Below are 70,772 nucleotides of genomic sequence, written 5' to 3' on the forward strand. Positions count from 1 at the left end.
TTTTAAGTAAGCCTGATCCGCAGGTTGGAAAGGATTGGAGGTCAGGTAATTCTCAATTGGGGGTTAGGCAATTGGAGGTGAAGGCAATTCTCAGTTTCTATAGGTCCAAAGGGCTTTTATCATTTTTTTAAATTTGAGTGGCATATTTTTCCCCCATATTTCTGAGGACCTTCTGGTTACCTGACCAGGCCTGGACCCATCAACCATACATTAGCTCATAAAAGCTCAGTTTAATTTTTCCTTTTGCAGCTATTATTATGTCTAACAGGGCCATGGGGAGCAATGAGATCCGTGGGTTGTGGCTTTTCTGGCATAATTTGGCTAAAGTCCTTTTAACGGTTTTTCTGGTATCCTCTACCTGAAGACTGTTGTCTCCAGGTGGCATGCAGGTGCCTAGGCCCTGAGAAGTAAGCTTAGTAATGGAAAATATGAATACTTGTCCATTATTGCTTTGGATTAACTGAAGCAGCCTGAATCTGGGGACAATTTCCTTTCATAGCACCTTCGCTACCTCATGCACAGCCTCAGTGCAGGTGGCAAAGGCTTCTACTCATCCTGAAAAATGTACTTAAAGTTTCCTGAGGCTCTGGGCATAACTGCAAAATCAATTTGTCAATCTGCCCGAGGCATCTACCTTGATACTGAACCCTCTTTGAATGGTCCCCTTTGAGCGCCCCCTGCACAGTGGATATTAGGGTCATTAACACAGCAGGTGAGGCAAGTCTTAACTACTTATTTGATTAACTCCCTGAAGTTGAGGACATTCATGCTTTTGCAAAGCCAGTTCTTAAAGGCCTCCTGACCAAACTGGGTGTTAGAATGGGCCTTTTTAATGACCTGCAGTGCAACTGCTTTTGGGAAAAATGGTTGTCTATTAGTGTTCATTAGTCATTCCGGATGGTCAGGACTTTTGGCGTAACCCCATTTGGAAGCCGTTTTGAGAGTAAGTCGTGGTAAAAAAAAAAAAAAAAAAAAAAAAAAAAAAAGGAGCAAGACCCAGGAGGGGAGGCAAAAGTGGCATTTGAAAAGGTACCTGTTTGACATTGAAGTCCCCAAGCTGCCTGTTTTGACAGTTTATTTCCCTGAATTACCTCGGCATCCCCCTCTGGTGGCTGCGGCCAGGAACTACTGCCATCTAAGCTGCTTTCCTTACAGCCTCTAACAACCGTCAAACGACGCCGCCATTTTTGACCTGCTCGCACATGTTAACATGCCTCTTTCCTTCCAAATAGCCCTATGTTCATGCAAGATGGAATATGCATGCCTGGAATCAGCGTATCCATTGAGGGCCTTCTCTTCCCGCCACTCTAACGCCCAAGTTAGAGCAGCGAGCTCTGACTTCTGTGAAGAGCATGCTGAGTGGAGAGCACCGGCTTCTGCAAGCTCGGGGAGAGAGACCGTAGCATACCCTGCCCTCCTCTGTTCCTCCTGCCTATAGCTACTTCTATGGGTGAACCATTTTTAATAGGTTTCCCTTTTTTATTTATTTTTATTTTTTATTTATTTATAATAAATAAATTATATTTATTATATAATTTCGCCCTTGTTACCCAGGCTGGAGTGCAATGGCGCGATCTCGGCTCACCGCAACCTCCGCCTCCTGGGCTCAGGCAATTCTCCTGCCTCAGGCTCCTGAGTAGCTGGGACTACAGGCACGAGCCACCATGCCCAGCTAATTTTTTGTATTTTTAGTAGAGACGGGGTTTCACCATGTTGACCAGGATGGTCTCGATCTCTTGACCTCGTGGTCCACCCGCCTCGGCCTCCCAAAGTGCTGGGATTACAGGCGTGAGCCACCACACCCGGCTGGCTTACTTTTAAATTCAGGCCTACTGGAGTACACTTTCTCCAGCACCTCTAAGTAGTTGTGAGATAGGTGGCCATCTTTAGATGCAAGAGGCTGGCTGGGTTCAAACTGTTACATACCTTCACAGTTACATGGGGGGTGTTAAAAAGCATTACCTGTAGCTGGAGAGCCCTGCTTAGGGACAGTCACCCTACCCTGCTTTCTTTTATGAGCATCTGAGTATGGTGGGAAGTCCAGAAAATTAGGATTTTAACCATAATTTTGTCCAAAAGTAATCATTAAACGACAAAACAAAAATCAAACATCACTCAGTTTTTGAAGTGTAATGACAGATAACATCATGTAAACTTTATTCTTTGCTTCAAGCTATCAGGGGCTTGATATAGAGGCTTCCCAAAGCCCCTACATAATTCAAATCTGATAAGAGAATAATGGAATTTTTACACATGGATGAAGATGTTTTGATCCTGATATATTTGGAGACAGTACTCCACTCAAAATTTTGTATCAGATTGCACGTTTCCCCTAGGGCAGATGAGGTAGAAAAATTCTCTTCACTCTTCTTTCTCATAGTGCTTTTTGGTCTTTTAATTGACGTAGCTAACACAGGACTCATGTCTTATTTGAAATACTTCTCCAAAAATACATTACATGCTAACACACATGTCACCTACACACATGTAATTTTAACATTATGACATTTATAATCATACTATCTGTAATACTATATAATCTTTTAGAACAAACCGCTTTATTTTTCCCCATTTTTACTGTGATAAAATATAAACAAAATCTACCATTTTAAATATTTTAAGCATACAATTCAGTGGTATTAAATACACTTACAATGTGCTACCGTCATTATCATCTATCTCAAGGATTCTATTCCTCTTGTAAAACTGAAATTCTTTATCCATTAAACAATAACTCCACATTCTCTCCTTCTCCCAGCTCTTGACACTCATAATTCTACTTTCTATGTTATGATTTTGACTACTCCACCTCAAATGAGTGGAATCATACAACATTTGTCTTTTTGTGACTGACATTTCATGTAGCACAATATCCTCCAGGTTCAACCCTGTTGTAACATACGTCAGAATTTCCTTTCTTTGTAGGGCTGAATAATACTTTATTGTATGTATATACCACATTTTGATTATTTATTTATCAGTCAAAAGGCATCTGAGTTGTTTCCATGTTTTATGTATTGTAAATAATGCTGCTTTCTGTTTCTCAGACATAGTTTTTATTGACCTATCTTCACAAATTCTTTCTTCTGCCTTTTGATACCATTAGTAATTTTTAAATTTCATTTATTGTACTTTTAAACTTCAGATTTTTTGTTTCTTTTTAGTTTTCTCTTTATTTCTATTTCATTCATACATCATTTTATTGACTTTTGACTTTCTTTAATTTTCCTTACATTCTTCGAACATCTTTAAGACAGCTGTTGGAAAGACTTGTCTAGTAGATTGCTCATGAGATCTTTCTCAATGACGGTTTCTGTTTATTTATTCCATTTAATAGGCCTTATATTCCTGTTTCTTTGTATACTTTGTATTTTTTGTTGAAAAATGGACATATGAATCTAATAATGTAGTAAATCCTAAAGCCATATTCTTCCTCTTACCAGAGTTTGCTATTTTTTTCTTTTGTTTATTTTTTGTTTTTAGTTTTTTGAATTGTTGTAGGTTTCCTGTATCAAACATCAGTCAGAGGAGTAAACTAAATGTCCTCTCAGTTCTTTTCTAAGCCTACAACTTTTTCTGGCATGCACAATGACTTTCAGATTTCCCCTTTATAAACAGTTGCTTTTGCATGTCCTCGTTTTTGATATCTGGCTCATGAAAGGTGAAAAGAGAAAAATGAAAAAGGGAAAAGATCACTAATTTTTAAATCCCCTGGAAGTTACCTAAGCCAGTAAGGGAGGGGCTTGCAACAGGGTAAGAGGTGCAACAAAAATGGCCAAAGTCTTGTTTGCAAATCTATAGTTAGAGCAGCAATCAGAGCAGAGTGCGGTGTCCTTTTTCCCTCCTCTAGCTTTCTCAAGCTGTGTGCAAGCTGTTCCTGGAACATTAGCACGACTGGCTGCCAGGGGGCTGGATGGTGGAGTGCGTGTAGCTGCTACTGTGCTAAGAGATGAAATTGGCTGCAGCTTACTGTGCAATCCTTCAATAGACTCCGGAATTTCCCATTTTCAGTGGTACTATTATCTCACTTTTTATTTAATTATAAACCATACTGGATATTAATCTTGTGTCTATTACCTATATTTATTTATTTATTTATTTATCTTTTTAAAATTACACTTTAAATTCTTGGAGACATGTGCAGAACATGCAGGTTTGTTCCATAGGTATACACATGCCATGGTGGTTTACTGCACCCACCAACCCGTCATCGCTTTTAAGTGTTTCTCCTGATGCTATCCCTCCCCTAACCCCCAACCTCTGACAGGCCCCAGTGTGTGATGTTCCCCTCCCTGTGTCCATGTGTTCTCATTGTTCAGCTTCCACTTATGAGTGAGAACATGCAGTGTTTGGTTTTCTGTTCCTGTATCACCTACATTTTAAAAATTTACAATGATTGTATTATGAGTATATACATGCAAAGGCCAGTCTCCACTATTCTTAACTGAATCAACCTGCTTTCCACCTTCCAATTCAGGGTTATCCTACTCCAGGAGCAATGCTTCTCTAGGGAGGTGAAATAGAAAATGCTCTAACTCAATATTCTGGGACTCAACACAAAGTTACTGCTGAATAATCTCTGAACTCGAATTATAATTTGTGATACCCAGTTCTGATTCAGTCATTGTGTTTTGTAACAAGTCTAGCTTTCAAAGCATGGTATTTTTCCATAGGCCTAAATATTTCTGTATTTCTATATCCTTTTATTATTTTCATCACAAATCTGTCAAAAATAGTGCATGGATAAGTTTATTAAGAAAAATATTTATCAAGAATTCAGAAAACGTGAAGAAAATGAAATTACATAATAGGGAATAAGAATTCTACCGTTGTTAATATGCCATGAACTTAAACATAATGACATCTAACATACTACAAATCTGTACAAGGGATTGTACAATGACTTTCTTCTTCCCACAGACACGAGTGGAAATTCTTCATTGGGTTAGTAAAGGGACTAGTCTCTTCCCTGTTTGGGCCTGGATTACTCTGCTGTGTTTTGCTACTTCTACTGGTCTTCTTCTATGCGATCTGTTCTGTACTAAGGCTGTTCGTGTATATTGGGCATTAATTTCAGTGTTTGCTTATGGATTAGCTTAATTTTCAGTTTAAGTAGAGTGCTATCAAAGATTTGTAGCCTCAATTAATTGTTAAGTTTAGCATAAATACATGCATAAGGCATATAAAATATGCACATTTACCAATTACATAAAATGAACAGCTTATAACCACCATGCAGGTATACATATAGAACATTACCAGTATCTCAAGCCCCTCAACGTACTCCTACTTGATTTCACTACCAACCATCCTCCCACTCTTTCTCTATACTTGATTGCAGTCACTTCCTGACTTTCTTTATGGATTTGTCACCTAACTAGGGCCTTATCCTTTGCATCCGACCTAAAGAAGGACAAAAAGATCATGAAAAGGGCACATTCTTACCTGGAATGGTGTTCATGAGTCACATACTATAATGCACTGCAGGAAAAACTGGGAAGTGTGTGTTCTGAAAGTAGAATGAACAGCAGCAATTTCTGCCAGACTGGGCTAATCGTAATGGTGCCTAACAATTATCACTGAGATGAGATTAAATAAGATCTTGAACATAGGAACTTGCAGCTGACCCTGGGAGTTTGTAAGCAACTAAAACAATAATCATTACTTAGGCCACCCTTATGTATTTCTATTTATTGTATAGGCTGATATAAAACAAGAATAGAATCATACATTCTAAATTATCCAATAGAGCTGTATAATATAAAATGTAAAACATTTTTCTTATTTGAGTATTTTACTGTTATTTGTATTCCAATGCACTTTTTATTTAATGCAGTTATTGTTCATTTTTCACCAATTTTTAAAAGTAGAGAAATTTCATATAATTGAAAAATAAAACCTGTTAAATTTAGAGTCAAATACTCAAGTGTTAGTCTCAGCTCTACATCTTACAGGTTGTGGTTTGAAACAAGCCGTGAACGTCTCTGAGCACCAGCCCATCATATAAAATGAGATCTAAGATTTCCTCCCTTGTTTACCTTTCAGTTCTTCAATGGAGAGCATAGAGACTGGCAATGGGACAGTATGGAGGACACTGCACAACTCTCCTCCAAAGAGCAGCTGTGATACCTGCACATGTCTCTATACTGATGTTTGCAGTGAGTTAATTGAACTCTATGTCAAAGAGTCTTTAAACAGTGTAAGTGATTCCAACAGCATCCTCCTCACTGAGGAAGACATAGGCTCTGTCTCAGATGTAAAATCTCCTTATACAGATTTTAATGTTTCAAGGTGCATATTTTCTATAACATGGCCTTAAGTATAAACTACTTCATCTAGTACAGAGCTGAATTAACAGTGAAATGTTCTAAATTCTAGAGGGAGGACTGTGGTAGAGTTACGGAAAAATACCACGCAAGTCTGATCATCAACATGATGCCAAAATAATCCATTTTCAGGAATAATTTCTATTATATAAGACTACTTTAGAATCTACCTACATGTAGGATCTAACTCTATGTTGTTTTATGAAAATCTACCTTTATACCTTCCTCCTTAGAGTGCCTTACCTATGTTGGTGACATATAGCACATTGCAACAAGTTTCTAGACATTAGTGAGTACAAAATGCTTACTGTACATTTGTGCTTGTGTGCAGTGTAAGAAGTCTCTGTAAAGGGGAATGCAGGGTGAGTTTCAACTGACACAGCAACTTGAGAAAGTATAGGGATGTAGAACTCAAAACGCCCATTAATTTTTGTCAGTTCTTAACCACCGTAGTGCACCCAGTCACACTCATTCTAAACCTAATCCTGAGCATCAATAGCATCTTTCTACTCTCTGTATCCATGATTCAATTGTTGTGGTTTTCAGATCCCACAAATAAGTGAGAGCACGTGACATTTGTCTTTTTGTGCCTGGCTTATTTCACTTAACATAGTGACCTCCAGTTCCATCCATGTTGTTACAAATGACAGGATTTTAAAAGCAGTCATCTCTTGCCTGTTTTTCTAGAGGGAAACGAATGCAACATCCTATTCTAGAAAAGAAATTGTAACAGTTTAGTTCATTCATCAAACATTTCCTCCAAAATATCATTGCTCTTGTAACTGTAATATAAGGTTTTAGTACCATGTGAAAATAGCGAATGAAAGCACTCACCCACCAAAAAAATGAGTGATTTAGTTGTTTCCAATCCTCCAGCCCTTAGGTTTAACCTTTCTTTAATATCAGATAACTTAAGCCTTCCTGCATCAAACTGAGAAAAATTCTGTGATCACCAAAATATTTTTATGGCCTTCAAATTTAGAGAAAAGCATCATAGGTAGGAGCTTCAGTTTTCCTTTTACATTCTAAATTCCTTCTTCTTGTGTTTCAATCACCACTCACAATTTTCCTGAAGTTTCTATTCTATCTTCTCCTGGCTCCCTACAAATGTAGTCATGTGTTTTCACATTCACTCCCAAAACAGTATTAACATATGCTTATTGTGGATTATACCTTATCAAATTTTATGAAAGTGAAGGATAATTACAGTAGTCTACACAACAGATACAAATTCAGATTGAAATGTGGTTTCTAAATTCTCATTTACAGTCCTCTATAGAGGGACCTCCTATTTCTTGGCTGTGTGTCTCTTTGAATCCTGGCTTAATGACATGTTGTAGGGCTTCTGTCTCTTCCATGCCCCTATTCTCTGAATTATATGCATGTCAAAATATTTCAAGTTGTTTTTGCTTTAAATCTTGTATAAAAAGAAATCAAGTTTCTACATGAACCAATTATCTCTCACCTAACCCACCTCAACAGGCCTCCTCTTTTAAAGTAAAAAGAAAAATAAAGCTGTTTTCCATAACAAACAAAGAAAGCAACAGCCATCCTGAAAGAAATTTATATAAGTCTAGAAACAAAGCATACTCAATTATCTAAAAGAAATGTTTTCTCATTTAATATTCAATGCTTAGTGAATAAATATAATAAAATAAAGTAAGTAGAAAGTATATCAGAAAGAATAGTAGAATTAAAATCAGGAGACTATTAGTTTATTCTAGACTTTTTCATGAAGAGTCTGTATAATTTTAAGAAAATTATTAACCTTTCTGAGCTTCAACGTATTTTCCATTCAAAAAATTTATGTTGATCATGTGCCATGAGCTACCCTGGGTGTACAAAGGTGAGTGTAAAATGTATGCCAAAAGAAGTTTAAGGCATAGTATTTACAACTGCAAACTGGGTTGCGTTTGACAGGCCTTGGAGAACCTGTGTATCCTAGAAAAACTGGCAATTGAAGGATACATGATGCTGCCCAGTAGAGGATGAAGAAACAAGAGTGGGGACAGGTTGTGTGATTCATGTTTTCAATGACACATTACCAGTAGCCACCAGTGGCACATTGTCATCCTAGTTTTACTTCATTTGTTTGTTTGTAAAACTGTTCATCTTTTCCGGGAGAAAACAAGAAAGTCCATACTATTAATGAAAAAAATAAAAATAAAAATTTCCTTAACTTTACTATTAAGCAGGAAAAAATGATGAAAGAGGAGAAAAATGCACACATAATGGGGAGGAAGAAAACCTATTATTAAAAACATTGAAGGTAAATTGAGAGGATACTCAACTAACCATCACCATGATAAGAAGCAAAAGTAAAAAAATCCCTTCTTAAATTATTATAATAAAATACAGAGACTTCCTGCCCTGTAAGTAATACAGAGAGATACTACCTCAGATCAATATTTTCTCCTACTTATGGCTTTTCTGAGGGCAAAGTTAAAATCTTTGTTCCTTAATCTAGAGGGACGTGGGTGGGGCGGGGAGGTAAGGAGAGATAGCATGGGGAGAAATGACAGATAAAGGTGAGGGGGAGGAAGGCAGCAAATCACACTACCATGTGTGTACCTATGCAACAATCTTACATATTCTTCACATGTACCCCAAAACCTAAAATGCAATAAAAAAATTTTAAAAAAAAGATTAAGGGGTTCAGCATGGGAACAACATTGGTATAAAAGACAGAAGAGATTTTTCTCTTATCCATAGACCCAGCAGAAGATGGGTTGAGATACATAAATGCACCTGATCCAAAGAACAGAGAAACAGCAATTATGTGGGAACTACAAGTGCTGAAGTCTTTGGACCTGCCCTCCTTGGAGCTGATATGAAGAATACTGGAGAGGATGAAACCTTAAGAGATAAAGATGGTGACAGTGGGCACAATGATGTTGATGCCGACCACAATGAAAACCACCAGCTCATTGATGTAGGTGCTGGTGCAGGAATGCTGGAGCAGAGGGAGGATGTCACAGAAGTAGTGATTGATGGTGTTTGCCTCACAGAAGGTCAGTCTCAGCATGCATCCAGTGTGGGCCATGGCCCCAGAGAAGGCCGTCAGATAGGAACCAAGCATAAGACTGGAGCACACTGTAGGGGACATTGCAAGGTGATACAGAAGTGGGTTACAGATAGCCACACAGAGATCATAGGCCATTGAGGTCAGCACATAACATTCAGAAATGGCAATGAAACAGAAAAAGAAAAGCTGGATCATGCATCCCTTGTAGGAGATAATATTCTTCTGTGATATGAAGTTCATCAGCATTTTGGGTGTAAACACAGAAGAATAACAGAGGTCTAGGGAAGACAGGTTAAAGAGAAAAAAAGTACATGGGGGTGTGAAGGTGTGAATTCAGCCCAATTAGAGTTACCAAACCCAAATTTCCTATCAGAGTGATCATATACATTATTAGAAACAGTAGAAACAGGGAAATTTGGAGATCTGGCCGGTCTGTTAACCCCACCAAAATGAATTCAGTCACCAAAGAGCCATTTCCAGGATTCATTCTTCTCTAAGAGACTCTGTGGACACAAGCGAAAAGGGTTGCATTAGAGGACAACGCAGTTCCTCTCACAATATTTTCTCCCCCAACATAAGATATTACTGGGATTATTTGAAACTAGCCCAGCCTGGACCCACAGAATCTGACTTTACCACTGTCATGAAATTGAGTGGCACTGACTTCCTCTTGTCAGAGTCTTACTAAGATAAATATAGCAAAGAGCCAACCCTATACAAAGAGGACCAGTTGCTGCCGTATGCAAGCAAGACTGCTGGAAATACCAAGGGGGAAGAGAAAAGGGTGGATCCCAACAGAATTGTCCTTCCCTCATTTCATCATTTCTTAATTCACTTGATTTCTTCCCTCACCAATAAAATTAGAGGCAGGCACCTCAGCAACCTGGTATCAGTGTCTAATATGACTCAGGTCAGAGGGTGAACCAAGAACATTGTTTGTACTCCAAGAGAAAAGCAACAGAACCTAGAAATAGCTAAGGTACTGCCCCTAAGTCACAGAAAAAAGTTATGAATTGAAAAAAGGGAGAATCTGATTTATAGAAACTATCGACCAAACTTGTCATTCTCTGAGTCTCTTATGTCCCTGAACATTCTCAGCTCCCACCTTGAACAGATTCTTCCACCAGTTGCATTTGAGTATCAGGGTGGAAAATAAAGTAGAATGTCTTAGATTCCCTGGAATTCCACCACAAAGCAAGTAAGACATTAATATAAAGGGAATTGAGAAACTCACCCTTCTTGTGCCTGAAAAATTTTGCGTTTTCTTATTGTTTCCTTACCCTTGTGGTTCTGGAAGGGCAATTTCAAGCTCTAAGGTCTTGTTTTCTCTAAGATACAATCCAGACATTATTTCTAATAGGTTCTGAAAATGCTCCTGATATATACATCATAATTTATGATTTTAATTTTGGTTTCTCTCAAGCAGCAGGTAAAAAAATCTTCAATAAAGATGTGTGATAATAATATTATCACAGTTGTCACACCAGAAGATTTATTGTGAGTTTAATGATACAATGCACTTTGTTATAAGCAGGATAGAAGCTTGCTCAGTCTACTCCCCAAGGAACAGATTCTAAGAGTAATAGGGAAATAAGGGGATTGTATTTACACTCTGGACCATAATCTATCTTTAGTTCTTTAGGGACTCAGCATTTTGCTCACATTTTTCCTTTACTCTAGGGATTTTACATCCACCAAGGCAGAGCCAGAAATAAACTCTTATTTCTCAGTCAGCAAGATGGTGTAACAGGAAACTCAATTCTCCTTCCCCCATGAACAAAGTAATTCTGCACAATTCATGGGCAGATTCCATTTGCCAGACTTCTAAACCTAGTTATAATATTCCTACACCCCACTAAAGCATAAAACCAGTCATACTGATTTTGGTGGAACATTTGAATGCAAATGTTCTTTCTGCCATAATCCCCATTCCTGGCAGAGCACCATGCAACCAGGCAAAACCTTTTCCTTGGGAAGGGTATTGAGACACACCGTGCATCCAGTGCCCAGACTTTTCTGCAGGTTATCCAGAGGACTGGCTCTTATTTTGCCTGTGTCACAGCACTGACAGAACACAGGACATGGCCTGCTCTGACAACAGAGTTCAGTGAGAACAGAAGGAAATATAGACTAGCATACAGCATAGCCACCCCCTCAGCTCAGAACAGAAATAAGACTTGAAAAAGAAAACCCTCCCAACTTCTTCCTAGTGAGGAAAAGAGATGGACTGCTTTTCCAAAAGTCCCTCCTTTTCTGGGGCTATCCAGACGACAAGCTACTTTCCAGGAAATCTAAACAGATTTGGTGGTTTTGTCTAATAATCTCCACGGCCCCTCCCCAAGGATCAACACAGACACTAGCAGTTTAAAAACTCCAGCTCTCAGCATTTCCCTGAGAAAGAGGTGAATCTGAAGTCCAATAATCCAGCGTATCTGGGGGCTACCTGATCAACTGGCTTCTCCCTTGCTTCTTTCACAGCACTGGCCAGATCTGTCATACTCTGGACATCTGACAGCTACTGTGAACAAAGATAACTGGTTAATTCTACCAAACATTCAAAGAATTCATGCCAATCCTTCCCAAATTCTTCCAAAAAAAAAAAAAAAAAAAAAAAAGGAAAAGGAAGAAACACTCCCAAATTTAATTTATGAGGGCAGCATTACCCTCATACCAAAGGCAGACAAAAACATCACAAGAAGTCATCTCCCTTTTATTTTTTCTTGGTTAGTCTAACTTAGGGTTTCTCAATATTGTTTACTTTTTCTTTTCCAAAAAACAAATTTATTTTTGTCAATTAGTTATTGTTTTCCTATTATCTGTTTGACTTATTTTTAGTCAAATATTTATTATTTTCTTCCTTCTTCCAATTTCAGGTTTAACAATCTTATTTTGTTCTTTTTTTTCCCTGGTTCCTTGAGGTAAAAGACTAGATTGCTAATTTGATATCTTTTTAATTTTTTAATGTAGGGTTTTTTTTTCTATAAATTTCTCTCTAAATACTGCTTTTGCTGCATCCCATGAATTTTGGTGTTTTCGTTTTTGTGTCTCTAGGTATTTTTTAATTCCCTTTTGATATCCTCTTTGACTCAATGTTTAAGAGTATATAGTTTCATAATACATATTCCCAAATTTTCCCATTTTCTTACTGTAATTCATTCTTAGTTTGATTTCTTTGTGGTCATAAAAGATACGTGGGATGATTTTGATCTTCTTACATTTCTCCAGACTTATCTATGACCTAACATGTGATCTATCCTGCAGAGTAAAGTGATTGAATACCAGTCTTTGGGCTTAATAGAAATCTAGAAAACAGGATAAGGAGACCTAAATGTAAAGGGATTTGTTAAAATGCAGCACACAGCATGGACCTCAGATTTCATTTTTAATTCTTAGAGAAAAAAAGAAGTCAAATTTACATTTTGAAAGAATAAATCTCAATATCAGTCAGGCAAATTTGTGCCATATAATTTTGTTTGATTTTTTAAAGAAGTATTTATTAGATCTCTTTTTCCAAATAAGAACCCCGATTACACAGCTAGGTAGACAGAGAATCTTGACACTCATTATATATGACACTTTCTTCTTCTGGAAAGAATATCATTGTGAAACTTTTAATCACAATCACAATCCACAGACATTATGGACATGGACAAGGTGGTAACAATGTCAATCCTAGTACAACAAAATATAAGTTGATCACTGTATTGTCATTATTGGTAGGACTTGAAAAGGGTGGATAGAGTGGTAAGCCTATCCATCTGTCAACATCTGTAAGAACGGAACCTTGGTCCAATAAGGTATGCAGGTCAATTACGGATGTGAGGCTAGAAATCCAGAATAAGAACCACTCTTAAAATAACCCCAAAAAATTCTGGAGATTTTTACAACTTTACCTTGTCCACAATTTTTATCACCCCTTCTCTCTTTTAATGTAGTTATAAATAATAAAACTAATGAAACAGGAAAGAGCTCTATGTATTTGTTTCAGAAAAGCAAGAATTAAATGAACTTGTCAGACAGTATCCAACTCCCTGGCATACCTTCGATGAGGAAGACACATAAGAAAAAATAGTAGGTAGGGTTATCCTTAGACAGAAAAATACATTAGCTCAGCATCTCCACCTGGTATTGTTACTGACTAATATTGTGAAGTCCCAGGTTCTTGGTGCCATGAACAAAGAATTGGACATGACACACGTGCAAATAGCAAAGCAGCAAAGTGTTCATTAAGCATGACATGATTCACAATGGATCAGGCTGACCCACAAGTGGTATCAGCCCTGGTTCATTACATTTCACGGCCTTTTCTTTCTCACTCCCTTAACCTCACTTTTTCTTCTGTAAGTGAATTGCTCATCCTTGCTTTTCCCTCATTGTGCCTCAACCTCACTTTATTTCTTGTAAGCTAATTGCTCATCCTTGCTTAACCTTACTTTATCTCTTCTGACCAAATCACTCACCTTTACTTTCACTTCTCATGACAAAATTGCTACTGCAAGTCCTTCCAACTTATTTCTCTTATATTGCATGTTCCAACTCACTGCTTACTCCCTTATCTGCTTGCTCCTTACACCCTTATTTCATATGTTCTACTTCTGCTGTCTTGCATGTTTTGCTTCTCCTGCTGCTTAAGCTAACCTATGTCCAGTGGGTCCCCTTAACCCCTGACTTCCTTTGCTAGTCTCCTGCCTCACTATGTGAAATAAAGCTCAGGTTTGGGCCACCTTGGCACTGAGGACAACTCTTCTGTCCAAGAATAGACCCACACAGTTACATTGCATAGTGAGAGAAGAAAGGGAGAAATCTTGCCAACAAGATTTTAGAAAAAAAGATGCAGAGAAGGAAAAGAAGAACAAGATGAAGCAGATGAGGAGGAGCAGGAAGAGAGAGGAAGACTCAATAATTGGAGAAGGGGCTAAGGCAGCACCATTGGCTCTACTCACTTTGTAATTTTCTTTAGGATTTTCTTTAGAGCAAATTTGACATCCTTGTTCCTGAGGCTATAAATGAGGGGGGTTCAACATGGGTACCACATTTGTGTAAAACACTGAGAGAAACTTCCCCTGACCCATAGACCCATCAGATGATGACTTAACATGAGTGAGCTTCCCAAATCCATAGAATAGGCCAACAGTTATTATGTGGGAGCCACAGGTACTGATGGCTTTGGACCAACCCTTAGCTGAGAACATGTGAAGGATGTTGAAAAGAATCAAAGCATAAGAGAGTAAGATAATGATGCTTGATACTGTAACAACTGTGCCCACAGTAATAGACATCACCAGTTCATTGGCATAGGTGCTGCTGCAGGAGAGCTGAAGCAGTGGGAAGATGTCACACATGTAATGGTTGATGACATTGGAGTCACAAAAGATGAGCCTCATCGTACACCCTGTGTGGACCACGGCCCCAGCAAACCCCATTACATATGAACCAAACATCATCAGAGAACAGATTTGAGGGGACATGGTGACCGTGTACAGAAGGGGTTTGCAGATGGCCACATAGCGATCATAGGCCATGGCTGTCAGCACGCAGCACTCGGAGTTGACAAAACAGCCGAAGAAAAAGAGCTGACTCATGCATCCTGGAAAGGAGATGATGCTTCTCTCTGAAATAAAGCTCATCAGCATTTTGGGGGTAAAGACAAATGAATAACAGAGATCGATGAAAGACAGATTGAGACGGAAAAAATACATGGGAGTGTGAAGGTGTGAATTCAGGCAAATTAGATTAATTAAACTCAAGTTGCCCACCATGGTGATCATGTAGTTCACCAAAAACAGGAAAAAGAGGGGCAGCTGGAGCTCAGGTTGCTCTGTTAATCCCATAAAAATAAACTCGGTCACTGAAGAGTCATTTTCCACAGCCATTCACTCGTTGGGTGTGATGTGCAGGAACAGGGGTAAAAAGCATTAATAACGGACCCTCACTCTGTCTCCAGAGGGAGAGCTGAATCTACTGGTTTACAACCCCAGGGATGTCTGAAGACACATAGCAAGGCACCCAAGGCTTAATACTTTCTATGGTGATTCCTTAGAATTTCCTTTTCCTGCCTTTCTCCCCTGTCATGTAGTGTGTCTGACAGTGAGAATTCTGTAGACCTCCCAGGGTGCCTGTACGTAATTCCCTCCATTCTCCTCAAGCTTCTCTAAGCATTAGAGATGGGAAAAGCAATGAATAGATGGTGTTCCCCCAGAACCTTTGATTTACATAGTTTTGAGTTTGAAAGGAAATTACCAGGGCAAAAGTGATTCAATCTTACCTTTCTATCCTTGGAGGACTCACTGCTTCAGACCTTCAGGACCCTTCCTCCTCACAGTCCTGAAAGGGTCAAAGTTTCTGATAATGAAGGAGGCAATTGCCAACAGCACAGACCTCTGGCTTCAACATGCTAGAAGAGATATTCTAGGGATTATGGCATAATTTCTGTTTGAGAATTTCCCAGAAGCTTCTCTTCACTTGCATGCAGGAAAACAACCACTGTATAGAAGCCTCCTAAAGTCAGATGACTGGAATGAAAATCTGTTCCATGTCCCGTCATTCTGGGCAAGTTGGTGAGAAGCACAAAAATTTATTCTCTGCTTTGTGATTTCCTACCAACTTTAATGAGCCCCTTGAGGGTAAATATTACCAACCGTGTGTTTACAACCTGTCACAGATCCAACATTGGCTCCTTTGGGACTCAGTGTTCCACTCAGTTTATAATTTGACATCAGGAAGTCCTAATCCCCAATGCAGAAGGGTGAGTGCCTCACTTTGTCATCATCCCCTGGAGTCTGTGCAAAATTCTGCAGGGGAAATATCCGGGACAGAGTCAGTTGCCATTTCTGCTACCTTCCCAAAAGACCCTGGGATTGCGTTAGTAAATATTAGATCATAGCTTTAACACTATACATGCTTGTGGATTTTGCCTCAATAGAGATGTAGCAAAATGGTTGAGGAAATGGGAGTGGGCCCTCAAGTCAGGCTGAGTTTAAATCCAGACTTGTTAACTTCCTCTGAGACCTCAGACAAGTGATAGAACTTATTTGCCCCTTGTATATGTATTTGTATCTATATAACCTATGCAATCTATAAGCTAAGGTTAATTTAAAAACTATCTCATAACATTATTGTGGGAATTACATAAGTTCATTTACATAAAGTGTTAGAAATGTGCCTCGCACATCAAAAGAACCTGACAGGTGTTGGCACCCCGACCCCTGTTATTCATCCATATGTATATAAATCAGGGTATCTTGATCTTGGTACTTTTTACATTTGAGTAAGTTTTGGTTGTGGGGCTGTCCTGTGTAGCACAGGACAAACAGCATCCCTGATCGTACCCATTAGATGCCAGTGATACTCACCCTTCCATCACACAGACACACTAATCATTAAATCAGAATTTTCTCCATTGTTAGACATCCCCTGGGGAGCAACACTGCCTGTATTTGAGAATCACTGCTCCGTCTGTATAGCCTGGACTTCTGCCGTAACTGTTTTTTGGAAAGTTATACTTTATGTCTATTTATGTGTCTCAAGTTCAAAGTGCCCCAAATTGAATTCAGTGTTTTCTTAGAATTCGCAGGGCTGCTCCTTTGCAGGTCATCATTTTATAAATTATTTTTGTCACTATCTGTGCACACAATCAACAAAACTAAACTCAAGCTCCTTCTTCTCCCTTACTATCTCTTCCAGTCTCCGCATCCTGGAGAATCCATTCCTTTGAATGATCTGGACTTTCTCTCAATTCTACAGCTTTCACAGTCTCTCTCCATCTCCAATTTGGATTACTCTAAGAGTTTTCTAACTTAGACTCATTAAAGGTGAAAATTTGGACCTTTTCAAGTCTACCACACACACCTCCTCTTCCTGCTCCCCAATATCAATTCCTACCAATAGGGTTATAATCATAAATTTGGTTATAACAATGTTCCTGTATTACCTTGTTAAGCCTATTTTTAAAACACTATTCACAAAAAAATTATCAAATATATAATTGTTCTTATTTTTTCTTATAATTCTATATATTTTTTCCTTATTCCTTTATAGCTTCGTATACATGTAAATCTTTTCTCAGTACATGCAGTCATAGAGACGAATCAATTTCATAGTTGTTTCTTTTTGTTTGTTTGTTTTTGAGACAGAGTCTCACTCTGTCACCCAGGCTGGAGTGCTATGATGTGATCTCATCTCACTACAATCTTCACCTCCAAGGTCCAAGTGATCCTTCTGCCTTAGCCTCCCAAGTAGCTGGGATTACAGGTGTGCGCCACCACACCCGGCTAGTTTTTGTATTTTTAGTAGAGACAGGGTTTCACTATGTTGGCCAGGCTGGTCTTGAACTCCTGGCCTGAAGAGATCCACCCATTTTGGCCTCCCAAAGTGCTGGGATTGCAGGTGTGAGCCACCATGCCCAACCCAAAATTCCAGCTTTAATACTGATAAAGTTAACTGGAGGACATAGCTTAAATCAACAACCACACTGGGATAGACCAGCAGGTAAGGGAGTGCTATCCAGTTATTCACTATACTTCAAAGAGGTTGCAGCAAATTAAGCACATTGGCAGGTGTTTATTGATTTGCATGTCTTCCTTTAGGACAGGGGTTTCCAATTTTTTGGCTTCCATGGGTCACAGTGGAAGAAGAATTATCGTAGGCCACACATAAAATACACTAATACTAACACTTTTTAAAAGTCACACAAAAAATCTCATAATATTTAAGAAAGTTTACAAATTTCTGTTGGGTTGTATTCAAAGCCACCTTGAGCTGAATGGGGTCCATGGGCTGTGGATTGGACAAGCTTCTTTAGGTTACATCAGTCAAATCATTTGCCTGTTTATTAAATGTTCTTTTTTGATATATCTTTCAATCAATGAGTTGAGATATCTATCTTTTAATTAATGAGTTGAGCTGTGTATTATATATGTGGACACAATATCTTTATCTAATATTTAGTTAAAAATATTTTTCCAGCCTGTACTTTGCCTATGAATACTTTCCTGATAAATAGACAATCTCATTTTAATTAAGTTTCTTTGTTTTTTTCCTTTGGAGTTTAGTGCTTTATAGAATATCTATAAGAAATCTATGACTGTACCAACACAATTTCATATGTTTTCTCCTAGAAGACCCATAACTTAAGCTTTTTTGTAGACACTTTTGGTTCATTTTTAGAATAAGTTTCGTGTAGTATGAGGCAGAGGTCAAGCTTCAGTGTTTTCCCTATGGATAGGCAGTACGTCCAGCAACAATTGCTTCAAAGCCTTTTCTTTCCCTGTGGGATTACTCTGTTGCTTGGTCTGCAAACAATTGACCATATGAGTGAGGCTCTGTTTCTGAATCCTCTATTCTATCCCATGGACTTGTTCACCAGACTTTATAACAAAATGAATCTATGTTGATTATCACAGCCTTATACTAATTTGTAAAATCAGGTAATGTCAGTCTTCTTTGTCGTTTAGGGTCCCCTAAGAAGGAGATGTCAAGAAATGATTAGACTTCCAACACATTTTTTTATGTGTCTACTAAGGATGAAATTCAAGGAAGCAAGAGTCAGTGATGAAGGCCTCAGACCAGGATGAAAGTCACCTATGAAAGGAGAAAGAAATGGAAAGACCAGGTAGGAAAATCTCAGACTGTAGAGCAGTTCTAAAAAGTCTTGGTCAGGAGGATAGGGAGTCTCTAAGCAAAGATTACCTATCAGAAAAGACCCATGTTAGATGGAAATCGGCCAGCTCTCTTTATGTCCCACCCACCCTGCTGAGTCACAGGTTGAGGGCATCTCAGAGTAAGAATGGACTGTGCCTAAACACCATGCTGGATCCAAAGAAGTGCAGCTATGAATTTTCAATTAGCTGTGCACCCCACTGATGGGTCTCTTGATGGGAAGCTGAGTAGTCCTTCTCTAAGGCTACTACAGTCCACCTCCAAAAATATAAATTAAACTCTAAAGTTGTTCAGGTTTACAACTGTAATTTTTATACATTATTAATTATTACTTAAAATAATACATTTATTATTGTTATTAACAAGCAAGGTACTCCAATTCAGCCAGGCACAGTGGCTCACTCCTGTAATCCCAGCACTTTGGGAGGCCGAGACAGGAAGATTGAGGCCAGGAATTAAATTTTTTCTCCAAATTTAAAAATTAGGCAGGCATGATGGTGTGTGAATGTAGTCCCAGGTATACAGGCAGCTGAGGAAGGCCTCTACCTCCTGCTATACACAAAAGTTAATCTAAACATGGGCCAAAACCATACACACAGGAAAGCTTAAACTATAGGCTGAAGTAGAAGAATCACTTGAGCCCAGGAGTTGGAGGTGGCAGAAAGCTATGATTGAGTCACTAGACTCCTGCCTTGGTGATGGAGCGAGATCCTGACCCTAAATAATAAATAAATAAATAAATAAATAAATAAATAAATAAATAAATAAAAATAGTACAATTCAACAAGTATTTCTTGATTTTACAATATATTTGGCATTCTAAATATATAAATAGGAAAAGCATTAGAAAAAATCAAGAAATTATGAGAAATAACCTTTATATAAAATGTGTTTAATGTCTTATTGGTGAGAGAGAGTTTAAGCAGTCTCACAAAATATTTATAGAAATATCGTTTATTAACTTTAATATACATTTTTCCATGATAAACCATATTGAATAAGTAAATCATTGTGTAAATATTTTTACAAACTTAATGCAGTATTTACCTAAAAGGAGTAAAAAATGACATTTACAGTAGGAACTACATTATTTTTTTTCCAAAATTTTCAATGTTGTTTTACATAGTAATGAATGAAAGTTTTATAATATAAACTATGTTCCCCCTTACTGGAATCCTGAGGTGCACATGTATTATTTCTCTGGTCATCCTCTGTTAACGCTGCCTTTGGCAATATAGGTGGAGTTACACATATTCTCTGCTATTTCAAATGGACTGGAACGATAGAGGTTCTCAGAAACAACAGGCATATGGTACAAATTTTGTCAATCTCAAAGGAGACAAAAAAAGTCAGAATAAGAAAGAGAAAAACGGTGAGAAAATAGAACAAAAGGATAAGATCAAGAAGATCTGATTCTGCTTTAAGCCACCTATCATTTGTAATGCAGACATTTCATCAAATCCTGCTGCCTATATTGGTAACAAAGTTGATAAAATAAGAATGCTTCTGTTATACCTGGCACTTCTGTGTTTAGGTGAGAAAGCCGTGACTTCAACATGTTTACAATTCATGAAATTTACCATATTTGTCCAATTAAGGGTAGCCCAGGAGAGAGGAAGGGGATAAGATGATAATGAAAAATATCAGTGCATATACTCCTTTTATAAATGAGCCATGATCTATTTAGTAAAATTGTGAGAAGTGCCAGAGATACAAAAACAAACAAACAAAAAAGAGACAAGGTGATCTCATAAGGGAAATGAAGTGACAAGTTTACTAAATGACACATAACACCATCTGTAGAAGCAACAAAACTCTTTATGAAAAACTTAAAAATTTGAAGAACTTCAATTGTTCTACATTATTACTGCTTCTAATTAGAATATGTTTCTTTTCTTAATTTTAATTAGAGCTTTCCTTAATGCAACTTTGACATCTTTGTTCCTCAAACTGTAAATGAGGGGATTCAGCATGGGTACCACATTAGTGTAGAAAACAGAAAAAACTTTTCCCTGTTCCATAGATCCAGAATAATATTTAAGATATATGAATGCTGCTGACCCAAAAAAGAGAGAAAGTGCAATGACATGAGAGCTACAAGTACTGAAGGCTTTTGATCTTCCTTGAGAGGATTTGATATGAAGAATGCTAGTGACAATAAAAACATAAGAAATGAGGATGGTAAAACTGGGTACTGTGATATTAATACCCACAACAATGAGAACAACCACCTTGTTGACATAGGTGTTGGTGCAAGAAAGCTGGAGGAGGGTGAGTATGTCACACAAGTAATGGTTGATGATATTAGCACTGCAGAAGGTGAGTCTAAGCATGCACCCAGTGTGGGCCGTGGCTCCAGCCAATTCCATTATGTAAGCAGCAAAAGTTAGCATAGAATAGGCCTGATGGGACATGGTGACCTTATAAAGCAATGGACTACAGATGGCCACATAGCGATCATAGGCCATTGAGGTCAAGATGTCAGAGATGACAAAAAAGAGAAAGAAAAACAACTGAGTCTTGCATGTTCTTCACATGTACCCCCAAACCTAAAATGCAATAAAAAAGAAAAAAGAAAAAAGAAAAACAACTGAGTCATGCACCCAACATAGGAGATAATATTCTTTTTTGAAACAAAGTTCATTAGCATTTTGGGGGTCAAAACAGAGGAGCAACAGAGATCAATAAAGGAGAGATTGAAGAGGAAATAGTACATGGGGGTGTGGAGGTGAGAACTGAGACCAGTTAGAGTGATCAAGCCAAGGTTGCCTACCATGGTGACAATATAGATCATTAGAAACAGGAAAAAGAAGGGTTGTTGGAACTCCGGACGATCTGTTAATCCAACAAGAATAAATCAGTCACTAAGGAGTTGTTTCTAGCCAGCATTTTCTGTCTTCAAAAATCTGGGAGGACAAAAGGAAATACCATTAATAGAGAACACAGCTTTCTTCTTAAAAACCCTCATTCATGAGGAGGGCACTCAGGCTGTAGGAATTAGGTTAAGTTCTTCTTTGTTTCTTGGAGTCTGAATGTACTGCCACACCCTGTCCTCAACATTTCAACGACTGTCTTTCCTCTGAACAGGCTGAATGTGACAAAGAGTTGCTCCTGTCCTTACTAGAAAACAGAGGGGTGGAGTAGCTGAGGCACAGGCCTACCTACTGTTGAGCTTGGTCTGTGGGGATGAGTTTCATCTCCCTCACCTCCATCTGGCCCTGCACTTCCTAGTTTTTATTTATATTTCCATTATTCTACTAGACACTTCAGTTTCCCTGTGATGCCCACCAAGTAAGGGAGGATTTCTTCTTCTTCTTTTTTTTTTAATTGCATTTTAGGTTTTGGGGTACATGTGAAGAACATGCAAGATTGTTGCATAGGTACACACATGGCAGTGTGATTTGCTGCCTTGTAAGGGAGGATTTCTTTACAGCACAGACTATACTGATGTTCTGTTTCCTAGACAGGGGTCTCCTGTAGGGTTTCCAGGTACCTTACTATAAGCCCATGAAGTCACCAGTTGATAGCAGGAGACCTTAGGTAGTCGAAGCTTCATAATTCACCACATACAACTCACATAAGTGTTTCTACACATTCTCCTCTATCCCATCCTAGCCAGACAGAGGATGAAGAAAAAAATGTGAATGTGTTTTCACAGGTCTTTGTAGGAGGGCATGACAGAAACATAATTAATTTGGGTGCTAGTTATATTAGTGGTTAAGTTTGCAAAATTTTACCACACTGGTATTTTTATGACACTTAAACTCTTCTATATGTATAGCACATGTCAATATATTTTTAATAAAGAGACAAATCTCTCCCTTCCTGACATTGCTCTGTTCTGAATGTGTCACTTGGAACTGCTATCTCTATCTCATTAACAGGCTAAGAATAAGCCAAGAGAGAACAATGTGAGAAATACAGGCCACAGAGTCAGAGTGCCATACCACTGAGTTTCTTGCTATTGAATAGAATATTTTCCTCCATTTTTCAGCAACATCCAGGAAAGAAAAATAGAGACTTGAGTAACTCACCTCCCTTCCACTCAGAGAGCTCAGTGCTGACCCTTGATGTCTGTTTCACCTCCACTGCCCTGGAGGAAGAACTGGCAGTGAAAGTGTCTAAGTTGACGAGATATAGTCAAAGAGTCTTCTTCTCCCTTGACTGGCAAAAGCATTGAGTATAGCTCTCAGACTCTGAATGTTCTAGGAGTCATTCTGAGGTGTAGATCAAACTATTATTTCTAAATTTGACAGGAGGGTTTGAAGGAAACCAGACTTCATATCAGAGCCACCGTGTCATAAAGACATGGCATTTGCTCAAAACTTATAATTCTTTTGGATCTAATTAGAAATCCAGCAGTAAGTTTCTCTCAGGACCTCCCCTACCATGACAAACTCTTCAGGAAAGAAATTATATGCCTGTGTTTACAGTCCAACTTGTAGTAGATATAAACTTCTCATTAGGGACTGTACAGTCCACAGGGCATAGGAGAGACAGCCTCTGCTGTCATGTGTAAAGACGTAAATATAATGATTGTCAGAAGTTTTGCTAATTACAATTCTAGGTAGTATATTAGCGTTAACAAGAATGTATAATTTAGTAAAGTTTATTGTGATGCTCATTTTTAATATTGTGGGTCCTTGAAATAATCCATTTTTACCTTTGCATACTTTATACACATAAAAATGATATTTTAATTGAATTCAGATTTGGTAAATAACAATTTTGTTTAACATAGAATTATCTTCTATTTCATAAAATTTATTTACCTTGGGTTGCTCTAACTCGACATGTCTTTGCTTTTAACAGGTTAAAATCAAATCCGTAGAAAAATCAGTATGCAAGAATCACTTCAAGACAGTATGATTTCAGAATTTTCCTATACATAGGAATTTGTGCTCATGAGAAGGTATCCAATTTTTTCCCTTTTCATTTTAAAATTATTAGAATTACAAGAAGTGGCAAAAGTCATACATAGAATCCCTTGAATTCTTCACCCAGTTTCCTCCTATAGAGACATCTTCCACGATTATAGGACAATAGGAAAATCAGGAAATTGACATAGGTTCAGTAATGTTAACTAAACTATAGAACTTATTCAGCAGTTTAACATGCATGCATGTGTGTGTGTGTGTGTGTGTGTGTGTGTGTGTGTGTGTGTGTAAATCTATGCAATTCAATCCCAAGTACAATCCCATGTACATTTTTTTTCTTTCTTTCTTTTTACTCTGTTTTCCAGGCTGGAATGCAGTGGTACAATCACAGCTCACTGCAGCCTCAACTTCCCAGGCTCAATAAATCTTCCCACCTCAACCTACAGGCACATGCTACGACCCCTGGATAATTTTTGTATTTTTTGTAGAGACAGAATTTCATCTTGTTGCCTAGGCTGGTCTTGAATTCCTGGGATCAAGCAATCCACCTGCCTTGGCCTCCCAAACGGCTGGGACTACAGGAGTGAGTCACCACAACCAGCCAAAAATATCCCTCTTAAATGAGATGTATAAATTTTTATTTATTTTTATTCTTTATTGATAATTATTTTATATATTTATGGGATACAATATGGTGTTTTGATGTATTTATACATCATGGAACTATTAAATTAAGATCATTAACATACTGTCAACTCAAATACTGATTTTTTTGTAGTGCAAACACTTGAAATCTACTCCCGCTGCAATTTTGAAATATATATTGCATTATTATTAACTAGCGTCTCTAGACAGTGCAGTAGATTTCAAAAACTTACAGCTCCTTTCTAACTAAAACTTTACACCCTTTGTCCAACATCTCCTCATTCCCCACACCCCAGCCTCTGGTAACAACCATTTTATTTTATTTATTTTTATTATACTTGTTTATTTAAAAATTTTTGATACCAGGTCTCACTCTTTCACCTTGTTAGAGTACAGTGGCACAAGCTTGGCTTACTGAAGCCTTGACCTCCTGGAGCAATCTTCTCACCTCAGCCTCCTGACTAGCTGAGACTACAGGTGCATGCCGCCATACCCAGCTAATCTCTTTAGTTTTTGTAGAGACAGGGTCTCGTTGTTTTACAGGCTGGTCTAGAACTCCTGGGCTCAAACAATACTCCCATCTTGGCCTCCCAAAATGCTGGGATTACAGGTGTGAGCCATCACACCAGGCTATTTTTAAAATTTTTATGAGCTAATATTCCAAAAATATATGTTCATAATTATTAATGAAAATTTGTACCTTATTTTGGAATATAAATTCCTTATATCAGGTTTTGTGTTAGAAATGTCTATTTCCAATGCTTTATTAAGAATTTTTAATGAGTGTATCTCTAATTTCTTTTATAGTCACCATTTTAGTTCACAGTGTCCTATTATAAGAGAATACCTCAAGACTGGGTAACTTAAACAGAATTTTCTTGGCTAATGATTCTGGAGGTTGGGAAGTCCAAGAATGAGGTGCCAGCATCTTGCAAGAGCCTTCTTGCTGTGTTATTACATAGAGGAAAGGGAGAGAGTGAGAGAGAGAGAGAGAGAGAGAGAGAGAGAGAGAGAGAGAGCGAGCTAGAGCTGAACTCATCCTTTTGTAAGGAACCCCCTCTTGCTATATAGACATTAATCCATTAATCCATGAGGAGAGAACCCTCATGACCTAATCGCCTCTTACAGATCTCATTTCTTAATACTGCTACAGTGCCAATCAAATTTCAAGATGCCTTTGGGACGGGACAAACAATCAAAACACAGCAATTATCATCAACAAGAAATTGTATATAAAAAGTGATAAGCGTTTTCAATAATTTGTACCACCATTTAACACTTTGCTATTAAAATCAGATTTTAAAAATATAAGAGGTTTTTTTCTTTCATTGGCATATTTAATGTTGAATCAGTTTGGAATCAATTTCACTTTTTTTATTTCAAATACTAAAAAATAACAAAGAAGCCCTAATTTGCAGAAAGTACACATTGTTAGAGTAACCACATTGCAACAAGCTTAGATGCCATCAAAAGATGCATCAGCTGCTGCGAGAGAATATATGGACATAAGTATCTGATCTAGGATACTTGTACAGACATATCTGATCTAGGGATTCATTGCCTGGAGCAGTGGTCATAAGATTTCTGGCCTGATCTCCTATCACCACAGAAGGCAGCACCTAAGGCTGAGCTCTGTTCTTCTTGGACACCCAAAACATAAGCTCCACCAGCAGCTCCACAGGCCTCTTGTTCACAATGGTCTCTGTCCTTTCATCCATGTGACAGCTGTAACTGGTTTCCACATGGTGAAGTGCCTCTGTGGTTGGGCTGTGAAAGAGAACAGTGAGTACCTGACTTGGCCAACTGTTCTTGCAGCTGGGAAAAGCATACCATCAGATACTCTCCACTCTTGCCTTCCTGGGAGCATCCTTTCAGGCTCTGTAGACTCTGTGCCTTTCACATGTGTTCTTATAGGGCTTCTATATGAATAAAACTTTTTTCCAATTAAAATTGTATTTATAAAGCCAGTACAATGGAAGGATAACAAAGATGTATGACACTACCCATATTTTCAAGACATTCACCAATTTGCAGATACAATACTTCCAAATATCCACAAGTTGGTTTTAAAAATGCTTCATTTCTGAAATAGCTTTTATTTTAAATATCTAATTATATTAGTTTTTAAACCTACATTTGAATGTTTAATCATTTTGGTTTTATGTAAATTAAAGCTTTAATTTTAAAAATTGAACATTTTTGCCAGGATGAACAAAAGAGTAGAGAGAGGGCCTGTACAATAAGTCTATTGATTCACAGCAGAACCAGGCATTTGCTGACTTATCGTCCACCAGGGGGTGCTGGTGGCTCAGATATCATATTCAGATTCGTGTCACACCTTCGACTCATATTTTGCTTTTGTTAAATACCAAGGATGTAGTCATGGATGCTGTACGTCTTTGTCTTGTGTAAAATGTGAAGCTTTTTAAAGATGTGCTCTTGAGCAAAACAGATCAAACAATTTTAAGCAATTTCATCGTGCATCTTAATGGATGTAGGAGAGAAAATGATAGGGGCAGACATGAGGTCTTCAGATTTCTACATGGTAGAGTAAGGGTTTTAAACAATCCATCACAGTGAATTAAGTTTACCTAATAAATTTTTATAGATGATGCTTCATTCTTACAGGAATTTTTTTAGTCAGCTGTAAGTAAAGATCTTAACTGGTATAAATAACGTTCTAAAGTTATTCTCCTTTTTATTATTGTACTTTAGATTCTAGGGTGCATGTGCAGATCATGCAAGATCGTTGCATAGGTACATTCATGGCAAGGTGGTTTGCTGCCTCCATTGCCCATTACCTATACCTGACATTTCTCCCCACATTATCCCTCCACACCCTCCCTCCCACTGTCCCTCCTCTATCCCCACCCAACAGACCCCAGTTCATGATGCTTCCCTCTCTGTGTCCACGTGTGTGTGTCGGAATTTCTATTTCTCGATCCTCGAGGAATCACCACACTGTCTTCCACAATGATTGAACTAATTTACAAAGCTATTCTTACAAAGCAGTGCTTTCAACTTTTTCAAAAGATAGTAGTATCTTCTGACAAAGATAAAAATTGCACAGATAGGTAAGCTCATTCTCTAGAATCAGATATATCCTTCAAGGGGCATTTTTCCTTGAACCAATTGAGAAGGAGAAATGGACAGGGAAAGTTCTCTTATGAATAACTCACAAAAATGAAGATTTTGTAAAGATCCATTTTTTATGAATTTATGTTATAAATATTATTTTTTCTGTTTCTAAATATAAAAAGATATTATAATATGTAACAGACTTTTTAAAGTGCATGTGCAATTCTAGAGATTGTGTCTTGCTTCACTAAGGAGCTTTGTCCCAAATCTCCATAGCCTCACTATCTGTGGAAGTAAATGTTCCCCTGTAGCAGACCCAGTTTATCCCATTATAACATCAAACATTTCTAAGGGTATGTACATTTTTCTAGTTTTACAACAAAGACTAGTCCATCATTTCTCTGCTACAAGCATCTTGGTTGAGAAGATTATTCCTACAATGACCCCACTTTTAAGTTCTTTGAGAAAGATACAAAAGAAATATAGTTGAGTTGGCCATCCCACAAAGGAGATGATATTCCTCTCTGAGATAAAGCCCATCAGAATTTTTGTGGTACAGACAAGTAAATAGCAGACATCAATGAAGGATAGAGTGAAGAGGAAAAAGTGTGTGGAGGTATGAAGGTGAGAATTTAGAGACATAAGATTATGTTCAAATTCTTCCCACAGTGACCACATTAAGAACACAACACTGGGGCAGCTGGAGTTTGTTAATCTCCCAAGGATAAACTCAGTCACTGAAGTGCCATTCACTTCTCGATATCATCTGTAAGAACAGGGCAGACAGCCTCTTCATCCCCAGAGGGAAAGCTGGATCTCTGCTGGTTCGTCAGCTCAGGGTTGTTTAAAGACTTACAACAGTGCATCCGAGGAGCAAGACTTCCTAAGAGGGTCCCCAAGGCTTGAGAGTCTTCCTAAGAGGGTCCCCAAGGCCTGACAGTGAAGACTTACAGCAAGGCATCCGGGGAGCAAGACTTCCTAAGGGGATCACCAAGGCCTGATTGTTCTTCCCTCTTCTCTACCTTTCCTCTGTCAGTTTATAGGTCCCTAATCAGAAAAAAAACTGCTTGTAAATCTTCTACAGTTTCAGCACTTTCTCCCTTCAACCAGGGCTGTTTCTGGAATATTCCCCTAGGATCCTTGATTTATGGGTTTGGAAGGAAATTGGCAAGACAGAGATGATTTAGACAGTTGTCATCGTGTTTTTCCTAGAGACCCAACCAATGCTGGACCTTGAGGTCCCTTCTTTCCCATTGTCTTGAAGGAGGCAAATCTGATGATGCAGCAGGCAATAGCCGTCAGCACAGTCTTCAGTCTCTGACAAGCTAAAAGAGTTATCCGGAGAATTTTCCATGACTTCTATTTGAAAACTTGCCCAGAAGGTCCTCTTCACAAGCAAGCAGTAAAACAACTTTTGAAGCTGAAATGGCTTGAATGGGAATTTGTTTCATGCCCTACAGCTCTGAAGAAAGTAATTCAAAGCCCAGAGAATGATTTTCTCCATTGCAATTTCCTCTAAAGTTGGAGGAACTTCTTAAACGTGTATATTACTGAGCCTGTGTGTACATCCTGTGTCATAGACCTACCCTTGGATCTTTCCATACTCAACGTTCTTACTGTGTAATTTTATGTCAAGGAATCCAATCTCCAATGCAGAAGAGTGAATGCTCTCTTTGTCACTTCCTTCATTTTCCCCTGGAGTCTATGCCCAGCTCTACAAAAGGGAAGTCCAGGAATACAGTCACTTGCCATTTCTACGCCTTTCCTACCTCTGCTGCTGCCATACCTTGCCACCCAATAAAAGGTGCTGTCATTACCGCTGGCTCGTCTTGGAATTCTTTTCTGAGCAAAGACAAGAATTCTCCCAGGTTAAGCCCCAGTGTAGGGGCTGGCCTGCCCTGCATTACTTGGACTTTACAATTAAATTAACTTTTTTGTTTAAACTGATTTGGCTCAGGTTTTCTTAAATCTGAATTACTGAAAGTACTGAAAAGCAATCACTTAGAATGAAAAGGCTCCTAATACATTGCACTACCGTAGCTTGTAAAAATTTCTGTGGCAGCACTTACTTCCATTTTTATATACAGCACTGTAAGAGAAATAAATTTTACATTAAGAAAGATCTGTGTTTGAATCTCGGCTCTGCCATTAGTTTTTGCGACTTTGGCAAAAGCATTTAAGCTCAGCCTTGGTTTACTTCTGTGTAAAACAGAGATACTTCGGTAGAGATTTTAAAAGGTAAGTTAATACAAGAGCTTAGCACTGTGACTAAGGCCAGTTACTGATAAGTTGTGCAATTCTGCTTCTTTGGTGGCTTCTTCAATTAGACCAAAGGGCAGATCTGTATCTTATCTCTTTTTGTGTTCAGAGAATCTTGATACTTAAATCGTCTACAGATGTTTATTAGATGAAATGAATGAGTACAAGTTAAAATAATCAGATAACTTACTCCTGGAGTTTAGATTTCAAGTTTCCTTTATCTAAGCAAAGGCATATCAGCTCAGGAGAGGGGTGTTTTTGTCAAGATCTGTTTTTAATAGGACCACACAAAAATGATAAATAAGATGGAATTCTTGTCCCGTTTTATTAGTTTCATTTCTTATGCCCTGATCTTCTTCAGTATCTTCCACATCTCATGAGCTGAAAGTCTTCAGCTCCTGTGGTTCCCACATAATAATTTTTGCTGTTGTCTGTGATTCTACGTTGTTTACACATCTCAGAACCTTTTCTGATGGTTCTGTGATCCAGGGGAAATTTTTTACTCTAGTTTTTTTAAATCTCTCGCTGTCATGAACATGTTCTCATATCAGTAGATACTTTTCGTGAGGAAAGCACTGTTGAGGATGCCACCCGTTCTCTCTTCCCTCTTTGACTTTTCACTGCTGTTTCTTCCTTGGATGCTGTTTCCCCTGAAGAGCTTTATTCCACATTCTGTTATCACCACCACCTCTGCCTAAATTTAGCTCTCTCTCTATATATATACACACACATATATATATATATATATATTTAATATCATATTCCATAAGAAAAATACAGCTTCTTAGAAATTGTGGGTTTTTTTTTAAATGATTTAGCCCTTAAGACCACAATGCAATGACATGGTTCAAAATTCAGAAGATTCAAAAAGGATAAGCAGTAGAAAGTCTCCTTTATACCCCGTCCCTCAGGCATCTAGTTGTCCTCCCTGGAGGTAACCAGTGCTACCAGTTACTATCAATGCTATCAGTGATGTTTTATTCATATACAGTCCTGGGTTGCTTAGAGACTAGGAATATGTTCTTAGAAATTTGCTGTTAGGTGATTTTCTGGTTATGCAAACATCACAGAGTGAACTTACACAAACCTAAGTGATACAGCCTACCACACACCTAGGCAACATGGTACAGCCTCTTACTCCTAGGCTACAAACCTCTATAGCATGTGACTGTACTTTGCGCTGTGGGCAATTATAACCCAGTGTAAGTATTGCTGTGTCTAAACATAGTTAATCATAGAAAAAGTACAGTAAAAATATGGTATAAAAGATTAAAAGTGGGCCAGGCGCGGTGGTTCACAGCTGTAATCCCAGCACTTTAGGAGCCCGAAGCAGGCGGATCTTGAGGTCAAGAGATGGAGATGATCCTGGCCAACATGGTGAAATCCCGTCTCTAGTAAAAACAGAAAAATTAGCCAGGCATGGTGGTGCGCGCTTTTAATCCCAGCTACTCAGGAGGTTGAGGCAGAAGAACCACTTTAACCCAGGAGGCAGAGCTTGCAGTGAGCTGAGATTGTGCCACTGTACTCCAGCCTGGTGACAGAGCAAGACTCTTTCTCAAAAAAAAAAAAAAAAAAATTAAAAATTGTACACTTGTATAGGGCACTTACCATGAATGGAGCTTGTGGGACTGGAAGTTGCTCCGGGTGAGTCAGTAAATTGAGTGGTGAGTGAACATGGAGGTCTAGTACATTACTGTACACTACTATAGACTTTATAAATACTGTACACTTAGGGTACACTAAATTTATCTTAAAATATTTTTCTTTCTTTAATAATAAATCAACCTTAAATTGCCATAACATTTTTACTTTATAAACGTTTTTGTTAGAAACTAAGACACAAACGCACGTGTTAGCCTAGGCTTACACGGGGTCAACATCATCAATATCACTGTCATTCACCTCCACATCTTGTTTCATTGAAAGGTTTCCAGGGACAATAACCTGTGGAGCTGTCATCTCCTATGGTAACAATGTCCTCTTCTGGAATCCCTCCTGAAGAAACTGCCCAAGGTTGTCTTGTAGTTAATTTTTTTTAATAAGTAGAAAAAATACACTCCAAAATAATGATAAAAGAGTAGATTATAGTATGCTTAATACACAAACCAGTAATAGTCATTTATTAGTAAGTATGATATACTGTACATAATAATATGTGCAATCCTCTTATATGACTGGCAACACAGTGGGCTTGTTTACACCAGGATCACTACAAATATATGATCAATGCATTGTGCTATGTCTTTACCTTTTGATGACTATGACATTGCTAGGGGATAGGAATTTTTCAGCTCTGTTTTAATCTTATGGGACTACCATCCTATGTGTGATCTGTCATCAGCCAAAACATCATTGTGCAGTGCATAATTGTATAATGAAATTCCATGCATTATCCCACAAATTGTACACAAATTGTAGTATACTGTACACAGTTTTTCAACTTGTTTTTTATTTCCTGTCTATGTCTTCTTGAGAAGCAACTGAAGACTTAGGACCCAGGAAGAGTATATTCAGAAGAATAGTAAAGAGGAGTCCCAGATATCTGTGTAGTCACTGTACAGACCAACCAGACTAGACTGGAACAGCAGTATAGGAGAGATTATTCCACTTAACAATACCTTTTGGAAATTATTTTATACATAAAGGTAGTCTTCATCTTTTATACATCTGCATAGCACTTTTTATACAGATATATGAGAATGTATTTGATCTGTCCCTTTTTGATGAATAAGTGAATTAATCTCAGTCCTTTGTTACTATTTTTTAATGTAATGAGTAAACCCATACATAAATTGTTAGGTATATGTATACAGTTTCTTGTCTGTCCAAATCCATACACCTATTCTTTTTCTTTTTTATGGTTTGACTCTGAGAACATACTTTTCTTTATGATGCTGGAGCTGCGTCTCTGGAGATTAGAATTCTACTTTGCCAGCCAGCTTAGTATTCGGTTCCATCAATACTCAATGCTTCTACCAGAAATAAAAAGCACCTTAGAAACATGAAAACAAATGAAATATCAGTTCGGGAGAAATGACCTGGATTCTTGATATGATTTAATCACATGCAATGAAAAATGGCAAGAGCAACACTCTCGAATGTTACAGTTGATATGTAAATAAGCTGTAAGTTATAACCAGAGTTAACAATGTCAGTCAAATGTGTGAGCTTGTGTCTTGGGGGAAATCCTCCTTTCAGTGTCATGTTGGAGGAATTCGACTCCCATTTTCTCACTGCAGAAACCATGTTGAAGAGAAGGTCCCTCCCCATACCACCCGGCAGCCAGAAAACAGGCACCTTGACCTAGGTCAGCCAGTTGCATGCTCCCACCTGAGAAATTAATCTACAGTGATAAAAACAAACGGAACCATTGGGAACCTTTTGCATGGCTTCAGCAGGACCCAAGGATAATGTCATATGTACGGAGCAGCAGTGTGGCATTTTGGCCAGACTGTTCTTCCTGAAATATGTCCTGATCTTGGCCTCTCAGGTTGTCTTGGTTCTTACAATTCTCCAACTATGGTTTTACAACTTAACTCCAAGTTACTTTGCATCCTCGGTATTCTTTCTGTCAACTCTTAGAGTTGCTTTCTGATACTTGTCAGAATAAACATGGATGCTCTGTCAGAATTGGGAAGATACCTTCACTGTTCAGGGCTGTATCTCCAATGCCAAATGCAAGGCCTAGGACAGTGTTGGGGCTCACTTCAACAATGCTTCTTACACGGATAAATGAAAAGAAAAAAAGGAATAAAATTGCCCACCATCCAGGAAGCTGCAGATAAGCATGAGAGGTGGGGAATGAGGGGACAAGAAGGTGGGATTCTGTGTCAGAAGCTCGTAACAGAGCCATGGAGAACATGTCTGTATTCTCATGTACTGTTCTCTAAGCCCGGGAGAGAGAGGGCAGCAGGCTGAGCTGACAGAAGTGCCAGTGAGCACTGAGCTTCTTTCTTCCCTCTCCCACTCCAGAGCGGTCTGCATCCTCTGACTTTGAGGGAAGGAGGAGGCTGCCTGAAGTCAGTGGATGTCTGGAAGACTAGAGCACTGCCGGTGAGGTTCCAGAGCACAATCAGATGTATTTGGAGACTCTCAGAAAGTCTTGAAAGGGGCACCAGAGGAGTTGGATTTCTGTATTAGTTAGCAGGAGCACAGGTAGATGAAAATTATCTATTTTAATGAATCATCTGTGGTTTTAATATCTTGAGATTAGAGTTTAAACACTCCTGCAAACAATAGTGCAAACACTTCTGTTCTTGGTGAAATAAATTTTAAAACATCTCTGTCAGATGATCATTTAGCTTTTGCCTGGATATTCCTAGTCATGATCACTTGAAGGAAGGCTCATTTACAATCTTTAGATTATAAATATCATAGATTGGACAAAGATTCCTTCCCTAGACTTTATTAACTGGGCATCAATCACTTGTAAAACCCACTAAATCCTTCAAAATGTTGCAAATCAGTAAAACAATAATTGCTTTTAATTTACAAAATTATTATATTCCTACAGGAGGTAAGGATAATAATTTAAAAGAGCATGACAATCTTCTCGCCACCAAGAAATTATTGTGATGAGACAAATTTTCTAATCACATTGTTATTAGAAGAGAAGTGCATACAGTATGTTGAAAACACCTATATCTGACTTATGAAAAGTTGTATATTTTCATTATAGTGCTTGTAAAATTGTAATGTGCTTAAAAAAATTTTTTAATGCCTGATTAGTATAAAAATGAAAACAACTGGGGAAAAAAATTGACACTGAACCAGGCAATTCACTTAAGTGGCCACTAGGTTGTGCTGGTGACTCAGTAACATTGCTTAAACAAAAGAAAACAAAAAAAGGATAATTTTGTTTGAGAATTTCATTTTTCACATCTTTGTCAGGCCCCTAACATGTATAGCCATGGGTTTTACATAACTCCTTCCATGAAAATTTAAACTCCTTGTTAAAACAAACTTTTTTAAAAAGCTGTCCTTTGGAGCAAAATTTAAACAGGTTGAATTTATTTAACTTGCAAAATCTGTTAAGCCCTTTCTATATTGCACAAAGGATAAGAATAGCTAAGATATGACAATTACAATATAAGTCATATGCACAAATACAAACAAGTAATTTCAATATGATAGATCACTGTGATGCCAGCTCTACGTATTTTTGTTGTTCTTTTGCTTACTGCTCTATTCCAACACCTAGAACGTATTAGGAGCCCAATAAATATTTGCTGTATGGTGAACAATTAGATGAATTCATGATTACACAATAGTTGTACAGTCTATGGTATAAATGTATTCCTATGAAACAGTGTTTATAACCATCGTAAAGTCATTTGATAAAAATACAAACTTTACAAATATCCAAGACTACATATCCCAAAGAAATAATAGCCTTACTTTCAATTTATTGGAAAAAGTGATGTTAAGAAGATAGTATCTATCTTTTCTGTATTCTTACCAGAACAATTTCTATTACTAGTTGTATTACAAAATTGTTTGTACTTATTTCAATATATAAAATAACATAATAATGTCTTTTATTTTAACTGCACACAATGTCTCTAAAAAGTGACAGATTCCCAGAATTAGATTGGCTTCATTGTCAGAGCTACTGTTGAAAACAAACCGTGATTAAATGTTTTTTTTGTAGCAAACCTTATTCATCCAACCCTGGGGACAAACGTTTTAAGAATACCTGCATGTGTCCACTTTGGCTTATAAATCAATACAGACTATATCTCACATATAGGGATTTTGAACACCATTTTTGTGATCGCTCTTTCATGTTGATTGCCAGTCATTTCTCCAAATTGTCATTCTCTACTTTTCTATTTCTCTGTTTCATACTATTGCTTTCTACTCCTTTCTGGAATGCAATGTGTCTTGGTGCAATAAAAAAAAGCACAGCGGTTGAAGCCAGATAAAGAAATGTTTAAAAATGGAATCTGCCACCTTCTGGGGACCTTCAGCTGATTCCTTAATTCTGAATAGCAATTTACTCCTCTGTAAAAGATGACAGCCAGCAGAATGCGCGTTATTTCTGCCTTCTAAGAAGCACGACAAGTGGGAGCTACAGGGAAAGGTATTTAATCCACTCCATGCAGTTTCAGGATTAAAAGATTATTAGTGCTAAGAAACTGTGTTTACAGTTAAGAAAACAATAGAACTTCATTCTGTAGATAGACCTTTGGTCCTTAGCTAAAGAGAGTATACTGTTTTTTTTTTTACTCTATCAACTATGGAGCCCAGAATATTTATCCAAAAATTGGAAATAGCTAGAAGATAAAAGAAGCTATAAATTTACATGAACAAGGCAGTAATGATGTTATGCTACACCTAATACAGCATGATTATATTAGCAATGTAATATAAAAAATAAAATGCTGTGAATTTTGCAGAGTACTTTGATGAACACCATAGATCCTTTGAAATAAAAAGGAAAAAGAGCCAACAAAGTTTTTAGTTCTAGCTTAGAAAAAGAAAAAAATAAAAGAGATACAAACTTCAAATTAGTTCTATCAAGTCCCATTTTATAAAGCAAATCCAATCAATAATGGGTGATAAATTTGAATAAGCATCTTTTTAGCTTGTATGGAAATGATCACTTGATTTTTATCCTCAGTTGTATTTGAAAATACGTTATATTAGTAGATTTCCTAATGTTGACTCATCCATGAATCTATGGAATAAATCTCACTTGGATATGATGAGTTACTCTTTTTTTCTGCTGCTGAATGTTTGCTAATATTTTATTTAGTACTTTGTATTGATATTCTAAGTAATGTTTGCCTGTAGTTTTCTTTTTGTGTATGAAATCTTTTCAAATTTTGGATCAATGTTGTGCTCACTTTGTAAAAATGACTTGGGAGGGAGTTTTCTCCTGTTTTAAGTTCTGAATTAGCTATTCTGTAATTATCCATTCTGTGGTAGACTTCTCCTGTGAAACCATCTGGGACAAGTAATTTTTGTGGTATAACTCTGACAACTTTTTTCATTTCTCCTATGGAACTGACTCTTTAGATTTTCTATCTGATTCAGAATTCATTTTCCTTAATTGTATTTGTCCAGAAAATAGTCCATTTCACTCAGGCCTTTTATTTCACTTGACTAATGTTCAAAAATGTAGTTGTTTTAATGTCCTCTATTTCTATGGTTTCCTCTCTTTTTAATTTTTTATTTGTTCTTTCTTCTTTTTCTCTGAATTAAGATAGATAGCAGCTGATATATATCGTTGATGTTGAAAGAACAAGCTGATGAATGTATTTATTATCTCTACTGTTATCGTTTTCTAATTCTGATTTTAACTTTCTTAATTCCTACTCTGTTTTCTTTTAATTTTACTATGTCTTTTTCTGATCCATTGAGTTGTTTAATTTATTTATCTCTATTGCTTGTTTAATATAATATTGAAAATATTTTTCTGTTTTAGTTGTATACTATCTCATACATTATAAAAGATTATATTTTCATAGCTTTGTTCTAGACATTCTGTAATTTTATATTTTTTATTTGACCTATGAGTAGTTTAAAAGAGAATGTTAAATATCAAAGCAATATTTTTGTTTTCTAATTATATAACTAAGCTTTAGTTTTATTGCATCATGATCAAAGAACATTGTTGGGACTATTTTTAATATATTAAATTTATTGAGGTTTGCTGTTGTGATCTAATATTTATCCTTTATGCGACTGTTTGTTTGACCTTTTGATTAAAAGGTATGTTTTTAATATCTAGAACACAGAACTACACACACAAAAAGAAATTTAAAAATTGGGTGTTTATATAGAAAAAACTAATTTATGTACATACATAAATTAGATTTTTCTCTCTATTGTCTTCTTGATGTTTTCTATATCTTTTTTTTTCTATAAACCTGTTTTATCAGAGACTAAAAGTGGTAGTTTAAAGTTCCCTTCCAATGTTTATTTCTCTTATAAGTCCTGATATTTTACTATTTGGTGAATATAGAGTCATAACCATTACATATTTATTGTAAATTGTATCCTATAACATTATAAAGTTTTGCATTTAACATTTTTTGGCTGAATTTCCATCCTGACTGAAACTCAGCCTGTTTGTTTGCTTGTTTGTTTATATTTACCTGGTATATCTTTAACCACCATTTTATTTTCAATCTTTCTGAATCACCTGGGTATAGATGGGTTTCTTGTATGCCACCTGGAATTGTATTCTGCTCTTTGATCCAGTCTGACTCTTGTTCTTTTGATAGAGAAGTTAGAACATTTACCTTTTTTAAATTGACAGACAAAATCCTGTGTATTAATCATGTACAGCATGATATTTTGAAGTATATTTACAAGGTTGAATGGTTAAATCTAGCTAGTTAACAAATACATTGCCTCACATGGGTGTCATTTAATATATAGTCCCCCCCCTTTATTCTCAGGGGATATATTCTAAGACTCCGGGGATACCTGAAATCACAGATAGTACCGAATCCTATTTACCATCAATTGCAACACCATTCTTTCTGCTCATGTCTTCCACATGTTTTTCTGTGAAATTGTGAGTCCCCTAGCCTAAATTTTCTTGTCAATTTTTTATGTTAGTTCACCATGAGCCTTCTGTCCATGACTCTTGTATTTTAGTCACAGTTCTTCAGACTGAAAGAATCAACTGGATATAGATAGCTTAGAGATATAAATATAGATTAGATATAGATATAGATAGATAGATGAGAGGGGATTTATTAGGGAAAATGGCTCAAATGATTATGGAGGCTGAGAATTTGTATGAGAGGCTGTCTGCAAGCTGGAGATTCTGAAATGCCAGCAGTGTAGACCAGCCTCAGCCTGAAAACCTCAGAACCAGGAAAGCCAATGGGCTAACTCTCAGTCTAAGCCCAAAGACCTGAGAATCCAGGAACAACTTGTGTTAGTCCTGGAGTCCCAAAGCCAAAGAACCTGGAGTTCTGATGTCCAAGGACTGGAGAACAGTTTCCTAGCTCCGAGAGAGAGAGGAAATTCTTTCCTCTGCGTTTTCTGTTCTATCTGGCCCCCAGCTGATTTGATGATGCCCGCTCACGTTGAGGGCAGGCTTTCCCAACTCGGTCCACTGACTCACATGCTAACCTCCTCTGGAAACACCCTCACACTCACCCACCTAGAAGTTCTCTAGGTGTTCCTTAATTCAGTCATGCTGACACCTAAAGTTACAAGCATAGCCCTGTGTGAGTTGTGCTTTGTGTCCGCTCAGACACTCTGTTCTTCATATGGTTTCCAGTAACCCACTACCAGAGCAAGAGGGGTCATTTCAAATCAGAAGAAAATGAGAACTTTACTTATTAGAAGTCCTTATGCTAAAAGTGCAGAAACAGCTCTAATGTGGGAGATTTGGCAATATTAATCACTCACTCCCCCTTTCCTGTGGGGTCTAATTAGTGAGAACAAGTGGAGCCAAAAGAGGATGAAAATATCACTGCATCTTTATTCATAGCCATGCTGAAGAGACAAATATGTCAGGACTCACACCTCCCTCTCAGAACCCGGACTCTAACTTAACCCAGCAGGAGACAGGAGTAGAGGTCTGGAATGAAATAGCACAGATCTGGCTTATCCTCACCATGAGCTTGCCTTACGTTAGTACAAATAGTTTGGTGATGAAGACACTGGGCACATTTCCATCAATGACCGACTTGTCAGTCTCTTCCAATCTTATCTGTCCAATTAATCACAGAGTGGACCAAATAAGATAGCAAAAATATGGATAGAGAGTATTTACTTCTGAATGGTTCCCTCCTGGCAAGTAGTATTCTATCCTTTGGTGGATACTGCTAGGTATCTACACAACAGCCATGTTAGCACCTTCGTCCTTAGCAACAAATTCTACTTTTTAAGGATGGTAATGTTATCAAGTGATATGCTAAGTTTCTCAGCCTCCTTTGCAGGTAGGGATGGCTAATAACTTGTCAGTAGCAGTCATACATTAAATAAGTAAAGTACCCATTTGCTTATGCTCACCCCTGTGTCTTCCCACTGCTTGAAATGTGGACAAAATCTTAAGTGCTCTAGTGTCCATGTGGAAATCATGATGCATTATTGAGAATGAAGTCACTAGGCAGACAGAAGAGAAAAGAGATAGAAAGAGAGAGAGAGAGAGAGAGAGAGAGAGAGAGAGAGAGAGAGACTGAGTGCTTGATGAGTCAGCACTGTCAAATCAGTCCTGGGCTGTCCACCTCTGGATGCCTTTTATGTTGGAGAACAATAAGCACTTATATGCTTCAGTCACTGCAGTCAGACTTTTGTTACCAGCAGCTGAAGCAGTTTGTAAATGATACATTTCTGTTATGGAAGTGTGAGAGGAGAGAGGATGCTATGTATGCATCTAAGCTGAGTGTTAACACTGAGTCAGCCATGGACATCCTCTCATCTGCCTCATGAGCACAGGAAACCACCTATTTTTCCTTCCAAAGATCCACCGGAAGTTGTCCTTGTGCTCTAAGCCTTCTTACTCCGAGGGTCACTTACCTGTCTTCTCCCACCTGGTTAGAATGTGAGAGACAACAGTTTACTCCTCCTGATACTCCGAAGCTATGTCATTGCTTAATCATTACATAATCCTATTTGAACATCAACGTTAATAATTCCTCCATGTTTCCAATTTACAACTGATTACAGATTCAGATTGTAGCTCAGGGTCCGAGTAATAGATTTGAAAGTCACCATAAAATGCGTGATTGTTGAAGGCACCTGAGTCAGAGAGATGCCTCAGGAAGAACCCAGAAGAGAAGGAGACCAAGAACTGAACCTGGAAAAGTCCCAACCTTAAGGATGCTTCCCAGAGGGAAAAAAAAAAAGTAGCCTTGCTAGAAATCAAAATGTCACGGCGTCATGAGATGATAGAATTGTGGTCTTGTGACAGAAGGACTCACCTTAGGACACATATGACGCTCAGTTTCAAATTACATCTCTGTTACTATAATACAACAGTCCTCAACTCTGCTTCTATTTGTTTAACACTGAGAACAAACAACTCCTTAACATCAACCCAAACAGTATGCCAGATGACCTACTCTTGGTTCGAGACAGAAGTGCAGGCCTTCTGAATTTATTTAATGTTATATTTTCTGTGAGAACAATAAATGCTCTTATTTGGCTGTTATAAGAGCCAAGAAAAGTCTCTCTGAGTTTTTGTCATGTCAGAACCTCAGTAACAACGGAACTTCTTTCCAAAAGATCCAAGCCAGTGTCTCATTAAGTCAAACATACTTTCACGGCTACTCACCCCAGTGCCAATATGCAGTGAATGCAGGGAAAGTTATTCTTGGACTTTAATGCATTTATTATGTAATTGTTCCTTTCCATTCATATCCTGTGCCCTGACTTATTTTCTTGTTCCTATTCATTTATACCAATGGAAACTGGTTTTTTTTCTTTATCCGTATCGAAGTAGATTTACTTTTGTCCTTCCTTATTCTTGATTCTTTTCTAATATCCCAAGACCCCCATGGACCTATACACAGATAGTCCACTGGATGGTGGGTTTCAGCAAGGCCCAGAGGACTGACCAGCAGTGGTTGAGTAAGGATTAAATCAATTCCAATAAATGAATTAATATATTTAAGGTACCTCAAACAGTGCACAAACACAGAGTGCAAGCTCAGTAACTGAGTAACTGTTATGTGTCATTATTATCAAAATCAAGGAATAATCCAGGTATCAGAGTTTTTCTCCTTCTCCAAGGATCTTCTTCCTCTAGCAGATTTGGAGAAGACAGAGTTCGTCTCACTCGCCCATCAGTCAGTCATGTGCTGCAGGTGCTTCTCTGCCTTGCTCATGCAAATCTGTGCAAGTTCTTCTCTGTTTTCTTCTTCCAGCCTGAGTCCCCAGAGCCTAAGAAGTTGGCCCAGTTACACAGGATCACTTACCCCTGATTACCATTCAAGGCCCAGAAGTTTTAAAACTTTGAAATAAAATATTTGGGTTTTGATTTATCCTTACACAGCAAATCATAGAAAGTTCTTGGGTGAGGGCATCTGTTGTATACACACATGTGTACAAAAGGGAGGGTTTATGATCTTCCTGGCCAAGCAACTTCCTGAAGAGCTGGAAGATTATGTTAGCATTGGCACCAAGGTATCTACCTTTGATTTTTGATAAGTCTGCTCACGTAACTAAAGAGAAAACACTCCTCAACCTTTATACCACCACCTCTCCCTTGTTCTAGCTAGAAGTGTTCTTGCTCAGAAAAACAGTTTTAGCCTATCAAGAAATGAATGGAAGGCATGGAGCCTTATCTTACTCATCTCCTGGGCCTAACACAGAGTTCAGTGAACAAAAGCACTTCATAAACACTAAGTTGCATGCAATGAGCCAATTTAAGTGTTGCAAAATGATATAATCCTCAAAGAGAGTAAAGAGATTTCCATTTTTTTTTTTTTTTTGAGACAGAGTCTTGCTCTGCTGCCAGGTGCCAGGCTGGAGTACAGTGGCACAATCTCAGCTCACTGCAACCTCCACCTCCTGGGTTCAAGCAGTCTCCTTCCTCAGCCTCCCATGTAGCTGGGACTACACGTGTGCGCCACCACACCCAGCTAATTTTTGTATTTTAGTAGAGATGAAGTTTCACCATGTTGGCCAGGATGGTCTCGATCTCTTGACCTCGTGATCCACCCGCCTCGGCCTCCCAAAGTGCTGGAATTACAGGCATGAGCCACCGCACGCGGCCAAAATTTCCAATTTTTAAAAGTGGAGAAGAGACCCTCTTGAGGAAAAGGATTAAAATTCCTCCATCTGTACATAGAAAGACACTTGAGTATCATGCTTAGCAAGAGTCAGCTTCCAGTGATACAAAGAGACCCATTAGAAGAGTGCTGTCTTCAAGGTTTTGCCCAGGGCAAGTTTAACATCCTTATTCCTCAAACTGTAGATCAAAGGGTTAAGCATGGGAACCACATTAGTGTAAAAGACTGAGGCAAATCTGCCATGGTTCATAGAGCCAGGAAAAGATGTTGTTAAGTAGGTGAATGCCCCTGACCCAAAAAACAAAGCAACAGCAATTATGTGGGAGCCACATGTGCCAAAGGCTTTGGATCTGCCCTCTGCAGAAGGAATATGGAGGATGTTGGACAGTATCAAAGCGTAAGAGATGATGATGCTTAAGCTGGACAGAATGATGGTTATTCCAACAATGAAAAATACCAGCTCGTTGACATGGGTGCTGGTGCAGGAGAGCTGAAGACAGGGAGAACTTCACACAGATAATGATCAATGACATTGGAACCACAGAAGGTCAGTCTCAGCATGCTTCCAGTGTGGGCCATGGCCCCAGCAAACCCTACCACATACGAACCAAACATCAGCAGAAAGCAGACCCTCGGGGACATGGTGACCACGTACAGCAGGGGATTGCAGATGGCCACATAGCGATCATAGGCCATCGACACCAACACACAGCACTCAGAATTGACAAAGAAACAAGAAAAATAGCTGAGTCATGCATCCCACATAACAGATAATACTTTTTCACACAAAGTCGTTCAGCATTTTGGGGACAAACACACAGGAATAACAGAGATCTATAAAGGACAAATTGAAGAGGAAAAAGTACATTGCGGTGTGAAGGCTAGAATTTATCCCAATTAAGGAGATCAAGCCCAAGTTGCCTACCACGGTGAACCCATAGATCCCTAAGAACAGAAGGAAAAGAGGGAGCTGGAGCTCTGGCTGCTCTGATAATCCCACGAGGATAAACTCAGTCACTGAGGAACTGCTTCTCAGAGTCATTCTCTTTTGGTGAGTTATCTGGGGAAACAGGGCAAAACATAGAGACATGACAAGCACAAGCATGGCTACGGGAAGAAGGCTCTAGCAGACAAGCCAGTGTGCAGATGCCCTCTCTCCTGTCCTCCCTCATCTACACACCTCCCCACCCTGAGGTATTGACCACGTGTCTGTGAGAGGATCTCAGCTCCGCTGAGCCAATCCTGAATTTAAGCAGTGTTTGTTAGCATGGGCAGCAAGAATTCTGTCTCTGCTTGAGAGGTGAGGGAGGAGCGAGACAGCACACCTGAACTGGCTGCTCATGGACTCTCAGAAAGACACCCTGAGAACCAAGAGTACAGCCTGGGACCACTGCCTCAGGTTCAGAGAGACAAGAGCTCTCAAGGTCCCCAGGGTGCCCTCCTATTCTCTGCCTCTGTCTCCCACCTAGATAATGGATTTCCATCTGGAGAGAAAGCCAAGAGTGTTCCCTACTGGCTCTGCACATCCTACTCGCCTCCTCAAAGACCCTCCATTCCATCTCATCTCAGGGTCAGTGTTGAGAGCACAGACAGGATCCATACTTCCCGGAGCCCTTGGTTGTGGGTTTCAAAGAGAAAGACGGGATTCAGACCCTCATCTTCCTTTTCCAGGGCCCCACTCAGTGCTAGACCTCATGCTGTCTCTTTTTCCATTAGCCAGAAGGAGAAAATAGTGATGCTTGTGCAGAAAGCACACAGCCTTGCATATTACCTCTTTGACTCCCTTGGGGTGCTGAGAATAAGCGCTTTTACAGACCCCAGGCTCCAAGGTGCTCAAGGAATATACCACGGGTTCTGTCTGTGGATTTTCTCATATGGTCTCGGCAACTTCAGGAAAGAAAACTAGGAATTCTCATTTTGACCAGAATCCCAGCTGTCATATTGCAGAGGAATTTAAGGTGCTTGATAATCAAGCAGCTTAAACAAGGGACCTGATTAGACAGTTTCCCCAGGGAATTTCTCCAAGATCTGTCTCTATAGGGAAGGAATTGCGCTGTCTTTGTTTACAGCCTGGGTTGTGGTGCTTACCTAGCATCTTGGGAGTGGGTGTTCCACTCAAACTTCCCTTCACTTCAGGGATTTCATGTTATTCAGTGCTGAGTTTTGGGACTCATTTTTTTTCCTTTCTTGTTAGCTCTCAGAACCTAAGCTTGAATTTAAGGGTGAATAGTCCCAACCTTAACCACCATCTCCAAATCTCACAGGGAGCTATGAGAGTGGGACCCCTCAAAAAAGGTCAGATCAGATCTACATAGAGCACCTCAGATAAAAGGCTTCTAGGACCATACGCTGCTCAAAACAGAAACCACACCACCTCCACCACAAACACCACCTACTCGCAACTCTAATAAGGGCCACAGACAGGCCTTTACTATATATGAAGAGTTTAAAATATCACACCACATAGGCAAGAAAGCACACACACACACACACACACACACACACTCACACACACACCCTACACAGGGTTACTCTCTAGGCATTCAGGCTTAAGGTATAATGGGAAATGAATGTGAGGGTTTAATCCTGCCATTATTCAGATGACAAAGCTGCTCTCCATATGATCTGCTAGATGAATATTTTAAGAAAAATTCAAAGACATGTGAGCATCTGCATTTGTAAGTTTCACTAAGGCTGCCTAAAATAATCCCAGTTCGCCTGGGACAGTCCTGACTTACATCATTATCCCTGTATAACTAATTATTAGTAGCATACCCTTTCATTCTCAGAGGTGTCTGGACTTGGACAACAAATTATATGATCGCTGGCTAAAAAGAGCAGAAGTAGCTTTTCAGATCCTTGGCCCCCAACATCTCCTAAATCCACTGACTTTCACCCGCTTTTGGACAGTCTCTGTCTTTCACCTTCCTTGCCCTCAAAGTCTCCCTTAACTGAGCCCACCCTTCTGGACAACCAAGGAGAACTAGTCTCCAAAAGCGAGAAAGGCGTTAACTGTAAGCTGCTTCTGATTTATATCTAGCCCAAAAATCTTAAAGCAAAGAAGCACAAGCCCTAGTTACCTGCCTAAAATCAGTGTACAGGGAAAAAAAATAAAAGTAAAGGAGTAGGAATTACTTAGATATAAGGAGCAAATATTAGTACATTGTTGCACATTACTATATGTAGGTATAATAAATTGATTGGGACTCGACAAACTTGGACATATACCTAAATTTTGACCCAGTGTTCCACCACTGGGAGTATACTGAATAAAAATAAGTATGCATGTTTACCTAGAGACCTGCCAAGAATGTGCATAGCAGCATTGTCCTTAATAGCTGCAAACTGAAAACACTCCATATGTCAGCCAACTGTAGACTGGATAATAAATGATAGGATGTCAATAAAATAAAATTCCATCTAGTCATAAAAGATAATGACATAGGTATATGTCACAAACCATTAGGGAGTGAAAGGAGCCAAGCACAGAAGAAGGCATACTTTATGATTTCATTTATGTACAGTTTAAAAACAGCGAAGCTAATCGATGGTGTTAGAAGTCACACAGCACTTCCTCTTGGCTGGGCAGGCAGGGGCTAGCAACTGGAAAGGGATTTGAAGGGTGGTTAGGGTTGCTGGCAATGTCTGCTTCTGACAGGGTGCTGGTTACACAGATGTATGCACTTAGCAAAAATTCATCGAGTTCTATCCTTATGTTACACTTAAACAAAAAGTTTATTTAAAATGTAAGTGGAGAACAAAAAATAAATCACCCTACCAAATTAGTTTAAGTCAAAAATTACTAAACAGTTTTGAGCTATAATTCCCCCATTTGTAAAATGGATATTTACTGCCCTGACAACTCAATATAGTAGAATGTGCCAGAAAAATAACACCATTTATATTTCTTTTCCATCTTATGTCACTTAAAATTAAAAAAAATTGTAATAGAAAAGGAGAAAATCAAAAGAAAAGAGAATTAATGCATATGGAGCTACTACAGAGTACCTGGCCTTATGCTGGATGTTTTCTCATGTAATATGTTGTTTATAACAACTATACAGCATGCATGTGTGTGACAGATTGTATTTCCCAAGCATGGTTATACCAATGCACGCACAGATACACAGTCACACACATATACCTTGCGTCCCACGTGCTCTTGATCTAACAGGACTGACACGCCTCCAATCAAAACATGAGGCCTATATGCCCTAACTTTGCCTCTAGGCAGGGATTTGGGATTTCTCCAATCAATAAAGTATGATGGAAGTGATGCTATGTGACTTTCAAGGTTAAGTCATAAAAGGGCAGAGCTTCCAACAGGCATGCCATATATACATACATGTATATACAGATAAATAGATAGATAGATACAGATATATGTATATATAGAGAGAGATAGAGAAATTGGAGTTCAATGATTGAGGGCAGGAAGCATAGATATATATACATATAGATATATATACACACACATATATATATGTGTGTATTTATATATACATATATGTGTGTATATATGCATATATTGGCATGTAGGTTGGGAGGCTAAGCCAGTCTCTCTTCTACATTTTATATATATACACACACACATAAAATCTCCTCCCCCACCTCACATTTATCTCTCTTTTGGCATCCCTTAACCTTCAGGAAAGTCTTGTTAAAACCCTCTAGCCTTGTCTCAAAATAAAATTGCATAATTCTATGCCATAGGAACTTAACTCTTATTTATGTCACTTACCCTATAGGAGAATTGGTCTCATTACACAGTACATTATTTCACCTAAAGTTGTGGTTCCCAAGCACCTATCAAAAATGTTGAGTGTGAATTTACTGTGCACTATAAGATAGCAAGTGTGTAGTCATTTGCCCAGCATTGAGGGGCCGGAGCCATTTAGAGCCTACATGCCAATGAGTGGACACTGGGAAAAACACTCAAGGGAAACAGCCGGGAGCTCACAAGGACAGGTCTGGATCACTTGGTCCAATTCTCCCACTTTACCCAGGGAGTCTCCTTTTGGTTCCATATTTGAATGTTGTTTATGAGGTTTGCTTTTATGAAGAAAACAAGCATTGCGTTTTAGTATACATAATTCCTTACCCACTGCATTCTCCCTTCCTGAAAGACTTGTTAGGTATGCAGCAATGGTCTAACAATGGAAGAGAGAATCTTCTGTTCATTAAAGTAGATGTCAATTTATTAATCATCCAACAAATATTTATTAAAGCTGGTTATTTCTAGCCATATTGCAAATGCTCTTGTATTAATCGGGGTTCTCTAGAGGGACAGAACTAATGGGATAGATACGTATATAGAGAGGAGTTTATTACATATTAATTCACATAATCACAAGGTCCCACAGTGTCTGCAGGTTGAGAAGCAAGGAAAGTCAGTCTGAGTTCCAAAACTGAAGAACTTGGAATCCAGTGATCAAGGGCAGGATGCATCCACTACGGGAGAAAGATGTAGGCTGGGAGGCTAAGCCAGTCTGTCTTCTACGTTTTTCTGCCTGTGTATATTCTAGCCTCAAGGACAGTTAATTAAATTGTGCCCACCCAGATTAAGGGTGGGTCTGCCTTTTCCAGCCCACTAACTCAAACGTTAATCTCCTTTGGCAATACCCTTACAGCCACACCAGGATCAATACTTTGTATCCTTCAATCTAATCAGATTGACACACAGCATTAACCATCACAGTTATATTCAGAAAGCGTTCTCCTGATAAAAACAAAACCAACAATTCTGGACAAAATATTAAAAGCATCTATTTGTTCACATTTGAGGTGCCAAAAACTAAGTAGAAATCTGTGAGAGCAAAAAAGAAGAAGTAAGAAAGTAAAATTTCAGAGGGATGCACAAATTCCAGAGCTAGAGTTTGCCTTTGGGGAACTAGAAGATTCCTGGGAGGTGGTGGGCAGAGTTGGGGTTTAATGAGTTAGCTATGCAGGAGATAAAAAAATAAAGCCTGGAACTTTAAGCAGGTTGGAAGTTTAGGACCATTATTGACTCATAATACTGACTCCTGGGGGAAAAAAACATTCTCAGTGGCTAACTTATAGGTAGAAAAAAAGCCTACAGAGGGAGCAGGCCAAGAAATGTGTCTGACTTGGCCTTGGCTCTATCTAGAAGGGCAGAAAAAATAGTCTCTGACAATTTTTAATCACCTCTGTGTTTCAGGTAAAAAATTTATATTGTAAATATAACAATAACAAAAAGTTCTTTCTGGAGAATACAACTTAAAATCCAGATATGAAATAATTTCCACAGATAAATATCCAAGGATCATGAGCTTATCATGAAAATTACTAAACAAACACAAAACAATCCACCATCAATGAGACTCATCAGGAATGATAAAACACAAGTTACATACCTAGCCAAACCTGCAAAATTACTAGCTTGTCAGGGACAGAAAACAAAATAAATGTATTTAATACATTTTTAAAAATTAAAAACACAAACTGAAAGTATGATGAAGCAACCATCAAAACTGAAAGAACCCTCCAAACTTTAAAAAATTAAATAACATTGTTAGAAATGAAAATATGATGATTAAAATTAGGACCTCTGTGAATATGTTAGACAGCTTATTAGACACAAGTCAAGAGAAAATAAGTAAACTGGAGGGTAGATCTGAAGAAATTGTCCAGAAAAGTCAACATCCATGTGGGAGAGACTATGAATTAGAATACAATCTATTATAAAGACACATGCACACGTATGTTCATTGCGGCCCTGTGTACAATAGCAAAGGCTTGGAACCAACCCAAATGCCCGTCAATGATAGACTGGACAAAGAAAATGTGGCACATATACACCATGGAATACTATGTAGCCATAAAAAATGAGTTTGTGTCCTTTGTAGGGACTTGGATGAATCTGGAAACCATCATTCTCAGCAAACTAACGCAAGAACAGAAAACCAGACACTGCATGTTCTCACTCACAGGTGAGTGTTGAACAGTGAGAACACATGGACTCAGGGAGAGGAGCATCACATACTGGGGGCAGGTTGGGGGGATAGGGGAGGAATAGCAGGGGATAGGGAGAGCGGGGAGGGATAACATGGGGAGAAATGCCGGATATAGATGAAGGGGGAATAGAGGCAGCAAATCACCTGGTTATGTATGCACCTGTGCAACAACCCTGCATGTACCCCAGAACCTAAAGTAAAAAAAAAAAAAATACAATTTAAGATATGTAGAAATAAGAAGTTCCAACATGTGTGTCTGTGTGTGTGTGTGTGTGCACACAAGCATTTGAAACAATTTAGGCCCTGTATTTTGCTCCAAAAACAAGGCAACCATCAAAAATCAAAACAGACACAACCTCTGAACTTTCAACGATATAATCTAAATGGAGAAAGCTAGAAGAAACTGATACTGACATATAATTAGAAATACAATAAATGTGCCAGAAAAAGGTTATAGAGTTCTATGAAACCATTTAAAGGGAGTCCTGCCATGTCTTCAAGGTCAGAGAAGGCCTCTCTAAAGAAGTGAAATTCAGTTTTAAAGCTAAATTTAAGTAGAGATTTAAAAATATATAGCTGTTTGTTTGTGACTGTCCAGCATTAAAATTCCTTCCAATGTGAGGACTCTGCCCCTATGTGAGCCTTGGCTGAAGCAAGGACTCAGCCTCTTTCTGTGAAAGTACCCCAGAGAACATCAGACCTGAGCTCAGTGAATCAGATGTTCCTAGGCAGGACTCTGAGTTTTGGACGAGTGACAGAAAAAAACAGGAACAATTTATATTTCATTTCTGAAAAATCAAAAACAAACAAAAATCTACCCATCAATGATAAATGTCAAGTACTAGTGGTGCCAGCAGGAACAATTAGTGCAGCCTAACCAGATAGTTGCATGATTATAATTTGGCTGAGATTCCACCTGTCTGGCTCCAAAAACTAGTTCCTTAGCTGGTTCTAAGATCCTATGAACTACCCCATTTATTGCTAAATAGCTCCCTTTTTGCTAAAGTTAACCATAATGAACTGCTGCTTGCAGCTGAGATCTCTTGCTACTAGAAGAAAGACTCGTGGTTAAGGGGCCTGTGGGTTGGGAATAGAGACAGGGAAAGCATAGAGGCTGCGGGGCAACTTTTTCATCTCTCCATGATCAGGACAGGCACACTCCCCACAATCATCTGCACAGAGGCGTGTAACAGACCCTCCTCAAAGTTTTGGTCTATTTTTAACGCTTTTCTCCTTCCAGGGATATGTTTGGATGTGGTATAGAAAATAAAATAAACAAGCATCCCAGTTTCCAAAGACTGCTATTCTTCATATTCTTACAACAAAGTTCTTAAAACCTTTGATTCTACAATGACTCCTTTTTTTCTAAAAAAAGCTAAATTATGCTTCTCAGTGGAATGAATATAAGCTTCTTTGCTGGCTAAAAGGAAACCCATTTAATGAATTATCCAGCCAGGTTTTTTTAGTGGAATGTGAGCCATATGTAAATAAAATAATACAAAATAAAAAGATTATGCTTAACATCTAAGGAAGATAATGGCTCAATAACTACTTTTATTAATGAGTAACAGCTAGTGTATGTTTACATTAGTCAATGTTATGATAGTGTTCTGCTTTTTCATATGCTCTATATTCACTTTATCGGCTTTGAGATCCCTTATAAAGTCAATAACTTGGAATAACATTTTGCGCATCTTGCAAAATTTGGAAAATACCTTTGCTCTTAAAAATTATAATAGGCTATTATAGAAAGTATATGTTTGATTTTATAACAGGTTATTTTATACTAAATCTTTATTCAGAACATCCTCAGTTATTATATTGTTACTATGGAAATTCACAATCTGCTTTATGACATAGTTTTAGAAATATATTGCTATTAGTCTTGAATAACAAGTAGAAGGTTACCAGCAGAGAAAGTCAAGAAAGCATTCTGAGCAAAATGAACCACAGAAGGAAATGGAAAAGGTTATAAAGGGGAAAAGCACTGCAAATGTTAGGAGTGCCAAGTGATACAGAGAATTCAACAGCTGTATATATGGCAAGGAGGGGTAGGCAATTGTGGAGTGGGTTAATGATGGTAAATGTAAAAAGAAAATAAAATGTCATAATAAAATAAAATAGAATGTTCCAAATTCATTACGCCAAAGGGAAAAGTGAAGCCCTGAAAGCTGACTCATGTTACCATGACTGTTTTTCTTCTCTGTTGCCTGACTGTTGCTTTCTGACCTTTGTGTTGAGATATACGGTAACTAAACTCCCTGTTCTTTATTCAAACTAGCCTAAATGACACTGGAGATAGAGACCCTTGTGACTGTTACCTCTTTACAACAACATGTAAAACAACTCCCTTACAGTAGAATCAGTAGTATTCAATCAAATCTTATATCTCTATGTTAGCCTTTGCATGGAAAGTGTAATCCTGTTCAGCACCTCCGTTTTTTCTGTATAAATGATCCTTATTTTGCACCACACCAGAAGCACAGATCACCATTCTTTGGTATAGCTCTGCTCCCTGAACCATGCCCTCACACTTTCCATTTTAATGAACTCTCCTTAAATTAGATTCTGATTCTTTTGATTATCTTAGGTTGACATAATTAATCATACTCTTTGTCCTCTGAGTCCAGAATCAATTGAAAAAAATAGAAACAGCAGTCACACAGAAAAAAAATATGCCAGCTTTATTGCTGATAAAGTTAATGGGAAAACCAGCTTGGATGTGCAATAGGACCTTGTAATTCTCTCAATGCACACAGCAGATTAAACTTGTGAATTTAGGTCTACACTGAGCTAGACAACAGTTGTCTTCACTACGAAGGAGAAGGGTGGCAAATGTAAGAGATTAGTGGGGGCCCTGAGAACATACCTATCCAACTAGAAAAAAAAAGGAAAGGGTCTGTATGAAGAAGCCTAGGCCACTCTAAACCACAAGTTCATTCTCCCAATTTCTCATCAGTCCTATAAACCACTCTTCTCCCTCAGCAGCGTCCTTATTTACCTGTTGGGACAGAAAGACCCGCATGCTCTAGGGAATGCAAGGGACAAAGCATAAAGGAGACCAGAATCACAGTTTGAGCCCAGATCAGTTGTTACCACAATTTGGACTTGACTGTGGTCAATGGTGAGCAAGATGGGAGAGGGCCAACATCACCAGGCTGGCCTTCTGACTTGCAGAAGTAAGACAGATGGGACTGGAGACAAGAAACCTGAACTAGAATGATGCAAGGGATATGCAGAATTTGACACCTAAGTATAAGAAGGGAAAGCTACTTTTAGAATTTAGAAAAGGAATTTAGGATCATTGGATGAAATGTCACTGTTACAAGGTTCTTTGCAAAGAAGGAAACTATGCTTTCTGTGAGTCAAACAGAAACATTTTGTCTTTCTACTGACCTGATAGCTATAAACACAACAATGTAAAAAGCGTAATTTTGGTATATACATTTAATCATACGTAAAGCTGTTTACAACATTTTACCCAGTGAAAATAAAATTGCAGGTTGGGTGTAGTGGCTAATGCCTGTAATCCCAACACTTTCAGAGATAAGGCAAGAGGATCACTTGAAGCCCAGAGTTTAAGACCAACCTTGGCAACATAAAGAGACCCCCCCATCTCTACACAAAATTTAAAAGTCAATTTAAAAAAAAAAAAAGAAAATTGCAAAAGGTAACTAAACGTGATAACTTCTTTGTGTGTGTGTGTGTGTGTGTGTGTGTGTGTAGATATGTATATCTATACACATATATATAGTTTTTGCAAACTGGTCTCTGCCATCACAACTACATGGACATACACAGAAAAACATCCACAAAATGTTAAAAGTGGTAATATTTAGGTGCCAGGATTGTGGAATTTTTTTAAAAGCTTTTGCTTATTGCTACGTATTCTTCATCTCACATAGTCCTGCAATAGTAAAACATGGCTTTTGCAAATATAAGAAAACTAATTTTTAAAAATTAAAAAATACTGCATAATTTCAGTATTTTAAGGTCCAAGGTTTTCTTCAAAGTGTATTTGTTTGCATCTTCTATATCTAGCAGGCATTATCAGCTGGCTGAAGTTGGAAATATAACCTCAATATACATTTTCTAATACATTATTGCACAATTCATATAACAGTAGATCAGTTAGTGTCACATATGTTTATTACTGATCTCTAATAATAATGACTGAGCTAATGCTCAGTGCATTTAATAAGGAAAAAACCTTTACCATCTTTATCTTAGGGTATTTTTTGGTAAATTGTTTCAACTGAGAGTGAATGTAGGGACTTGTTCAGCTCAAAGGCAGCAAGAATTTGGACTTTGTACAAGGTGAAAATATATATGCATCACACATGCCACTTCTTGCACACCCAGACTGAGCCTTCTGGAAGGCAGCTAGTGTTGAAAGTGTGGGCGACTCTAGAGTCCTGCAGTCTAAATTCAATTCTTTACTCCACCACTGACTAAGAATGCAATCTTAGGCAAGTACGTTAACTTTTTACAGCCTTGGTTTGCCCATTTATAAAACAGGGACAATTATCTCATGCATTTGTACAGGCGATTAAATGAGAACTTGTATCTAAATTTCCCAAGACAAAATAAAGTCTCAAAAATGTTATTATTAGGATTTGAAGAACCATGTCCTTTGAATATTAAATTCTTATCTATATGTCCCCATTCATTCTCAGATCATGGGAGTATGAAAATTTTTTTTAAAGGGAAGAAGCAGGAAAGGAAGATATTGCAAAATACTACAAGAATGAAAGAAGCAAATGGTACAAGTGGTCATGTCTTTAAGGAAGCCAGACGGAATGGCATTTACAACCAAATTGTGTGGGCAAAAGTCTCAGGGCTGTTTTTTCTTCCACCTCAGGCTGATTTCTTCTCACCTAGTCCCATCAGTTACTAACAGGAACTGGAAGAAGCTGTCATGTGAGCAGGTAAAAAGTGGCAAGAAAAGGGTCACAACTGGCACTTAGGGATCATTGGCTTTAGTCACAGAGTATTGTCCCATTCATGGAGAGCAAGTCCGTCATTTGCCCATAGACAGGTGTACTCAGAGGGACAAACGCAAATTTTACAAACGTGAATGTTCTTCCATTAAATATCTCACCGATATTTCATTATATAGAGCTCATCTCACCTACCACTCATCTCTTAATTGTAAACGCCATTAATCTCTAAACAGAACCAATGCTAGGTGGGGAACAGGCAGCATGAACCTGAAAAGTACTGTTTTGCCAGATACTGATAAAGTGCTCAAAACCTGATGGTACTATATTAAAAGGACACAGAAATCAGTGTGAAGAGTCTCCCGTTGGCCAAATCAGAGACAAATTGAGCATCAGCGTTAACAATGACAATAATGAATCATAACCAATTAGATAAAATTAGACTGCCTGAATCCATTATGACATAAATGAATGAATGAACTGATGAGAACAGCTCTTAACAGAATGCCAACTAACAAATAAAGAAGGACTAATGAAATTGGAAAATCTCCATTTTTCAGTCATTAGAGTAATAACTGATTCAGGCAATAACTGGTCATCAGTGGATGCTAAAACTAATGTGTGAATGTTTGAAAAGGAAGAAAATATTTGCATAGTCTCAAAATATCTCCCTATAATGTACTGTCAATTGCAAAAGGAAAGGTGGCAATCTTTGCCATTAAAATTACTGAGGAACCTAGTTACAAAAAAAAACTCTATTATCAAATGTCCCCAGAAGCAATTCTACGAAGACATAAAACATACTCATTTATGAGATTTTTTTTTAAAAAAAAGGAAGATTTGTTCTGAGAAAACAGTACTGTACCCTGCAAAGACGGCAAAGATGAATCAGGCTGTGGTCTTGGTGGTTTTTTCCCAAGTGTATTCATCTTTTCGAGGCGAGTGTTCAGGCAAGTACTCTAGGGAAAATGAGAGCTCCATGCGTGAATGATTCATTTTCTCATCATGCAAATTTTTTTCAGTGTGTTATCTCTGGAATATCAGTTTAAATGGAGTACAAAATGAGTGCTCAATTGTTGGTATTTTATAAAACCCTTCAAAGCCCTATGTTCAATTGAATAAAGATTTACAGTTTAAGTTACCTATTTTATATTATGCCATACATTTTACCACATAAAAGGGTGGAAATTTGAGGTTCACAAAACTAAGGGAGGATCTAGTTTCTACTACAGCCACCAGTGACATGAGCCTAAAGTTGGGGATCCTGAGTGAACAGGAAGAATATAATCAGGGGACCAGGGTGATGGACATATGTTCATCTATGTGGTAGAAGAAAGGAATATGTTGCCAAAAGGAGGAGAACAGGAAAGTCCCTCTAGTAAGGCAGCTTCTAAAACTGCTAGACACTCCATTCTTGCGTCCAAGAAATATTTGCTAAATTCCTACTCTATATGTGCCAGGCACTGTGCTAGATGTGAGGGTTATAGCAAAATAGACACTGGGGACCCTGCCTGTACAACATTCACAGTCTAGTTTGTGGTGGGAGTGGATGTGGAAGAGTAAACAAGTAACAGTCCCACACTGGGTCTAGCACTTACTAGGTTATGTGCCGTGTGGTGTGAAAGCACAGAGAAGTGGCACTGAAACCCAAGAGGAAGAAAGGAGGAAGATATTCCAGAAAGAGATCTCATATTTATACATTACTACAAAGATCAAGGCCCCAGGGCATCTGCCCTTCCTCTGATTAAACGGATCACCAGAAATATGGTAGAGTCAAGCAAAAGCCAGTTAAGAAATAAAGGGAGTTTATACGGAAGGAAAAGTAGAAGGAAAAAAACATTTTCAATGTTGCTCCTTGTTTTCTTTATCAACCCAGATACTACAAGCAGTTGATGAAATAAAGTTGAGCGGGGCAGATATAAAAAGGAGGAGACTAATATAAATACCACCACCACCAAAACTAAAAGTAACAAGTTCCTATGAGCAATGCCCTGACTAGGGCAGAATCTGACCAAGGGTAGATTTTCCAGATATGTGTATTCTGGTAATGAGAGGGCCCACTGAGATAATCTTTCAAGAAGGATTTTTGCAATAAATTCAGGAATCTTGGGCATTTCAGTCTCTGTCTAAGAATGTATCTAAAATATGGGGAAAACTCAAAGAGTTGCTGAATAAGTGTGTTAAACAAGCATTATTTATAATTTGGAAAAACTGAAATAATATACAGTAGTAGAAAATTGTTAATTATATGTAATACATCCATATGATGGAATTTTGTGCAATCATGAAAATTGAGTTGGAGGCAATAGATCAGAACAAATTCTTTCTGTGGGCTGTGTCTTACTTGGGGTGTACAATTTTGCAGCCAGAACTAAAGCTCCCTTGTTTTCACCTCATTACTTTCTCTCCTCCTCTTTATTCCAAACCACTGCACTTCATAAATATTTTTATGCTTTTCTCTTCATTTATTTATCTTAGTAACAAACCCTAATTCCTTCCTCTTCTATTTAATTTTCATAGTAGATATATTTCAAAGCAGGTTTTCATGACTTTGGAAACAAAAAAAAATTGTGTGTATGTATGTGCAGGCACACACAACTTGTACAATCAGTGACTATGTAAAAATATATAGCTAACAGGCAACTCTGATAAACCCTAGAAAAGTAGAGGACTGGAGAACAAGAAAACTGAAGTAAAAGGAGGCTTCCTTTCACCGATTATTCTTTGGTACTAATTTTAAATACTATAAACACTGTCTTAGTCTATTCAGCCCACTATAACAAAACCACAGACCAGGTAGCTTAAAAACAACAGGAATTTATTTCTCAAGGTTCCAGAGGCTGGGAAGTCCAAGATCAAGGCAACAGCAGATTCCATGTCTGGTGAGAGCCCACTTTCTGCCTCTTAGACAGAACCTTATTGTTTTCTTATTTCTTAGTAGAAGAGATAGGGGAGTCTCTCTCAGGCCTCTTTTATAAGGACACTAACCTCATTAATGAGAGCTCCACCCTCATGACCTAATCACTTCCCAAGGCCCCACCTCCTTTCAATATCCATCATTTCAAAATCTGAATTTGAGGGGACACATGTATTCAGCCTATAGCAAATGTATTATCTGGTCAATATACAAATAAACATATCTTGTAAATAGAATGTAGAAATAATCTGATAGAACATGATCGTTTGCATATAAGCAAGCATAGGCCTAGAAAACTGAAGCAGTTTTCCCAAGGTCACTTAATAAATTAGTGCAAGTGCTGATATTAGAAGGAAAAGGATCTGGCAGAGATAGAAAAAAATTTACCAAGAATCTGGCATTTAATTCTCTTAATACTTCTGAGAAAAATGCTTTTGAAGATGAAGAATTTGATGCTCAGAGACATCAGGGCATGCTTAAAGGTCACACAGTTGCAGAGGAGAAGCTCAAGTTCAAATCTAATTCTATCCTTCAACTCTCTGGGCTCTGCTCTTTTTGAGTCTTTCTGATGCTCTGCTCCTCCTAATCCAGAATTCAGTCAGCTAAATTCTGTGTTGTTTATCTAGTCCTTGCTGTCCAAGATACAATCCTCTCATTCTTTTAAATTCCCCCTTATTAATCTGTATCATCCCAAAGGGCAACACTATACATCCATCCAAACTTTACTTTTTCTAAATAGAAGAGAAGAGAATCTTCCTAAAGAGAGATTCATAAGTCAACACATTTTCACAGCATTTCATGTAATGTTATTTCACAGGGAAATCTACTATTTATATATTTTTTTTATTGTGCTTTATGTTCGGGTACATGTGCAGATCATGCAGGATTGTTGCATAGATACATACACGGCAAGGTTGTTTGCTGCCTTCATGCCCCCATCACCTATATCTGGTATTTCTCCCAGCATTATCCCTCCCCACCCTCCCCATCCCCACTGCCCCTCCCCGCCGCCCACCCCCCTGACTGACCGCAGTGTGTGATGCTCCCCTCCCTTTGTCCACATATTCCAGTTGTTCAACACCCACCTATAAGTGACAACATAGTGTTTGGTTTTCTGTTCTTGTGTCACTTTGCTGAGAATGATGGTTTCCAGATTCACCCATGTCCCTATGAAGGACAGGAACTCATAGTTTTTTGTGGTTGCATAGTATTCCATGGTGTATATATGCCACATTTTCTTTATCCAGTCTATCGATGATGGACATTTGGGTTGGTTCCAAGTCTTTGCTATTGTCATCAGTGCTGCAATGAACATACATGTGCATGTGTCTTTATAATAGAATAATAATATTTTTAACCTGAAAAGCAACTCTACCTTCCTTTATACAGTATCATTAGGCTGTGGACTTACAAACCTGAGCCACATCATTTCTTCCACCCTTTATTGGAAGATGCAGCACTCAGTGTTTCTGCAAAAATCATGATCCACACAAATACAGTAATGGAAAACACAATTGAGAAACTACTTGCATTGGTTTAAGCAAAAGTGGTTGGGAGAAACCACAAAAGGATGGACAAGCTCTCTTGTTTAGCAACAGCAGGGAGACATTTTCACTCCTTGGCATGAAGAGGTGAGGGAAGGAGTAGTTATTATAATCCAGTAAGAAATGGGGCATTCAGTTACTGCCACTGTAGCCCAGCTGGGAGGAAGTCAGGGAAATAAATATCGTAATATCACACTCTTCCTACCCTCTGATTTCCTCAGCTGTGTTCCTGTTAGCCTAACCCAGCTGAAACCAGAGGGCAAGGGGACGATTAGGAAATACCTCCCAGAATTCATAGTGAGGCTCCAAGGGGCAGAAAGTTGATCTGCAAAAGCATGAAAAGATACCCCACATGGTTTCTGTCTCATGCAGCATTATACCATTTGGTGGTCATTCCCTCCACTGACTGACGGTTGTGTGGGTCTAACCTGACTACTGACTTGTAACACATGGTTCTCTGTGGTTCTGAAATATTCTCCAGATCCTAACTGACCACCCCAGGCTGTGGACTTCTCCATCTTGATTTTATTTATTTATTTTTTTTTAGATGGAGTCTCACTCTGTTGCCCAGGCTGGAGTGCAGTGGCATAATGTCAGCTCACTGCAACCTCCACCTCCTGGGTTCAAGCGATTCTTCTCCCTCAGTTTCCTGAGTAGATGGGATTACAGGCATGAGCCACTCTACCTGGTCCCCACCTTGACTTTTGAAAACAGGGCAATGATTGCATGTGATTGTATGTGAAATAATTCCCAAATTCTGTTCTTCTTAACTCTGACCTTTTCTGTAAGTTCTTCCACCCAGCATCAGCAAAACCCTTCAAGCTCAAGTCCCTGAAGCTCCATCCCACTGTCGTAAGAGGTACTATGCATGCTGCTCCCTGGGTCCTAACACACTTCTCCTTCACTTTCTGCAAAATGCTTCAAGAATTTCCCTGGCCATTTGGCAAGGCCATCTCAACAAAAAATTCTATATACTTCCTACCTACTTGCAAAAATGCGACATTTAAAATTCGCCTTTGAAAAGTTGCATGTAATTTCTGAGGACAGAATCTGATTTTAACATCCTAGTCCAGCTCACATTTGAAGTGAAATCTTCCAGAGCCTGAGGGAGGAAAAAAGTGAGCTATAATGAAAGGCAGCCAGTACTGGAAACAAAGAGCTTGAATTTTAGTCACAGTTACACTGCTGAGGAGCTGAGTGACCTCAGGGAAGGTATATAAACCTGAGGCTATCCTCAGAAATACGGAGGAACTGAGTGAAATGAGCTTCAAGACTTATTATGTGAGCATTCGAAGCTCTTAAGAATATTTGTAAATTAAAGAACCCTCAGGGCTGGGCGCGGTGGCTCACGTCTATAATCCCAGCACCTTGGGAGGTCGAGGCGGGTGGCTAACGAGGTCAAGAGATCAAGACCATCCTGGTCAACATGGTGAAACCCTGTCTCTACTAAAAATACAAAAATTAGCTGGGCATGGTGACACATGCCTGCAGTCCCAGCTACTCGGGAGGCTGAGGCAGGAGAATTGCTTGAACCCAGGAGGCAGAGGTTGTGGTGAGCTGAGATTGTACCATTGCACTCCAGCCTGGGTAACAAGAGTGAAACTCCCGTCTCAAAAAAAAAAAAAAAAAAAAAAAAAAAAAAAAAAAAAAAAAAAAAAAACCTTCAAAATGGGGATGATGAATTTGTTTGAGGAAAAATTATAATTCTTCCAGGTAACCAATGGAGTCCAAATCACTACGAGAGAAACAATGTTTCTTTTCTGGGCATTGCCTTTTTCTCAGGAGAATGAATATTTGTTCAAGATTTTCTTTAGAGCAACTTTGACATCCTTATTCCTCAGGCTATAAATTAATGGGTTGAGCATGGGCACCACAGTGGTATAGAACAGGGAGGACACTTTGCCCTGGTTCATAGGTAAAATAGAAGAGGGCTTGAGATACGTGAATGCCCCCGACCCAAAGAACAGAGAAACTGCAATTATGTGGGAGCTGCAAGTGCTGAAGGCTTTGGACCTGCCCTTTGTGGAATGAATATGGAGGATGCTGGAGAGAATGAGAGCATAGGAAATGAAGATGGTGACTGTGGGCATGCCAATGTCAATGCCTACAACAACAAACACTACCAGCTGGTTCACACAGGTGCTGCTGCAAGCATGCTCGAGAAGGGGAAGGATGTCACACATGTAGTGGTTGACAACATTATTGGCACAGAAGGTCACACCCATCATGCATGCTGTGTGGGCCATGGCCCCAGCAAACCCCATCCCATAGACACCCAACAAAAGGAGCAAACACACCTGGGGAGACATGGTGACCCTGTACAGCAGTGGGTTACAGATGGCCACGTAGCGGTCATACGCCATTGCTGACAGGATGAAGGACTCAGAGACAACAAAGAAAAGAAAGAAGAAGAGCTGAGTCATACACCCAGCGTAGGAGATGCTGTTCTTCTTTGAGACAAAACTCATCAGTATTTTGGGAGTGATAACATTGGAATAGCAGAAATCTATGAAGGACAAGTTATAGAGGAAGAAGTACATAGAGGTGTGCAGGTGAGAGTTGAGCCCTATCAGGGTTATCAAGCCCAGATTCCCCACCACAGTGACCATGTAGAAACCTAGAAACAGGAAGAAGAGGGGGATCTGGAGTCCCGGCTGGTTGGTTAAGCCTGCGAGGATAAACTCTGTCATGGAGGAGGAGGAGTTCTCAGCAGCCATTCTCATCTAAGGCATTCTGTGGGGAGAAGGGGAAAAGTTATTTAGAAAGAGAGAGGAGAGACCACTGCTGCCCTCCCAGTCACCCTCCCTTCCTTCTTGAGAATAGGAGGCACACAGAGAGGTTTTGAACTTCAGCAGAGAGGGCTTTGCTGCAGCTCCCTCTGGAACATGCCCTACCTCCATGCCCAGGGCTGCTGGGAAGGACTCTGTCTTTACTTTGATCCCTTTGTTAGATCCTTCCAACTCCAATTTCTACTCAAGTTTACAGAAACTGAAGCCCGTCTCTAGGTAGCGTCGTCACAGAGGCTGGACCCAGCCCACCTGTGCCTGGAGAATCCACTTCATGGTCATCCTAGACAGAGCAGAAGGGTGGGGTGGTCTTTCCCAGAGCTTTAGTATCTGAGACTGGAGACTCAGGAAAAGTTCAGACTGCCCATCCAGATTCAGCCACTCATCCTCTTCAGCCCAGAGCTTCAGTGATGTACCTTTTGGTCCAGTTCTTATCTTCACTTGTTCAGACAGATTGGCTGCGGAGCTATCACAGATGAAAGACTAAGCATCATCCCGTTACTCCCTATCCCGGTGGCAGCACTGGAGCTTCGGCTGCCTCAGAACTCTTTCTGAGCTACAGAACACGGCATCTAGTGGAGGCTGCGCCCTCAGGCCTTTCTCTGTCTTGCAGAAGGGAGACAGCATCCTTACCATTACCAGTGACAGCTGATGACAGGAGACTGAGCAGTTTTACTCTGAGTTTGGAGATCTGGGGACCTGATTAGAAGTAGAACATTAGAAGTTCCCCTGGGATCACAGCTCTAGATATTAACTTTAAAAAATAACAAAGTTGTGCTTATAACCTTGACAATATTTGAATGGACTTTTAGAAACACGAAAATATTTGTTCAATTAACATCTACTTGGAAATATACAAAGCATTGTGCAAAAACAATAATTTACCATTTATTGAGCACTTAATGTATATATAGCCAACGCTTTTTTTGTCTTCACATTATACACTGACCTCAGCATGCCAAGATCCAATACCATTATTCATGTAATGCTTCATTTTAATTCTACCCCTAATTCTATGAGCTGGGTTTTATCACCCTCATTTTAGAGATGAAGTAACTCCCCAAATGTTAAACTACAAAGGCCATGTTAGAACTAGGTCCATCTTACTCCAGATTTAGTGTTCTTAACAACTGAGTTGAATACCTCCCTGTGGAAGATAATGATGTAGGCAAAGCACAGTTCTTGCCTTCAAGGCTCTGACTATGTCTTGAAAAAGATGCTGGAACACACATAACTAAGCAAAAGAATGTCATAAGATCCAGAAAAGGCCAGAACAAAATGCTATGCCAGTTTGGTGGAGAGCATTCAACCTATCACTTATATCTCAGTTCATTGCTGAGCTGCCCAATAGCCAGTCCAGAAGAGAGACCAATCTGTTTTTTCCTGGAATTCCAGGTTGACAGTAAAAATCAATCTCCATTGGTTAAGAAGTTTCTTTCCAAAACTGCTAACTTGTTGCGATTCCCCTGGATGGCCCCTGCCCTCCATCCTTGCCCTTTCCAGTCTTATTTTCCACTTTCTTCAAGTTCCCATCCCCTCATCGTGAGCCTGAAGGCCTCGTAGTTTGATTCTCCTTCTTCCCATGGGATATTTGCTTCCTGGTTTTGTTTGCTTTACTCTTTCCGTAACTCCCCTCTCTCATGACAAAAGTCATCCCTCCTGTGTCCCAGCCTCTCAGAGCCTTGCTTGAGCTCAGTGACAGCTAATTATCATTCTTGGAGCCCCATAAAGTTGAATCAATATTTAAAAATCATCTAACCCTGTGATTCACAAACCTACCTGTACAATTGAATAACTATATGCTTGTTAAAAGTACAAATTCTGCTGCCCCAAGCCTGACAGCATAAATTCGAATCTCCAGGGGTGGAGTTTTATAATTTGCATTTCTCACCCTATTGATCTGGATACTTACACAGATTTGGAATTCACTGACCTAATCCTCTACCCTGTGTTTTCTAGACAGAAAAATTGAAGTCCACCAGTCAGAGTTGGCTGGTGGTAGAGTCCCGAAAAAAACTCGGGTCTCCAATCTCTCCAATCACATTGTCTGGAAGAAGTTCACCCAGTCTTTAGTTTGGCTAGAATGCAGAGTACAGGAAGGGACATAGTTGGGTATCAGCCCTGGAATAGCCACCCAGGTTCCTACTGTAGAGAAACTTGAATGTCATGACGGGAATTATGTATGCAATGTGATTCCATGGAATATATTGAATAGGGAAGCAACATGGTCAGAGTTGTGCAGAAGGAGACCAATTAGTCTATTGGGCTATTGGGTGTTGATGGCTTGACGCCAGGATTCCACCAAGTGCCACATTTAAGTTGTAATTAAGACACAATGCCTTAGCTCAAAGCACCAACAATAAGATAAAGGATGAATTTTCAGAACAAGTAACATGTAAATGAAGCAAAAGTTCTTTCTAAGATTTTTAGCACATTACAAATCACATAAGGCTGGCCCTGCCTTTTAGCTGTGTTGTTCTTTGCCTACTATCCTGAATATTTTCACCAGGCTAGAGTTCAGGTCCCATCACCAAGCTCTCTGTGTTGTACATGTTTTATGCCTCATTTTCTATTACTCAGCCTACCCTTTGGGATTCTGCTGTTGCTATGGCAGTGCATTGCATCCAGCTATAGCACAATAACAATATTTCCTGACTACACTATGTATCCATCCCTCCTCTTCTGTCCTAGGACATTTCTGTCCTAGGATTCTCAGACAAAGTGGAATGTCTGAGAATCCATTCAGCCATTCTGGTGCATGTGCAGATCTGTAAGTGTGAAGGAATTAATACCCCTGGGAACCAGTGGGTAAATGTCTCCCTTTTCTGTATCTCCAGTGGTTCATGCTTCTTAGTACATCAAAAGATCTCAGAGGAACTAATTCTAAATTTCCCATTAAGGTAACATATAACAGAACCTTTTATTGGTTTTATATACTTCCCTGTTTTTCTTTCTCTTCCCTGGGATTACTTCTAAAAATAAGTTATCTGCACGCATGGCCTTGTCTCCAGCACAGCTTTTTGTGGAAATCCCAGCTAAGGTACTCCTAAAACAGTATTTGGAGCAGGTTTAAACAAAATGTTCCTTGCTCCACCTGGGAGGAAGCATCTTCACCCAATCTCTTTGATTCCAGGATAAGAAACTAAATATGAATCGCTAAATTCATCAAGGACTTGAATTACTCTGTGCCATGTTACAGACAATTTTTATGTCTTGAGCATGACCTATCAAAATGCCAGAAAGAGTAATCTCAAATAATTACTGGCTCACACCCTAAAAGGGATTAGCCACAACAAATCCTATGGTACTTTGTTCTTAGATCTCTTGCAGCTCTACTCACATGTATTACTGTCCTATCGCCCAGTGAACTGTAATAATGCTAGCAACGTTGTGGTTGTATTCACTTTTGGGTTAAATTAAATAATGAAAGCGGAAGAGCCAACCAGAGAGGTTGACAAATGAAAGAGCCTTGACAAATGCTGTAGAAAACAGACATAAAACAAATATAAAATGTATATATTTTAGGGATGGCACGAGGGAGGGAAAAATCTTGTTTAAAGCTGGACGAGCCTGAAAGAGACAAGAGAGGGTCTACCATAGGGCAGAGGAAGAGAGCTGACAAGAGTGAGAGGAGCTTTGGAACGATACACTTTTCAAACTTTAAGGTCCATCTCTCCGACATAACCCAATCCACAAACAACATCAGGCCCTCAAGTATTTTATCCTGTCCTACTTCCTGTCCTACCTATTTTTTAATATCCGTATTCTACCACAAAAACCAAATTCCAAAACCAGGTAAGGGTTTCTTTACAGCCTCCCGTTTTCTCTTCCTATACCCACCCATCTCAAGTCTCCTAGTCTCAGCAAAAGTTCCTCTTCTCCAACATTCACAATTCCAATGCTGAGTTTCCTTCAATTCTATGTCAAAACTAAGTTTTCGGAAAAAATCTCAGAAATTCATCAGCACACACTCTACCAAAACTTGTTGAGGACAATCCACATTCCTCACCCTCTTCCAGGCATTTTTTAAAACGAAGATAAAGTCTTTAGCCAAAAAAATAGATTTCTTGTTATGAAATTTCAAACAGCACTCAGTTAATGGAGGTACCTTTTAGTCAGAGTAAGGCAGCTGAAGTCGTCATGTGGTGGCTTCAGAGTTAGCACCCCATTGACAGCTGCCCGAACTCCATACCGCAAGCTAATTACCACTCATCTCTCAGTCCTGTGTGTGTAGGGTTGTGTGTGTGTGTGTGTGTGTGCGTGTGTGTGTGCGTGTGTGTGTGCATATGTGTGTGTGTGTGTGTGTGTTTTGTGCATAAGTCTTTGGTGACATTTGAACATACCTCAGAGCTTGCTCTTCTGCCACGTGTGGAATATATTTTAGTCACTGCTCAGAAACAAGAGGGCTCAAGTGTAACTTTTATATGTAGAAATTTTCCACGCCCTCAGTGATTATGAGGACCTGCAATCCTTGCTCTCATTCCCACTGTAGTCAACTCACAACTTAAGAAAACATGTCATTATTATAAGCATGAAATGAGCCCCACAGGAAAGGTACTCCTTAGGGCACAGAAAGCAAAGACACTGGCTTCATTAAAAGTTGACTTTTCTCTGGGAGCCTTAGAGGATTCTTGTTTGGATGATAGAACAACCAAGGAAAGTTCTTCTGGATTTATGACATTTTAAAGCCTGTTGCCATGGAAACTACGCTTCAAAATCCTCTCAACTGGGGCTTTACTAAAGTCTTGTTCCCTGAGAAGCAGATGAAGCCCAAGCAGGAAGCAGTGTAGGAAGAACTATTCTTAACTCTGTTCCTTTTGTTGCAGAACTGCCCTGTTTCCAAAACTTGAATTTCTGTATAGTGCTCCTTTGTTTTATTTATTTCTATCTTTCCCTATGTTTTTAAAATTACATTATAATTTGTGTGATTTCATATGTGATACATGAATATGAGTCAATACAATGTCTCTCACACACATGCATTAACCCTTAGACTTCTGGTGACACAAGGTTGGACCCAACTACAGCAACCATCACAAAACATACCAAGAAGGCCAAGTACAAGTTTCCTAAGAAGTTACTGATCCTGATCAAAGAAAAAAGGTGGCAACTGAAAGAACTTCATTTGAAATGACCTTCATTCACCCCTGAAAAAGCACTATCAGCAATAATCTGTTATTGCTGATAGTGCTTGCATTATACTTGATCTCACTTTACTTTTATTATTTTCAACTCATTGACATACAAACCTATGCATAAATTATATATGGATTTAATATAGAATTCTAAAGTTAGATGGGACCTTGGAGGTCTATGTTGGGAAATAATTGCTATGTATAAACACATATGTCCCAACCATTTTGCAGGAAGTTTTATGTACATTATGTCATTTGTAGAAAATAAGTAATATGCACAAAGTGAAAAGCTGACATTTTTTAAACATCACCCAATGATATTTTAGTATCATTAGTATTACAAATACTAATACTAGTACTAATATGTTATAGTTTGTGAGTGCTAACCATGTGCTAGGAACCAGGCTAAATGATTTACACATATTAATTCAATTAGTTTTCACAAAAGTTACATTAAATGGGTACTTTTATTATCCTACTCTGCACAAGAACATTTCCTTGAATCAAAGAAATCAAACCTGTTTTTTTGTTAGTTGTGACAGTCTTGTTTCTTTAGGCCTCAAGTAATTGTAGTGATAGAGGATTAATAGGATTTGCTAGATTAATGGTTATAAAGGAAGAATTGAGAGGGAAGACCAAGTGTCAAAGGTTACTAAAGTCTCAACCCCAGAACCCCAAAATAAGGAAGTAAAGAGAGAAATAAAGAGATAGAATTTAGACCTGACTTTCATGTCCTGAAAGTACATATAAGAGCAAATGGTCAGTAACAAGTCATCAATGTGAGATCAGAGCTGAGAAAAAGATATCAAGACACATATTGAGAAATCATGTAAATAAAAGTGATTGCAGAAACTACAAATCAAGGGTGAAGGATGGAACCATATAATTATCAATGATCAGTAAAAGGGAAGGAGAAAACTGTGAGTAAATTTGTCAAAGAAGGCAAATATGGTACCCTGAGCAGGCTTTGTAGAAAAATGACCTGGGATCTCATTACATCTCCCACTAGCCAAGTAAACTTATACTATTTGAACCTCAGTAACTCCATCTGAAATCAGATATATTAGCACCTAGCATATAAGATTGTGTGATGATCAACTATCAGTGTTTAATAAGTAGCTTAGAATTAACGAAGTGTTTTAGATTTACTGAAGTATTATTCCTACTCATCTTTTTTATCCACTTAGTCGAATTTATCCTGCTTTAGGAGTTATTTACCCCAGCCACAACTAAGGTATAATCTACTAAAGTCAAGATCCTATGTTCAGAGCTGGGAATGGTGGCTTATTCCTGTAATTTCAGCAACTCAAGAGGCTGAGACAGGAGGATCACTTGAGGCTAGGAGTTTGAGACCAGCCTGGGGAAAATTGAGAGACTTTGTGTCTTAAATGCAAGTAAATAAATAGCCAGATGTGATGCCACACACCTGTAGTTCCAACTGCTTTGAAGGCTAAGGCAGGAGGATCTCTTGATCCCAGGTGTTGAAGGCTGCAGTGAGCTATGATTATACCATCGCACTCCAACCAGGGTGACAAAGCAAGACCCTGGACACATATAACCTACAAAGATTGAACTAAAAGGAAATAGAAAACCTAAACAGACCAATGACAAGTTCCCCCAGGAATGCAAGAATGGTTTAATAGATATAAATCAATAAACATCATACATCATATCAATAGAATGGAAGGCAAAAATGTCTCAATAGATGTAGAAAAAGCAGTTGATAAAAATTTAACATTCCCGCATGATAAAAACTCTTAATAAATTGGGTATAGAAGGAAAGTACCTCAACATAATAGAGGCCATATATCCAAACCCACAGCTAACATCTTTCTGAACAGGGAAAATTTAAAAGCTTTTTCTCAAGAACTAGATTTGAAGCTTTTTCTCAAGGACTAGGCAATGATGCCCAATTCTCACCACTCTCATTCGACATTGTACTGGAAGTCCTAGCCAGTGCGATCATGCAAATAAATAAATAAATAAATAAAGGACATCCATATTGCAAAGAAATACGTGAGTTGTCCCTTTCCGTGGATGACATACCTTACATAGAGAAAAACCTAAAAACACTACTAAACAAAAAAACCTCTCAGGACCGATGAACAAATTCAGTAATGTTACAGGATAGAAAATAAATAAACAAAAATCATAGTGCTTTTATATATAAACAATGACCTGGCTGAAAAAGAAATCAAGAAAGCAATTTCACTTGCAATACTGGCAAAAAAAAATTAAAATACCCAAAGATAAATTTAACCAAAGAAATGAAAGACTTCTACAAGAAAAACTACAACCCTGATGAAAGAAATCAAGAGGATACAAACAAAAAGAAAGACATCCCATGCTCATGGATTAAAATAATTAATTTTACTAAAATGACAATATTACCCAAAGCAATCTACAGATTCAATACAATCCCTATCAAAATATCAATGGTGGCTGTGCATGATGGCTCATGCCTGTAACCCCAGCATTTTGGGAGGCTGAGGAGGGCAGATTACCTGAGGTCAGTAGTTCAAAACCAGCCTGGCAACATGGCAAAACCCTGTCTCTACTAAAAATACAAAAATTAGCTGGGTGCAGTGGTGGGCACCTGTAATCCTAGATACTCAGGAGGCTGAGGCAGGAGAATAACTTGAACCCTGGAGGCAGAGGCTGCAGTGAGCTGAGATCATGCCATTGCACTCCAGCCTGGGTGACAGCAAGACTCATCTCAAAAACAAACAAACAAACAAAAACAGAAACACAAACAAACAAACAAAAAACCCAATGACATTCCTCACAAAAACAGGAAAGAAAAATAAATTTTTATGAAATCATAAAAGACTCTGAATAGCTAAAGCTATCCTAAGCAAAAAGAACAAAGCTGGATATGACACTGCCAGACATCAAAGTATACTACTCTGTTATAGTAACTGGAACAGTATAGGACTGGCATAAAAATAGACACATCAACCACTGGAGCAGAATAGATAGTTCAGAAATTAATCCACCTATCAACAGCCAATTGATTTTTAACAAAGATGCCAAGAGTACTCATTGGAGAAATGACAGTCTGTTTAGTAAATGCTACTAGGAAAACTAGATATTCTTATGCAGAAAAATGAAACTAGACCCTTACCTCTCACTTTATAAAAAAAAAAAATCCAAAAAATCAACTCAAAATGAATCACAAACCTAAATGTAAGACCCAAACCATTAAACTACTATAAGAATCTGTAGGGGAACTGCTTCAGGACACTGATATGAGAAAAGATTATATGAATAGGTCCTCACATGCACAGGTAACAAAAACGCAAATAAACAAATGAGATTATTTCAAGTTACAAAGCTTCTGCACAGTGAAGGAAACAATCCACAGAGTGAAAAAATAACTTACAGAATGGAAGAAAATATTTGCAAACTACTTATATGATAGACAATTTATGATCAGAATATACAAGGAACTAAAACATCTTAATGGTAAGAAAACAAGCAATCCAATTAAAAAATGGGCAAATAATCTGAACAAATGATTTGTATGTCTCAAAAGAAGGCATACAAATAGCCAATAAATATAAGAAAAAATGCTCAACATTACAAACCATCAGAAAATGCAAGTCCAAACCACAATGAGATATCATCTCAACCCAGTTAGGATGGCTATTAACAAAAAGACAAAAAATAACAAATGCTGCCAGGGGTGCAGAGAAAAGAGAACTCTTACATACTGTTGGTGGGAATGTAAACTACTAAAACCACCAGGGACAGTATGGAAGTTCCTGGAAAAACTAAAAATAGAATCACCAGATGATCTAGCAATTCTACTACTGGGAATCTATCCAAAGGAAAGGAAATCATTATATGGAAGAGACATCTACACCCTCATGTTTACTGCAGCACTATTCACAATAGCCAAGATA

General features: G+C 38.5%; 3 protein-coding genes and 2 pseudogenes across 3 annotated transcripts; all 5 read right to left on the reverse strand.

The window, feature by feature from the left end:
- Positions 1 to 8,728: 8,728 nt before the first annotated feature.
- LOC101046795 (olfactory receptor 8B3-like) lies at positions 8,729 to 9,838 on the reverse strand (annotated as a pseudogene).
- Positions 9,839 to 14,351: 4,513 nt separating this feature from the next.
- Positions 14,352 to 15,224, reverse strand: LOC101046479 (olfactory receptor 8C8-like). The gene has a single exon (XM_074400282.1). It carries the CDS (start codon positions 15,222 to 15,224, stop codon positions 14,352 to 14,354), a length of 873 nt encoding a protein of 290 aa, XP_074256383.1.
- Positions 15,225 to 20,885: 5,661 nt separating this feature from the next.
- LOC101053699 (olfactory receptor 8B3-like) lies at positions 20,886 to 21,897 on the reverse strand. Its single transcript, XM_010334675.2, is given in 3 exon segments — positions 20,886 to 21,537; positions 21,600 to 21,867; positions 21,870 to 21,897. Coding segments are annotated over 3 exon segments (948 nt in total).
- Positions 21,898 to 42,689: 20,792 nt separating this feature from the next.
- On the reverse strand, positions 42,690 to 43,616 carry LOC101053394 (olfactory receptor 8B4-like; annotated as a pseudogene).
- Positions 43,617 to 60,724: 17,108 nt separating this feature from the next.
- Positions 60,725 to 61,678, reverse strand: LOC101053063 (olfactory receptor 8B8). Its single transcript, XM_003923562.3, has one exon. It carries the CDS (start codon positions 61,667 to 61,669, stop codon positions 60,725 to 60,727), a length of 945 nt encoding a protein of 314 aa, XP_003923611.2. The 5' UTR covers positions 61,670 to 61,678.
- Positions 61,679 to 70,772: the final 9,094 nt, after the last annotated feature.

The sequence above is a fragment of the Saimiri boliviensis genome, chromosome 6 (assembly GCF_048565385.1).
Source record: "Saimiri boliviensis isolate mSaiBol1 chromosome 6, mSaiBol1.pri, whole genome shotgun sequence".
NCBI lineage: Eukaryota > Metazoa > Chordata > Mammalia > Primates > Cebidae > Saimiri > Saimiri boliviensis.

What these genes read in the sequence shown, in the direction of transcription:
- LOC101053063 (XM_003923562.3), bottom strand. Translation starts at nt 61,669, where the DNA reads ATGAGAATGGCTGCTGAGAACTCCTCCTCCTCCATGACAGAGTTTATC.
- LOC101046479 (XM_074400282.1), bottom strand. Translation starts at nt 15,224, where the DNA reads ATGGCTGTGGAAAATGACTCTTCAGTGACCGAGTTTATTTTTATGGGA.